A 72089-nucleotide genomic window follows, 5' to 3' on the forward strand; every position below is an offset into this window, starting at 1 on the left:
TGTAAAGCCTAAGATAAATACTATAAACATTAAAATAAACATGGTTGACCATCCCTGACCATGGTTGAGCGTGATTGATGATGGTTCACTATGGTTGACCATGATTGACCATAGTTGACCATGATATATATTATAAACCCAAAAGAATAATAAACCCAAGGGATCAATACTAAAAACCCAAGGGATTATGAACCTAGGGGAATAATATTAAACCCAAGCCATTAATATTATAAACCCAAGGTATATAAACCCTAAGATAAATATTATAAACCCTAAAATAAACATGGTTAACCACAGTTGATTTTTGTATTCAGACAACCCTTGTCACAATGTGACATTCATCTATGGTTGACCATGCTTCACCATGATTGATTTTCATATTGAGACAATAATTGTCACAATGCAATGTTGGACCATGCTTGGCCAAAACCTTACGAATATGAACTCTTAGATTAATAAATTTCAAGGATTGATATTACAAAACCAAGGAAATAATAAACCCAAGGGAATAATATTAAATCCTAGGAATATTAACCCTTAGATTAATAAACCCAAGGGATTGATATTACAAACCCAAGGGAATAATAAACCCAAGGGACTATTACTAAAACCCCAACAGATTATGAACACAAGGGAATATATTAAAACCAGGGGATTAATATTATAAACCCAAGGTATACAAACACTACGATAAATATTATAAACCCTAAAATAAACATGGTTGTTTTTCATATTGAGACATTCTTTGTCATAGTGTGACGTTGGACCATGCTCAAACATGGTTGAACCCTTAGATTAATAAATCCAAGGGATTGATATTATAAACTCAAGCGAATAATACTAAAACCCAAGGGAATAATATAAACCTAAGGTATATTAATCCTTAGATAAATATTATAAACCCTTAAATAAACACAGTTGACCATGGTTGAATTTCATATTGAGACATTGTTTGTCATAGTATGATGTTGGACTATGCTCGAACATGGTTGAAACCTTAGACTAATAAACCCAAGGGATTGATATTATAAACCCAAGGGAATAATAAGCCTAAGAGATTAATACTAAATCCTCAAGGGATTATGAACCCAAAGGAATAATATTAAATCCAAGTCATTAATATTATAAACCCAAGGTATATAAACCCTACGATAAATATTATAAACCCTAAAATAAACATGGTTGACAATGATCGAACCCTTACATAACTAAACCCAAGGAATTGATATTATAAACCCAAGGGATTAATACTAAAACTGCAAGGGATTATGAACCCAAGAGAATAATATTAAACCCAAAGGATTAATATTATAATCCCAAGGCATATAAATCTTAAGATAAATATTATAAACCCTAAAATAAACATGGACTACCATGGTTGACCATGGTTCATTTTCATATGGAGACAACCTTTGTTAAAATGTGATGTTGGACTATGGTTGACGATGATTGACCATGACTAAATTTCATATCGAGAGAATATTTGTGACAATCTGATGTTGAACCATGGTTGACCATGGTCAATTTTCATATTGAGCTTTGTCACAATGCGACATTGGACCACGATTGACCATGATTGATTATATAAAATATGTTTGAGCATGATTGATATTATAAACCCATGAGAATAATATTAAACTCAAGGGAATAATATAAACCCAAGGGAATAATACTAAAACCCCAAGGGATTAAATTATAAACCCAAGGTATATAAACCCTAAGATAAATATTATAAACCCTAAATAAACACAGTTGAGCATGGTTGATTTTCGTATTGAGACAATCTTGGTCAGAATGTGATGTTGGACCATGGTTGACGATGCTTGACTATGATTGAATTTCATATCAAGAGAATATTTGTCACAATGCGATGTTGAACCATGGTTGGGCATGGTTGATCATGATTGATATTATAAACCCAAGAGATTAATACTAAAACCTAAGGGATTATAAACCCAAGGAAATAATATTAAAGCCTAGGAATATGAACCCTTATATATTAATAAACCCAAGGGATTGATACTATAAACATAATAGAACAATAAACCCAACGGATTAATTCTAAAATCCCAAGCGATCATGAACCCAAGGGAATAATATTAAACCTAAGGTATTAATATTATAAACTCGAGGTATATAAACCCTAAGATAAATATTATAAACCCTAAAATAAACATCTGACCATGATTGATATTATAAACCCAAGGGAATAATATAAACCCGAGGCATATAAACCCTGAGATAAATATTATAAACACTTGAATAAACATGGTTGACCATGGTTGATTTTCATATTGAAACAATGTTGTCAGAATGCAACGTTAGACCATGCTTAACCATAATTGAACCCTTAAATTAATATATATGAGTTTGGTAAATATTTATTTTCACTTTGTAATATTATTATTTATGTTTTGTTTTAGTTTTAGTAAGGTGATATAATTCTAATAAAATTGTAGTTTTGTAATTTAAATTATTTTCTTGAATTGAATATTAGGTAAAAAAAAAAAAAAAAAACTAAACATTTGAGAAAATTTTGAAAATTATGATACTCAATTAAATTTAGGTCAAATTCCATTTGGGTTATTGGATTTCTAGGATATTATTTTGGAAGTTTCTAAAAACTTGTGACAATTACGTAGACACATTAAAAAATCCTAAAATGTTAGAATGTAGATTTTTTGAGTTCCAATTTACATTGGAGATAAAATTTCGAGACACTACAATGTCAATCATATTAAGAGTTGGTGTGGCCCAGAATGACTTAAATACCATTGAATAACAATTTCGTAAACCCCAAATTAGTACCCCAAATCACAAATATTTTAACAAATATTTTTTTAATTTTATATTATAAATATTTAAAATATAAAATGAATATAAATGTGGATGATTAAGAAACAAACTAAATGGTTAGAAACACATCCGCAAAATTTTCTCTAATATAATTATTTCCAAAACAATTATGAACATAAGCTATATCAAAGAAACGCATCGGCAAACTCTCTCTAATGTAATTATCTCCAAAAAATAATTACGAACATACACTATATATCAAAGAAACCTGAACTCAGTTATTAAATAAATCATTATTTTTTATTAAAACTTAAAATTATATTTTAAATTTTTATAAATTAATTATTTATTAAAATTCATTTTAATATATTTTTTTTTGGAAATTCCTTATAATTTAATTCAACGTAGGAATAGAAAAACGGGTTATGGTATTATTATTGTTTTGTAACACTAAGCTCCATAAAGAACCATATATTAAGTCTATGAACCGTTGCGAAACTTTGGAGTAAAAATTCACGACGGTATAAAGGTAAGACAATTGTAATTAATCGGGAGACAGATATTCAAATATTAAATGTGAACTTGTTCTTTCAATAGATACAATTAATTAATTGTAATGTAGCGGGTTATGTTATTATTAGTCCCTGCCTATGGTAGAGCAGGGACTATTGCGATCGCTAGAGAGTTGACCAGTTATTAATTGATTTTTTGTCTATAAATTTTCATCACATTTCAGTTTTTAACCAAAGTTTAAAATGGGCTATTTCCATTTATTAAATTTTAACCAATGTTTTAAAATTGACTTCTTATTACAAACTTCACGTGTTCCGATGTTATTTTGGGGCGGATAGGTTTTTTATCCAATGTTTCGTAAGTGAACTTCTAACAAGTTTTTTTATGCAAAGTTTTTAAAATGGTGGTTGAGCAAGTGTTTTTAACTAAAGTTGCATGGGTGACTACCTCTCTCATTTACACCTGCCCATTGTTTACACCTGCCACCATCCAAACCACTATAGTTGACACCTGCCAAACGACCACCGTTAACGTTTTGTGGGTGTAATCCGCGATACCAAGTGAGGTCCATGGAGGAGCAGAAGATTGGAAGCAGGACCATAATGGTGGCCATGAATGACACCGAGAACAGCTACAACGCTCTGCAATGGGCTGTTCACAAAAATAGAATCATTCTGCTTCATGCTCAGCGCCATTCAATTTTCCCTCTCGCAGTCACGCCGGATTCAATTTCCTATTCCACAGACGCAAGTGTCGGTCAGTGTCTTCTGGTTTATTGATTGAAAGGATTTTAATCTTTTTAGCCATAGAATGAGCGTGTTGTGTTGATTCATCTCAGAATTTGTGATGGATTTTCATCTTCAAGTGAAGTGCTTAATTCTGTTTTTGATTTATCATTAGAGAGGCCAGATTCTGATTGCAGTTTGGCATGAGCAAGCTTCATGTTGTCACCAGTTGCGTTCAGGAATTTGGAAGACAGAATCAAGATATCTATGGAGAAGATTCAGAACAAAGCAATTATGGTATTCAAAGCTAAAAATGTATGGTTTACTCTCGATCTATATATATTAGAAAGAATTTAAAAAGTTGCCTTGAATGATTCCAGGGTTAGTTCAAAACTAAACTAATTTAGTTTTAATGTTGACTTGAATAGTAGTATTGGAAGCCCTTTCCTGTAATTGTTGGATGAATTTAATCAGAACCCTCTAAACCTTGCATATACCCATGTATATGCTTGAAATATTAAATATAAAGTTGTTTTTCATTAAAAAATATTAAAACCCCTTCAGTTATGAATGCAAAATAAGTTGGAATTTTGGCTTTCTGCTCATGATTTTACCATAGATATTAACTAGATCATAGATATGGGGAAAGACCTTACCTATATTCAACCCTATGCAATTTCGAAATTTGGCATTGAAGCCATAGCGTCCGCGGTTGAGAGACTGAAAGCTAGAAGGCCAACAGGAAGGAATTGGAATGAAGAACCATGAAACCGCTTCATTTTGGTGTGGCCGCTTGCAATTCCTATGTTGTTTCCAGTCTAGATGCCAGACCATCGCTTCCACAATGTGTTTTTGGTTTGAAAAACTGAATCAGAAAGCGTTGGGTTGTTGTCGGTTCCCCTGAGAGCTTTGGGTTGTTGTTGGTTTACCCCCTCTCTCAACAGAAGCAGCTAATTAATCCTCTCCCCCAGTCCCCAGCTTGCCTGAGATAGTTGGATTGAAGCTATGTTTAAGGCAACTAGTTTGACGACCTCTCTCTGGCTTCAGAATTATGAATCTCATTCTCAAAATGTGTTTCGTCTTTCTGGTGTACCCTATAGCTCATATGGCAAGTCCTGGATGCGCATTAGGCACAGGCTGCATCCCCTGTTCTCTATATAATTCCTCGTCACAACAAACTCACCAGAAAATATTATTCACTGGATATCAAAATCGTGCTTGCCTTAGATTTCAACCTATAAATGCAGTTCCATGTGTTACCTAAATAACTTGAATATTTTGCCGGGTGTTCATATGCTGTGGCAAATTCATTAAGAAATATTCGTTGGCATTGGAAATATTAAAAAAAGTGGTTGATTAGTAGTTGAAGTCTTCGATGGAAGAAATTAGGTATAGAGTACTCTTTTGTTCCAACTTTTCATGGTTTAACAGGTGTTAGCAAATTATAAAGTATGATTAATTAACTGACACATTAGCCTCTTTGTATATATTCCGACTAATAGCAATAAAACAGAAATTAATTACATATATACCTAGTAAACAATCTCTGTCTATTTTATAGCTTTCGTTGCCATTAAGATTTCATTCATATCTCTATCTATTTATAACGTTCGTCGCCATTAATATTTCATTCCAGGACGGATATATAACTGCGCGCACAACTCTCCCTGACAGGCAGAGCATTAGCATTCATCTGCCTTCAATAAATTTCTTGTCAGCACCACCATCGTTTGACATTATCAATCTCTTCTGCATTAAAATTTTCGAATTGAAAGGCAATTCCATCGTTTTCTTCTTCAGTAAAACCAGAAGTAATTACAGTACAGAGAACAGAGGAAACAAGAGATGTAAATAAGTAGACCAGTGCTGACGTTGGTGATCATGCAGGCCAGATTAGCAACACAGATAATGGGAGAAAAAACACTGATCAATTTGGGGATGGGGATGTTGACAAATTAGCGGAAGAACGAGGAAACAAGAGATGTAAATAAAGAGACCAGTGCTGGCGTTGGTAATCACGCAGGTCAAATTAGCAACACAGATAATGTGAGAAAAAACATTGATCAATTTGGGGACGGGGATGTTGACAAATTAGCGGAAGAATTCATTGCCAAGTTCCATCAGAAATGGGAAACGGAGTGACTACGATCACTGGAGCACTACCAGGAAATGCTTAGGAGAGGAGTCTTATTATATCTGTATAATATTGGGATATATCATATGCAATATATTTCTTGGAAAAACCCATACAACATATTTATATCATTCTTCAGGGCCGATGTCAACTCTATGTGTGTTCAAAAACATTGAAATAGCGTGAAGTCATGGTCTTCTACCAGTAAATGTAAATATATAGTGTCGTTAAAATTAGGTTTATAGTATTAATGGAGGGTTTATTCTTGATTTAATCATTGTTTCAACTTTAATCATTGTTTCAACCCCTGTAAATTTCTTAAACACTATCTTTTGAACATCAACATCTTGGCTGATTGTTGATTATTTGTGTAAAGTTCGAATACAGATTGTTTGGATCTATCCAGAATTAGACTTCCCTCCAATAAAATATTTTGCTATCAAATTTCTAAAAGGTGAGATAGATAATTCTTTTACTATGTTTTGCTATTATTCTCTTTGCACAACGCTAAATTTTAGTGTCTTTAAAATCATCATTTTTTTATTACTTGTCATAAACTGCATTTTGAGATAGACAATTTTGAATTCTTGTCATAAACCATTTGCTTATCTATCCCTATTTAGATCTAAACTCTTTAACTCTTCACTCCGCATGGCATTATGAAATATTAGATTTCATGTGTTATATAGAGGAAACTGGGTGTGGCATTATATAAATCACAAAAGTTAATCTGTACAAAAGTACAAAAGTTAATCTATGCAATAGCATTCAAAAAAAATTCAAAATTTTGTGAATCGCAAAATAAAAGTACAAAAGTTAATCTATGCAATAGCATTCAAAAAAAATTCAAAATTTTGTGAATCGCAAAATAAATCTTGAAAAAATTTTAAAAATTTTAAAATTATGTAAATCACAAAAGTTACTCTATACAAAAATTAATCTATGCAATAGCATTCATTGGAATCGCAAAATAAATCTTAGAAAACATTTTAAAATTTTTAAAATTATGTAAATCACAAAAGTTACTCTATACAAAAATTAATCTATGCAATAGCATTCATTGGAAGGCCTGCCTTAAATCAGTACAGTGGTCCATGTGAATCACAAAACGTCATTCGAAAGCCTTAATCTATGCAATAGCATTCATTGGAAAGCCTGCCTTAAATCAGTACAGTGGTCCATGTGAATCACAAAAGGTCATTGGAAAGCCTTAAATCAGTACACTGGTCCATGTGAATCACAAAAGGTTAATCTTCACAAAAGTTAATCTTGACAATCGAATTCATTGGGAAGCCTTAAATCTGTACACTGATCTTACTTTTGAACACTTCAAAGTGCAGCCAAGAATAATCTATAGTGGGCTGGTTTCACCAATTTACAATTTACTATTTCAGTTTGCGGTTTCACCAATTTACTATTTCAGTTTGCTTTGCCATCTACTTTCTTGGAAATTGGGCCACCTTTTAGCGGCAAATTTACGAGGCCAGCTTTTAATTTATTATTTCAGTTTGCTTATCTTAGAATAACAAAATACAACAACCTTCTCTTTATTTTTGAATACAGAATATACCTTCTCTCTATCTTAGAATACGGTACCGAATACACCTTCTCGCTATCTTAGAATACGGAATACAATAGTTATATCTCCTACAAAATACAATAGGTATATCTCCTATCAAACTTCCTGATTCTCTTATCAAATTAGCAGGGACTACCACTGTGTGCACTCCTTGTTATTATCTTGATACCACTTGTAATATTAACGCTATAGTAACTTTGATTTTTTTTTATAGGTATGTTTCACAATAACCAAATATAATATTTAAGTGTTTGAGAAAATAGAGATCAATTACCAGTTATGTACTTGTAATCATAGATTAATAATAATCACATTAAGTATGGGGTTTTTGTAGTGAATTATATTAGATATCATTTTTGGGATTCAATTGCGTTAAGTAAGTCATTCATCTATGACCATTTCATATGAGGTAGTCATAACTCACTAATTTCTCATGATTTTTGAATAGTCCACTTAGCACTCATTGCATTGGGTGATGCTCACAACGGTGAAGAAATGAGATTGAAACTAGTGAAATGAATCACATAGCGTCAATTTCCATGAGAGGTAGTCGTAATTGACTAATTTCTCATGATTTTTTACCATTTCAATGAAAGGTAGTCGTAACTGACTAATTTCTCGTGATTTTTGAATAGTCCACTTAGCACTCATTGCATCAGGTGATGCTCGCAGGGGCGAAGAAGTGAGATTGAAACTATTGAAATGAATCACATAGCATCAATTTCCATGAGAGGTAGTTGTAACTGACTAATTTCTCGTGATTTTTGAATAGTCCACTTAGCACTTATTGCATCGAAGTGAGAGTGAAACTAGTGAAATGAATCACATAGCATCAATTTCCATGAGAGGTAGTCGTAACTGACTAATTTCTCGTGATTTTTGAATAGTCCACTTAGCACTCATTGCATCGAAGTGAGATTGAAACTAGTGAAATGAATCACATAGCATCAATTTCCATGAGAGGTACTCATAATTGACTAATTTCTCGTGATTTTTGACCATTTCCATGAGAAGTAGTCGTAACTGACTAATTTCTCATTATTTTTTAATAGTCCACTTAGCACCCATTGCATCGGGTGATGCTCACATGAGTGAAGAAGTGAGATTGAAACTAGTCAAGTGAATCACGTAGCATCAATTTCCATGAGAGGTAGTCATAACTGACTAACTTCTCGTGATTTTTGAATTGTCCACTTAGCACTCATTGCATCAGGTGATGCTCACAGGGGTGAAGAAGTGGGATTGAAACTAGTGAAATGAATCACATAGTGTCAATTTCCATGAGAGGTAGTCGTAACTGACTAATTTCTCGTGAATTTTGAATAGTCCACTTAGCACTCGTTGTATCGGGTGATGCTCACAGGGGTGAAGAAGTGGGTTTGAGACTAGTGAAATGAATCACATAGCATCAATCATCACTTCCAGGGCTTGCCCCTGGTAACCAGGACTTCCCGGTAGGTCATCCATCCCAGATCGCATCTGGCTCAAGTGCGTTTAACTGTGGAGTTTTCCCCACAATCAACCCACTTAGATTGCTACCCCATTTGCAAAACCTTAACAAGTATTGTGCCTCATGTACCATTCAAATAGAGTTATATAATTCCAAATTTAACTTAACCTAAAATTTGGGAATTTTACCATTTCATGATGATACACCAACAAATTATCGTCAGGAATAAGTACACACCCGACATTTAAAAACAAAAAGGGAATTTCCACTGAAAACCTTCCAAAACATCTTGTGACATTTTGTAATGGAGAAGATCTTCCTGCACTCACAACCATGAATTCAATGAAAAGATACATCGGTATCTTTTGCCCATGATTCAAACTCCACCATTGCAAGGATGGATAGAGGAGGGTGAAAGCATATTTGTACGATTGTTTATGAGTTGAATCTTGGCCAAGATGCCAGTTGAAAAGGATTGACAGTCCGGGGAAGGTGGATGTCGCCCACCCAGAGAAAATTTGTGGGTGGATGTCGTCCAATGGAGAAAATTTGTGAGTGTATGATATAATATAATGATATAATTCTTCCATGTCTTCCAAGTAGTCTTGATTTGATTTTAAAGGTTTGATTTTATTAAAGGAATCCAATCTGTAAGCAAAGATTAATGTCTGTATGGTTTAAGGACACATAAGAGACTAAAGATTAAAGTTTTTTATGGTAAATTTTTTTGTGGTGAAAAAGGTTTTATGATGCGTGAAATAAAGTTGTGATGATTAGTTGGTATGTATTAAAAAAAAATTGTTGGCAAAAATCAAATGATGCAGAACCACAAAGAATAGTCCAATTATTCAATAGATTATTGTGACCCGTCGTGCTCTGGGAGCATTAGTCACATGTAGTTCTTAATAAGGTCAAGGTGGTGTGACTCGTCATGCTCCAAGAGCATCAGTATAGGTTATTTTATAAGGTCAAGTTGTAGAATTGTTTGTTGAAGACATTCTATATCCAGAATGTTATCCTAGATAACTGATGAAGGTTGCAGAGGGTCGTGGATTCACAGATGGTGGCAATTCCATAGGATGGTTCAGTATCGAGACTGGCCCGTTGCGCTCTGAGAGGTTGAGAAGCATCAATTTTGCAAAGCTCATCAACGATGGTCAGAGGCAGTTATGTTTTAAATGGAGGTCAAGTGACAGCTCGAAGATGTGGTGGTGAAAGAGTGGTGTTTGCAAGATTCTAGAGTGGATGTGGGTGTTGATGATAACCATATCAAACAAATCTGAAAAAGATTTATTTATTGTTATAATGTGGGTTTTTTATATTTTCTACATGTAAGCATTAAGGGAGGGTGTTGGAAGTAATGCTTCCATGTTGTCCTGAGTTGTATTGTGCAAGTTCGTAGGTTAATAGGTGTACTAGCCATTTTTAGTGATCTAGATCTACCATTCTGGAATCTAAAAAGATCATGTATTCCTATATATGTAATGTCCATGAAATTAATAAGAAATATAGTATTTGATGTTGTGTTTAATAAATCTCATTGCTTTCTCTCTATTTTCTAATAATAATCTTTTTTTTCTTTTTTTGATTTCATCATCCTTGTTTAGAAAGAAAGAAATTGATTGTGAAAACATAATAACTCAAACACGAATGAGAAAACATTTACTCAACAGATTTATAAATAAATAAAACACATAATATACACTTTACATTGAAATTAATTGCTCTTATTTCCTCAATGTTTCAGAGGTTATATTAATGACCTTTTTCTCTCAAAATATACAACAAAAATTAAGTTTTTGAACAATTTTAGTATCCATGCATCCAAAAAAGGTGAAGGAAGCAAATTCGTCACTGTCATGTGTAGCATTTGGAGCTACTATAGAAGAAGTAGATGATGTTTGTCTTATTCTTCTTCTCCGGTCGGAGTCGTGGAACAAGCCTCAAAAAGTCGAGCTGTCACTTTCACCTTCAGAGGCCTTCATCTTCACTTTCGAGGAAGATGTGGAAACAGTAGAGGCAGTCGAACATTTGGTCTAAAGATGGATTCACTTTCATTACCAAGACCTTCGGTGATTGTCTTGGCCATTATGTAGCAGTTTTCCGTTGATCTTGATTCAATGTCCTTCAGCCTGTCCTTGTAACGACATCAAACCTGCCAGTAGTAAAACTTTGCATTAAGAAATTGTTTGAAACTCCACTTAGTAATCAGAGTTTTCGGAATTTTTTTTCACCGGGCTTTACCTTCAACACAACTTAGAGGTTTCTATGTGGAAAATCTTCTGGCAACGACACCCAGAGACATGAATAAATCATAGCCATCGGTTCAAAAGTCAACAAATCTTCTGGCAACGACAGCCAGAGACATGAATAAATCATAGCCATTGGTTCAAAATTCAACAAACCTTCTTCCACTTTTTATATATATATATATATATATAATTTATGTCAATTCTTCTTCTTCTAATGTAACCATTGTTATTATTATATTTTTCAAACACACGCATTTACTAAACGTGACACAAACTGTAATAAAATATGTGACTGTAAAATTACACTAAAATTATTGTAGGTTATAACGCAAATTAATTTCATCTTTTGCCTTTATGATTCAAATTTTATAATGCAAATGAAAATGAGAAACCTGTGAGTAATTCAAACAACCATGGAGAAATTTGACAGCGGTCTGCTTTCGATGGTGGTCGCCGATGCTTGTCAATGGCAGCTCTAAATGGGTACAGGGATTAAGTCTAAGATATGGCATTACTGCATGGCTCATATTATTACAAATATTGTAAGAAAAACAATTTCTAAACTCGGGTACTTGGAAATCCGAAGATCAAATCAGCGGATACACAATATGTTTATCGGATGGACGATCCGCAGAGAAGGTATGTTGTTTATATTTCAAGTAAAAATAAAATATTTTTTAAATAGAAAAAATAAAAATTATAATATATTTACTTAATTTTAATTAAAAATATCAATAATTTTTATTTCATTATTATTATTGGATTTGTTGTTGATATTATAACTTAATGTTATAAAAATATTTGATTTATTGTCAATTATAGATAAAATAATTAAATGTATTTATATTAATTTAAAAAAACATAAGTAATTAGAAGTAAAAAGAAATGACTAAAATATTTAAACTTTATATTTTTCAAAATTGTTTCAACACTTGATTTAAATAAAATATTTAAAAATCTATATTAATATGTTGAATATAATATATAGAAAGAAAATGTTAAAAGAAAATATTTTAATGTTGTAAATAATAAAATATTCAATAAAAGAGTAATTGAAAGATGCTCTAAAAGTGCTCGTGTTTGGTTAAGAGTTCATCTTCCTAAAACTTAACCTAACAAATTAACTAACTACCCAAGATGTAGAGATATTTGGCAGGAGTGAAAGTTTGTCCCCTTATAGACCACCAGTGGGTCATTCTAAGTGGGGCGGTTTTCCTTGAACAAGGGTAATGAGTTGGAAAATTAATAGCCCAAGACCTAGAGAAATTTGGCATTTGGCAGGAGTGAAAGCTTGCCCCCTTATGGACCATGAGTGGGTCATTCTAGGTGGGGTGGTTTTCCTTGAACAAGGGTGATGAGTTGGCCTCCATTAGCTTATGCTAGTTTGAAAATTGAGTTATGATAGGTGTGGCTCTTGCTTTGACAAATATGTTATGGTAGATTTTTCTCAGTGTTCAAAAAAAAATAAAAGATAGAAAATAGAATAATAAATATCAAGTACTTCTTAATAATAATAATTAGAGGAAGATGCATAATTCATCCAATTTCATAACATTTAAAAATATTTATAATAATAAAAAAAATCAATGTGAGTCATCAATAAAATATTTGAATATGCAAGTTTAAGTAATATTAGGGTATATTTTACAAATATATGAACAACAAAAAAATCATTTTAATGAAGACAATGTAATGAATGGATAAAATGTTTCTATACACATGTTATGAGTAGGCTTAATTGTTAAGAACATGTGTTTCCTCTTAAAAAATCATAGGTTCAAAAAAACCAAAAAAAGATAAAGTATATATACCTTGTTAAACTTAACAATCAAATTTAAACAATTAAAAATTATAAGATATATGATCTATATAACATCAAAAATACAATTTAAATTAAAAATAATCATTTTATTATATTATATATATGTTTTTTTTCAAATTTCTCATCGAAAAAAATCTCAAAAAAAAAATTGATCCCTATAGAAACATGCTACTACTTTGGCGAAATTCTCAAAATTCAAATAATCACTTGAATGGGATTAATACACATTCCAATGTGCATGGCCATATTGCGATGGGTTCATTCGGATGAGTTGATTGGTATCCACGCATTTCCCAGTGGAACATTGGAATCGGCTCATCGTCCATATGCATATGGACGTATGGGTTCCGCACAGTAATGGAAATTCCAGATAGAAGCATTAAATTGGATGGATAACGTTTTCCTGTTGGTCCGAAGACGCTCGCCGGATAGCCTGATGTGAAGAAGGGCAGTCCGAACTGTAATATATCTTCGTACAGCGATGAGACAGTGATCTTACCCGGGGTTTTCCAGACAGAAATGATACGAAAGGTGCACTTTCAGCTGCCTAAAACATCATGATGAAGACTGCGTAATCTTTTTTGATGCAGCGATAGCCCAGTCACCCCACTTCAGGTTCTCCAATGGAAATGACACGAAATTCACGAAACAATTGTACAATAAGATGAATTCATGTTGATATTTCATAGTTAAGTTTTTATATTAAACCCTAATATTATAAAAAACCTAATATTCACGTGCATACGGGCCTGTATTACACAGATTAATAACATAGGTGCCCCTCTTTTGTCCATGTACAGAGGCTGGGAAAAATGATGACAGTATTCAAAAGACGAGGCTGTCTGATACATGTCGACATATGCGTAAAAACCCTAAATCCTATTGAAGGGTGTGTAGAAAGAAGTTTCCAGAGAAGTTCCCCGGTATATGGGATAGCCTTTGAAGGATGGGCTATCCGGCCTTTTGAGGATGTCCCATTTCCAAATAAATGCAGCTGAGGAGTTGGAGGGAACATCATTAACAATATAACTCTTCATATTTAATAAATTCTTTGTTTTTATTGGTTTTTATTGACGAGAAAAGTTTGTTCTACAGTTTAGTATGAGCTTAGTATAAAAGATGTGAAAGTAGTTTATACATGTTTTTTTAAATAAAATACATCTTAAATAAAAAAAATAGACTATAATTAAAAAAATGAATTTACTGTATATTTGAAGTATTTTGATGTAAAAAAAATAAAAAGTAAAAAAAAGTGTGAGTAAGATATTCAAATCTTATACATTAATTTCGTAGAAGGGAAATATGTAATATGTCTCTCTTAAAATAAAAATAAATTACATTCTAAATAGAAAAATAATATATATTATATATTGTTTAAAAATATCATGTATATATCCTGAAAAATATATGTTTTTATAACTAAAATGTGGTCTCAATATTTTACACTTTGGTTCTCTATTTGCTCTATATAACATTCAAAAATATAATTTAAACGATGAAAAATTACACATTGTAATTGTGGTCTCAATATTTTACACTTTGGTCCTCTATATGCTCTATATAACATTAAAAAATATAATATAAATAATGAAAAATTACACATTGTATTTTGTACTCTAAAGAATATTTTGCAAGTGAAGAAATTTTATCTCTCAGCTGATGAATAATATATATTATTCGTGCTTAAGATGGATCTTACTTTAATCGGGTATAAGGGGAATGTGTAAGTATGTTTCTTTTCAACTTGGAGTTGGCACATGTCCCTCTTAAAATAAAAATAAAATACACTCTAAAAAGAAAAATAATATGATTATAATAAAAGAATTAATATGCTGTCCATTTAATATGCATTTAGAGTAATTAGAATTATGTTTAAACCATTTTATTTTGTTCCTATAAATATTTGGATTTACAGGTTATATAAAATATTTTATGGACTTACAGATTATATAAAATATTTTAATGTCAATTATATATATATAGATATATTATTTTAAAAAAATGTGTATATGAAATGGTTTCAATATTTTGCAGTTTAGTTTTAAAAAATACAATTTAAATAATAAAAATTTACATATTATATTTTGCACTCTAAAATATTTTATTTGCATATTGTATTTTGCACTCTAAAATATTTTACAATTAAAAATTTGATCCCTTATTGATTAAATCTATACTTAAGATTAATCAATACTTAAGATTGATATGTACTGATTGATAGATATCCAACCATTGCTTGACAAATTATTTTTAAATCGCTTGCACAAGCAGCTTCGTATAAATCATCGTGTTAAAAGTTGAAACATTCAGAGCTGTCTGATTGATAATCATAACAATTTGACCCAAAAAAACATATATTCATGTTAATAGTCATATCATATTGACTTGAAAAAAAAATAAAGCCTTCGAATCTCGCTAACTCAGAGTTTACACCCAACTTAAGCCCTGAAAATTTTGCGTAACTGACAGAATTGCATGTGAAAAAATCATATCAAAGCTTGAGGCAAAGTCTGGTGGTGTCAGAGCAGTCCGATTGATAAATCATAGCAAATCTAGACAATCTTGCGTGTTCATGATGATGCAGATGTTGAAAGATGGATTAAAAACACGTCTCTGTGCTGTAAATGTTATCAGCTATGATAAAGATATTTCTAGTAATGTAGCATAAATACCAGCAGAGAACCGAGCTATGAGTGTGAGTCATAGTTTGTTTGAGAGGATGCAGAGAAATTTTGGTAATTAATGAGTTGAGTTGAGTGGAAGTTGAGTAGAGAGAAAGCCAGCCTGCTAGCCAAGATGATTGTGATTTGGTTTTCACAGTGATATAGAGGGTCGCAAGCAGGCAATCACTTTGTTTTACATCGTTACCTATATATTGTCCTGTATTTTACGTTCTTTCAACATCAAATACCGTTTTTAAGAGTTAATGTGTTGTTTGTAGCGTGATATTTTGCTACACACACCTGCGGGTGCAACTCTTTAAAGCTGAGCAATTTTAGAGTTAGGGTCATTACTTTTCGAAACTAGTGTTTTCAAATCTATGAAATGGTTTATAACTAATTTATTTTATTTTTTAATATTATTTGTTTTTGTTAAAATATTATTCCTCACAACTGGTAGGTTCAGAGGTTTCATCGACCTAACAAAATAGGTTAAAGCCTCAAAACCCACAGGTATTCGCAATGTGAAAGCTGGTCTCTCTGGCTGATTACACGTGACAATTTTCTTTCTGGCAGTAATATTATAAGTATATTTGAAAAATAAAATCCAACTACAAAATGAATATTTTGAAAACCATGTATTGTTAATCAAATATTTTTATCAAGCCTAATCATTTTCAAAACCAATTCGCTGATGGAGTAAAATTATTCTTATCAACTCAATTCATCTGCGAGTAACATAGAAAGTGAATATATTTTTTCCAAATTAATGTAAAAGAGTGAAAAAGTTATTATTAATCAATCTTATACTAAAATGATATTGAATAAGAAAAGGATATTATATTTAAAGATATTAATCTAAGGATTCAAAAATATTAGTCTAACTAAAGACTCAAATATCAAGTACACTAGTATCTACAGGAAAAAATTAAGAAACTTAGAATGGGAATTTTAATTTTAATTTTAATTGTAAATTTAAATTAATTTTATTTTAAAATAAGATTGAAAGTAATTATTATTTTAAGGAAAATTATAAATAATAAAATTTTATATAAATTATTTATCTTATTTTCAAATTTACAAAAAATAGGTTTTAAAACTCATAAAATTATCCAAATTCATAATCAATTATTAATAAGGAATATTATCATTATATAGATTAACAACTTTTTGTTAATAAAAAAAAAAATTCATTATTTATATTTTTTATTATTATTTAACATTAAATATTCATTATTTATACACATTATTAAATTTTAAAATTATATATATATAAAATCTTAATTATATATTTTTAAAATTATTTATATATATGTAAAATAATTTATTTATTTTAATATAAAAAAAATATTTAATATTTTATCTCTTATATATATATATAAAACATATCTTTTAAAAAAAATTAACATTGACTTGCCACTTAAAGAGAAGAAATTAACATTTATTATTGATTACTTACAGTAACTTAATATCCTCATTCATTTCAAAACACTCTTTATGGTAAATTTAATCTTGATTGACACCCTGGAAGAGAAAGAATTAACATTTGTTATTGATTACTTATAATAAATTAATATCCTCGACTTCTTATGGTAAATTTAACCTTCATTAGCCTGCCACTCGAAGAGAAGGAATTAACATTTATTTTTGATTACTCACACTAATTTGATATCCTCATTCATTTCAAGAGACTCACTATGGTAAAGTTTTATGTTCGTCTCAATTTCATTTCAATTTGATAAAACACGTATCTCGTAGATTATATGTAAACTTTATCTCCCCATGGCATGGTCATTCACCAACTAATGTTTTGTTGAATATAAATAGGGTTAATAGATATAACAAGGGAAGCTGCATCGCAGCAAGTTCTTGCCTTGACCTAGAAAGCTTTACAATGCCTTAACCGGAAGGATTTACAAGTTACTTTTGAGGCAGTATTTTTCCTTTCTATGCTGGAAGTTGTGCCTAAATGACATTCCTGATCCTCTAATTTCGATTTTGGTTTCATATACTTGGCGCGCAGTATGACGTTGATAAATGCTATCCTCATGAATCTGCATTGAAAATGTTGAGTAATTAGTGATAATCACTTAACTAGATTGGCATCAGAATAAAGAAAAAAACCTATTTTCTACACCTAATTGTTTTCCATTTACTTTGGCACCTAGGATTGAATATGAGTAAGAAGTTCAACCTGATGAGCTAATGTCGGATTCAGATTTTCCAAGGTATGACTATATATCTTGTGTCTACAATATGTTGGGGGTGTCGACACTTAAGCAACATTTGGTAAACAAGTATCATAAACAGTTTTGGCACAAACGTGGATGGTTTTTTTGAAGTGTTCCCTAGTGTTGATGCTCTCATTGAACTTTTCTTTGATATTTTTGATGTCCTAAAGGACGAGTAACAGCATCTTTATAACAAGAATTGAGTGATTACAAGAACCAAGTAATGGTGTGGTTGGTCTTCATAAGTAAAAGTTCAGTGTCTTCTATGAGTCCGTTAAGGTCTTCAATTGACCGAGCAAAGAACACGGCCTCCGTGTGAGGAATATCCAAGACCTGTCGAAAATTCATCAAAGTATTCTAAATAGATATTTTTCAATTTCAGTTCCTTAATCTTTGTACGACAATTCCCTTGCCAAGTATGACAACGGTGGCAACATTCTTTGCAATTATTGTCTGTTGTTGGAAGAATGTAGGGAAATGACTGATATCAGCATTCTCTTCTTCTAGATCCTGCTCTACATTTATTGACTCTGGCAAGGATAGGTATTATCTATATACCTTGGAAATAGCTTGCTCGTTAATTGCAGATGAACAACTCGCAGTCATGGACATTGTAAAGATGTGGAGAACAAGCGTAGAGGGGTTCAGGTGACATTGAGAGCTGAAAGAAAGTCATGCCAATAGAGGCAACACAAGGCTAACAATTGCATTAACCCATCTAGGCTGGTTCGCCATATCCAAAACCTCTTCAGTCATCACCCAATTAGTATGGGACTAATTTTCCAACCTCGAATTCATACCAAAAGGAGAAAGCCCGCAACCTTAAATAGAAAATTAGAATCAGTGTGGCTGTACGTTCATCCAAAAAATATAAAGTGCAAATGTTCCCTAATAGTAAATATTTATATTGGCCAAACAAGTGGCAAGTATAGGATTACACATGACGAGCCATGTTACATCTAACCAACAATATATCAACGGCATGAAACTGTCAGTGATACACCTGTTTTATAAAAAAGCCTCAACACAGCCACGTATCTCTCATGCCATAAGAGATAACCTGCATGCATATCAAATGCGTTCTTCCGGATCTGGGGTGCATGCATACCAAATGTCCAGATTGGGAGGCTTCTCTGTCACGTTTGATGAAGGCCATGAGAGATAACCTACTTTCAACGATAAAATAAGTCTTCCACCCCCAAAAAATTTCAAAGTTCTGCATTTTGTTTCGATTTATACGACTGTGGCCATGTTCAAAGCATGTGGGATGGGAAGTCATGAAGCGGGAAATATTAAACATTGGGTTTCTGTTGTGTTTTTGTTGGTACTATGGATGAACTTCAACTTCAAGCCGAGTGTTGCAGACATTATAGCTCGTTGTCCTAACTGTGGCAATACTTTTGTTCCATACCCTTTGAGCACCAACGATGGTTGCAGTGTCCCTGCTTACAGAATCTACTGTAATGCGGCCAAGGAGCTGGAGTTCAAATCTGTCAATGGGGGCTTTTATAAGATCGTTAGTATCAATCCAGCCACCATGAGGCTGGTTATTCAACCTTCGCCTCTGCTTAACGATTCTTGCGAGACTCGAGACATGAATAACCAGGGACTGCAATTGAATCAGAGCCTGCCTTTCAATCTTACAAGTACGAACACGGTTATGCTATTGAACTGCGATCCTATAATACTGGCATCGCCATTGAATTGTAGTTCAAGCAGTTCGTGTCATACATATATTAATGAAGCCGAGGCAGCCATGGCGTGCAGGAAAGATGGTGTCTGTTGCACATTTATAGCGGGAGGTTTTACCGCTTCTCAGACAATATGGGTACACTTCGGTGGTTGCAGGGCTTACACGAGTGTCCTAAATTTCAACCCGGCAGTGCCTGTGAGGCAATGGAACTATGTATAAACGTGTGCTTCAACAGGCTCTCCTTAGGCTCTACTTCAAGCTCTCGAGATAGATCTAGATCTTGCTCATGAAGGTATGGGTCTTTATCTCTAAATTCAAAATCCGAATCAAAAGCATGAGGGAAAAATGTAAATATACAGGTTTAAAAAACTAAACCATGAAGAGATAAATTTGCCTAATCAACTAAAGCAGCTTGCAGATGTATATGGTCTTGATTTCACCTAATTAAACCACAACTGCCAGAATATTTTAAATTTTACTTATCTAATTTGATATTGACTTTACTGAAATTTAATTTTTTAAATTTTACTGAAACTATTTAATTTGATTATACTAATGAAATCAACCATTAATCTGTATTCCTCAAATTTACATTTCCATAAAAATATATAATTTCCTTTCCAATAAAAACTGTGCTCTCTAATTTCTAATAAATATGTATTCTTCTTATTTAAGATTCTGAGTCAATTAAATGGTTTTGTAAATCAGATATATGAACACAATAAAAACAAAGTGGACTAAAATTATTAACTCCTTATCCTACTTAATAGGTTTATGAGACAAATAGATAGTTCTTTCAATTCAGATATATAAACAACAAGCGAAAGGGAAAGAACAGTCAGGCCTCTGTTGTAGAGTTTGTTACTGCTATGAATAACCAGAGAAAAAGGATATAGAAAAAATGATGTGAAAATTTGGTATTCAATTTACTACATTACAGTAGTCTGAAAATAGACTCTAAACATAATTGTATATGATTGAACTAGCTATTCATGATGCCAACGAAGGAATCTGCTGGTGGAATCCTGAAATTTCAGTGCTGTCTCTGAAGGAAAATGATTCGGACGACATGATGCTCTTCGAACTTCTCAACGAAGCCGCTAATCATGGATGGTCTGCATCTCATCGACAGCAGGAGACGGTGATATCTGGAGCGTCTGGATCCACGGCCAGCACGCCTGTGATCTGCAACATAGAAGAAATCAGGGCACAAGGTGAAATTGCAGAAAATTCGACTACAAAGCATTGCAATTTTTAGCAGAGATAGTGCTTTTTATAAGCCATACTTCCTATTTCCATTGCAGTATTCGTGTTTCCATTGCAGTATTCGTGGCACCACCATGCAACGTGTAGTTGTAGTGTTTGTGTCAGCATCTTGAAAGGTGTAGGTGGCAGTTACAAGGTGGTGGTAGTGGAAACCAGGATGAAGGTGTACAGAAAACTTTGGTTAAATTTCTTGTTGGGTATACATACACCTCAGATCTCAATGCAATTCGATTGTAATAGTCCTTTAATGCTAGCATTAATCTCCACTTCCCAAATAATGAAAACAACGCAAGTCGAAAATAACATATGCTTTTGGCCTCTTCTCCTCGGGAAGAGGCCAAATAAGATGATGGAACAAACTACCATATAGTTAACATACGCAACTAGTTGCATAAGCCGCACGCTCAGTGTATAAACCACGTGAATTAATGCTAAATATCATCAATCCGATTACTATAGTCCCTGGCCATTGCCAGATGGCAGGGACTAATAACTTGTTGATGGTCGCATTGCCTTATCCTCCTTGTTTACGTTATTATTTGAATGACCACCTTTTGGGTTATCTCTTTACCCTCACATGGCATGGTCATTCACCAAACTAATGTTTTGTTAAATACACATAAGGTTAATTTATATAATAGCCTATATGTGGTCGCATTGTCTTTTATTATTATTATTATTAATTGAATGACCACCCTTTTGTCATGTCGTAGTAAGGTTATATGAATGTTTTGGGTTATATATATATAATGCCTAGCACATTCAATTCAAGTTGTAATAATGTTCTTGTTAAATTTCATCTTTAGTGTAGTCGGCTTGCAACATTATATGGTTTTCATGTTCATCGAACATTTTGGAAGTGGTAGTAATTATGTATTGGATTCTCTATTTAGAAGTCAACATGTCGAATTTTGTATTGTTGAGGTGTTAACAAATTCATGACTTTTATTGTTTAGGATTATGATTGACGGTAAGGAGACTCAATTGTTGGTTATGGGGTAACTACCCCTCTCTCACTGCACCACGCCATCCTCATTTTCACTTTCTCATCTCTATGATGATCTCTCCAACTCCTTTTCTCGTGGAGTCTAGAATACCTATCGTTTCTTGGCCATTATTCTTTATACATCTAGTTAAGTTCAATGGATTACCATGGACTTCTCACAAGCAGGTAAGGGTTTCTCGATTGATAATTTTTATTAAACCTTCAATTCCATAAAAATATTTATTTTGTAAAGCGTGTTCATAAGAAATGTTCTAGTGCGACTACTCATGTGTTTCATTCTCCATGACTTATTGTTATATTTCATTGATTGTTCTTTCTATCCAATCCACTCCTGGTATCACTCTAGGGTTTGATGAGGACCAACTCTTGTAAGTGTGCTCCTTGACTTCCTTGGATATTCTAGTAACATAATGGATATGTTCATTCTCCAACCCGTGCACTTTTAATGAAAAACTGGGTATTTCTCAACTTAGGATTTTTAATTCCTTATAGTTTAATTTGTTCATTATACTATGTAGGGATTTTTGAACATTACCTACCAATTCCAAGCACAATCTAATAGGTAAATGTTAGAAACCCTTTTATTTATTTTTCGTTCTTTAAATTAACCATTTTCTTATCTGAATGCTTCTCTCTTGTGGTTATTTTCTACAAGTTGTTTCTCCTTCCACTCGAGTGGTTATTCTGTTAGGTTATGGCTTCAAATTCACAATCCAACCACTTAATCCAGGTTCTCTAAATTTAACCTTTTGTTATATGGTTTTCATGCTCATTGAACATTCTAGAAGTGGTAGTTATCACTCATTGAATTCTCCACTTAGAAGTCATGTCAAATTTTGTATTTTTGAGGTGTCAACATATCCATGGCTCTTATCGTTTAGGATTACAATTGGTGGCAGGGAGACTCAGTTGTTCGTTATAGGGAAACTACCCCTTTGTCGCTGCACCATACTATCCTCATTTTCATTTTCTCATCTCTGTGATGAGCTCTCCAACTCCTTTTCTCACGGAGTCTAGAATACCTATCATTTCTCGACCATTATTCTTTCTACAACTAGTTAATTTCACTGGATTACCGTGGACTAATCACAAAAATGTAATGGTTTCTCGGTTGATAATTTTTATTAAACCTTCAATTCCATAAAATCTTCATTTCATAAAGTGTATTCATAAGAAATGTTCTAGTGTGATTGTTCCTAGGTTTTATTCTTTGTCACTTATTGTTATATTTAGTTGATTGTTCTTGTTATCCAATTAGCTCCTGACATTGCTCTAGGGTTTGATGAGGATCAACTCTCATAAGTGTGCTCCTCAACTTACTTGGAAATTCTAGTTACATAATGGGCATGCTCACTATCCAACCCGTGCACTTTTAAAGAAAAACTAGGTATTTCTCAACTTAGGGTTTTTAATTCCTCCTAGTTTAATTTGTTCGCTATAATGTTTAGGGATTTTCGAACATTACCTACCAATTCCAAGCCCATTCTAATAGGTAAAGGTTGCAAGCCCTTTTATTATTTTGCGTTCTTTAAATCAACCATTTTCTTTTCTTATGGTTATTTTCTAAAGGTTGGTTCTCCTTCAACTCGAGTGGTTATTTGGTTAGGTTATGGCTTCAAATTCACAATCCAACTTCTTAATCCAGGTTCTCTAAATTTACCCTTTTGTTATATGTTTTTCATGATCATTGAACATTCTAGAAGTGGTAGTTATCATGCATTGGATTCTCCACTTAGAATTCATATCAAATTTTGTATTATTGAGGTGTTAACAAATCTGCGACTCTTATCATATAGGATTATGATCGATGGCAGGGAGACTCAACTATTGGTTATGGGGTAACTACCCCTCTCTCGTTGCACCACTTCATCCTCATTTTCACTTTCTCATCTTTGTGATGAGCTTTGTAACTCCTTTTCTCTGGAGTCTAAAATACCTATCATTTCTCGACCCTTATTCTTTCTACAACTAGTTAAGCTCATTGGATTACCATGGGCTAATCACAAGAATGTAATGGTTTCTCGGTTGATAATTTTTATTAAACCTTCAATTCCATAAAAACTTTATTTTGTAAAGTGTATTCATAAGAAATGTTCTAATGTGATTGTTCTTGGGTTTTATTCTCTATGGCTTATTGTTATATTTCCTTATTTTTCTTTCTATCCAATCAACTCCTGGCATCTCTCTAGGGTTTGATGAGGACCAACTGTCATAAGTGTACTCCTCAACTTCCTTGCAAATTCTAGTTACATAATGGGCATGTTCATTATCTAACCCGTGCACTTTTAAAGAAAAACTAGATATTTCTCAACTTAGGGTTTTTAATTCCTTCTAGTTTAATTTGTTCGCTATACTGTGTAGGGATTTTTGAATATTACTTACTGATTCCAAGCCCAATCTAACAGGTAAAGGTTACAAGCCTTTTTATTACTTTTTTCGTTCTTTAAATCAATCATTTTCTATTCTTAAGGCTTCTCTCTTATGGTTATTTTCTACGGGTTGGTTTTTCTTCCACTCGAGTGGTTATTCGGTTAGGTTATGGCTTGAAATTCACAATCCAATTGCTTAATCCAAGTTCTCTAAATTTACCCTATTGTTCTTTGTATACGAGGTTGATATCTGTGAAGCCACACCTGGTTATTAACCCTCTTTGAGCTAGGGTTATTAAGAAACTGTTAAATTCTTTTAAAGGAAATTATGTATTTTTTAAATTGATTTCACGACTTGTCAGTCTTGCAAGTTCTCTTTTATATTTATAAAAACATCCCAGGACCTAATAGCGAGGGTCTTTGTTCATATTATGGCTACTAGTCTTGGTTGTTTAATGGATAGTGAAACATTAATTTACTTTTATGAATATATATACCATCTCGTTTACAGATATGTTTATCTCAATTGGATTTTCTAATTTTAAAAATGTTTGGGTTTTGTATTTTACTCTCTAACAGTCTCTCAATAGTGACCTACCCGATATTATAATTTAGTGAATTTATCAGTTACCCTTTTTTTTGTACCCTTCAAGTATCGCAGTAGGAAATTATCTCCTTCATTGTATTTTATAATGACTTGTTTAATGCAATCATGCCCATCCAAGCAATTCAATTTTAGTGTTTGATTTTCTTGTGGAAAATTTTTAAGTTGAATTTGCGGTATGTTACATTTTCTCTGCGCATTTCAGGGATATGAATGTATTATATAATACTTTTCTCCCTTCAATACTCGGTGGTTAATCAAAAAAAAAAATTAGTTGGGATAAGTTATGTAGAACAATAATGACCAATTTTTACATTCTGTAATTTATTTAAAACCCATATATTTACATATATAACTATTTATTTAGTTTGGAGGAATAGGGAAGGCCTAATCTAGGACCTACCTCATTTTCTCTAGTCCTGTCACTCTAAGTTTAGGACTGATTACCCTCAAAGATAGTTGGACATATTTTTCCAATAACCTGGGTGTCTAACCTAACTCAAGCCTTAAAATTTCATATAGCATATGTAGAAAACAAAGAAGCATATATATAGGAAGTGAATTCACTCAACATAACAGTTATCTATTTAGTCAATTGATCCTGCCATGAAAATTATAGGGGGAGGAAGAATGATCCACCCAACCAATGAGAACTAGTATCCACTACCAGAACTCCCGCAAGCAAGTTTCACTTCCAAAACAATTTCTTTTAACAGAGACCTTACCAGGTTCACTTAGGACTTCTCCGACCACACCAAGTCTAGCTTAGGATTTCACTGACCACACAGGTTCAGTTCAGAATTCCATTGGTCAACAAGCTAAATAATTTATGTTTGGCAACGTCTTACTTCCCCCAACAACATCTTGTATGAGGGCATAAAGCTTAACAACTTTTCTTTTCCTCTCTTAGGCCCCCTCCAACCAGTGTCCAAGTTCACAAAGTTGCCTCAGAATTTTTCCCTCTCACCCTCTGGCTCCCTTTTCCATAACTGGGATAATTTATCTCTGGGGAGAGGAATCTGGGTAAGTAACCATCTCTACCCATAATTGTCTTTTAACTATCTAGAATGTCAAAATCTCTTTTAGTGTCTTTCCCACCGTCATTTCCATGACTCACCATAAACAATATTTATTAATGAAATTTAGAAATATAAACATTTATGTTTATCACTTATTCATACCAGGCCTTCAGCATGGCCCAAAATTTTCCAAGTAACTTTAACAAAAGTAAATTAGAATATTTACAATTCATTGAGGGGTATTATGATCTAGGTGGATATTGGTGGCCACCTGCCAATTCCACTTGGACCCCCACCATTGCTTCTTTCAGTTTTTTCAGTTTCCTTAATTGTAGCACAATTTACTATTTTTAGCAGTTTTTCGAGTCCTAAACTTTCGAAGCCGCTTTGAGGCCCTAAATGACGTTTCTGGAAATCTTCAGCGATTTTCTGCCTAAAATCATCTTTTCCATCGTAGTCCTTGAAGATATCTTTCCAACGGGTTATCATGCGCATCAAACGAAGATAATGTGACCAAGTCACGACCCCGGGAAGTTGGCTGTCCAACTCACCCCAATGGAGCCCATAAACTCTTGGTGTTACATCTCATCGGGTTATGGTTTTGGTTGTTTAGGGTTTGATCTTATTGTCCAATAATAAAAAGGCCCTTGAGCCTCATTGTAAGGTAGTTCAGAGGCATGTAGTTGCCACATCTCTTCTCAGAGATAAGCTACCATCACCCTAGCTAGTTTATTTCCATTTCTGTTTGTAAGCATGTTTCAGTATTTTACATTAATGAAATGAAGTATTATTTCCATTGCATCTCTGTGTTTATGGTTATCTCTGTAATTTGTTGTGTTCCTATTTAAATCTAGATTAGTGGTATTAGAGCGGTCTGCTTTTTTCTCTGTTTTTCTTTCCATGTCCCCAACAAGGTTAGGATATAAGGAGTTAGGGTTTGAACTGGTCGAACCTTTGCAAGACCAGCCACGCAAATCTCGACGGCCTCTCATGGTAGATGAAAAGAAAGACGAGGGGGCAAGAGATCCTATTAAAATCTTGCTCGAAGAAGCCCTCGAGTGACAAAGGAACGCGATGATAGACAACTTCGCCCAGATCCTTCAGCGGCTACAAGTTAATTTTGAAATCCCCATATTTGAGGGTCAGACAGATGCAGTTGCCATCGATAAATGGTTAAATCTGCTAGAGGGTTATTTTTTTGTTCATGATTTTTCCAGTTGGGAAAATATTATTTTCGCTCTTCTTAAAGCAGCCCCCCATGTCAAGGACTGGTGGGAAACCTACTGCGAGTAGAAGGATGAAAATACAGGCTCACTATTTTCAGCCGCACCCACTTGGAATTCATTCTAGGATGCCATCAAGGAGCAGTACTACCCTGTCGGAAGCTATGAGGATCAATAAATAAAGTGGACCACGTTGCGGTAGGGAAGGGACCAAGACATGCCAAAGTTTACCAATATTTTCCATACCCTTTGCACAAAGTTGGGTATCAAGGATTCAGAGCAGCATTTGGTACTCAAATATCGTGTCTACCTACACAAGTACATCTAGGAAGAATAGAATTCCTGAACAACTCCTCGCTCGGCACGACATACCAATATGCCGTCAAGGTCAAGCAAAAGTTTAAAAAAAAGAAGCGAGACTTTGGATCTACGAATCCGAAGCAAGGGAAAAGTGCCCCCAAACTACAGAACAAAGGACAAAGCCAAGGCGGGGCGGCCCAATACAACCTGCCAAAGCTGCAAGCAAGAACAGCACCGCGAAGCGAAAAAGGACACAGGAAAGTGGTGTGAGTTCCATAAGATCCACTCACAACACAAGTGAGTGTCTGGCCAAGCAGTCACTGGTGGCCGAGCTAAAGATTTCAGAATTAGATGCATGTTCTGACTCTGAGTCAGAACCCAACAAGGGGAATGACAAAGGGAAGTAGATTATCGATGTGGAGCCCAACGCCATCATTGCCACCATGAAGATCCAGAAGGAGGAAACTGAAGATCCAGAGGCAGAGGAGAATCTCTTCCACTCCTAGATGTGGGTAAAGGGCTGCCCACTACAGTTCATTATCGACAGCGGGAGCCAAAAGAACCTCATTTTGGCAGAGGTCATGAAGCGGCTGGGCTTACTCGCCACATCACATCCACAACCATACACCATCGGGTGGCTTCACCAAGGACGAGATCTTCGTGTGAGCCAGCAGTGTCGCCTTCCATACAACATCAAGCCCTTCACGGATGAGGTATTGTGTGACATTTCTCCCCTTGAAGTTTGTGATGTATTATTATGACAACTGTACTTGTGGAAGAAACATGTTGTGTATGAATCAAGGCCCCGTGCTGTTATTGTTACTTTGGGAAATAAGTTGTACAGGATACTGGAGGTAGCACCGCCTACCGCCATCTCATTGGTTACTACAAAACAATTTAGTAAGCTCATTTCCAAAACCGGGAAATTCGTTTTCCTGATGATACGCCCTTAAGGAAAGAAGAAGACAGTGGCCACAACCTCCAAACAGGGCCCCTCCGCACGACAACTACAGATGGACAAGATCATGGAGGAGTATGAGGAGATATTCACCTCCCACACAGGGGTTCCTCTGCACTGTCACGTCAAGCACTCCATCAATCTAACCCCGGGCGCGTTGCTGCCTAATGGACCAATCTATTGGAGCTCTATTATGGAGAACGATGAAATCAAGAGGCAAATTCAAGAGCTACTATAGAAAGGTCACATCAGTTCGAGTTCATCACCCTGTGGGAGCCCAATCGTGTTGGTACAGAAGAAGGATGGGACTTGGAGACTCTGTATTGACTGTCGGGCGCTGAACAAGATCAATGTCCATAATAGGTACCCAATCCCACGGATTGATGACCTCCTAGACCAACTGAGGGGGGAAAAATATTTCAGCAAGATCGATTTGAAGTCAGGATATCACCAGCTACCAATCAAACCCTCCGATGTGTGGAAGACTGCCTTCAAAGCCAAGGAGGGTCTTTTCAAATGGTTGGTTATGCCTTTCAGATTGACGAATGCTCCTACAACCTTCATGAGGGTAATGGATGACATCTTGTGGCCATTAACCAACTCATTTGTAGTGGTATACTTGGATGACATCCTGATCTTCAGCAAGAGTTGGGAAGAGCACCTCCACCACATCCAATAGGTTCTCCAAACACTGCGGCAACACAAGTTATGTGCCAATTTGGAGAAATTCACTTTTGGCATGACCGAGGTTCAGTATCTGGGATACATTATTGATGAACAAGGGGTGCATGTGGATCCAACCAAGATCCAAGTCATTTGGGATTGACCATCTCCAGCCCCTCTGATAGAGCTCCACAACTTTCTAGGTCTTTCCAACTTCTACCGCAAGTTTGTGTTGGGATTTTCTCATATCACTTGGCCCTTGAGTCAAGTCACCAAGGGAGGTGCGAAAGCAAAATTCTTTTGATTTGAATCTCAACATAAGGCATTCACAGAGTTGAAATATCGCCTCTGCTCGGCACCAGTACTCACATTAACAGACTTGCAACAACCATTTAAGGTCGAGACAAATGCCTCTGACTATGCTATTAGGGCAGTCCTTACACAGCATGGGCATCCAATGGCATATCACACTGAGACACTTTCAGACACAGTCTGTAAGCATCCCACTTATGACAAAGAGATGTATTCCATTGTGCAGGCTTGCTGATAATGGAAGCGTTACATTTTGGGGAAGGAAATAATCATCCACACAGACCACAGACCCCTGCAGTTCATATAGACCCAAGGGAAATTGCAACATGATAGCCATCAGAAGTGGTCCACATACCTACAACAGTTTCATTTGAATATCAATTATAAGAAGGGCAGCATCAATAATGTTGCATATTGCCTCAGTCGACCACCGATCATGGCATTAACCACTGTGCTCAACTCTTGTGGGCACGAGACATCTGATTGGCCACTTCTCTACAAAAGCAACCCATAATTCGGCCGCACATACCATACACTCTTGAAGGGTGAGCATGTTCCAGATTTTCACCTCAAGGATACCCTGTTATGCCACCTGGGTCACCTTTGTGTTCCTTCAAGCGAGTGTGCCAAGATGATTTGGGAAGCACACTATAGTTGGGTTGGTAGGCATTTCGAGGTCGAGAAAATGGTGGCAGTACTGCAGAAGTATTTCTATTGGCCGAATCTTCGACAGGATGTCAGGAAGTACATCAGATCATGCACTGCCTGCGCCATTGCCAAAATGACCATCAAGAAGCAAGGCCTCTATACACCACTGCCTACCCCTAGTCAACCTTTGGAATCCATCTCCATGGATTACATGTTAGGCCTTCCTTCCACTAAGCATGGAAATGCCTGTGTTTTTGTGGTCGTCGACAGGTTCTCGAAGATGGCCATTATGGAGGCCTGCAAGAAGAATATCACAGCCGAAGCCACTGCTAAACTCTTCTTTGAACAAGTGTGGGTACACTTTGGGATCCCATAGTCTATCATCTCAGATCGGGACAATAATTTCCTCAGTACATTTTGGTCTAGTCTCTGGTCGATGCCGGACACCAAACTCACTAAGTCCACAGCCTTCCATTCTCAAACTGATGGCTAGACAAAGGTTGTCAACAAGATGATCATACACATTCTGCTCGTGTACAACTCAAAGCATCCATGCACATGGGACGAGAGCCTCACCTATGTTTAGCACAGCTACAATCGGGCTCTCAACATCTCCATTGGCCACAACCCTTTTTAGGTGGGCATGGGATTCCAGCCACTATGTCCCATTGATGTGGCCATGCCATTTGCACCTACTCACATAGATTAGGTTCATGTCCAGTCCGAAACAGATAAGGAAAACAGCTTCATTGAGCACATCCAACATATTCACTAGCAGGTCCATGACATTTTGGAGAAATCAAATTCCAAGTACAAGTAGCGACATGATCAACATCGGGTGCCACACAAGTTTTAGGTGGGCGACAAAGTTTGGTTGCATTTGCAAAAGGAATGCCTTACCGGAGCCTATCGGAAACTCAGACCACTCCGATATGGTCCTTACACCATTACCAAGGCTGTGGGAGACAATCTATTTGAGCTCAGCATTCCCCCATTCCTTGGCCTGCACCCAATGTTCAATGTGGACCACCTTCGGCCATACTTTCCACCATTACTAGACACATCTGGCATTGCAGAACAACTCACACCCACAAAGTTAAATCCAGATTACATGAAACAAGCTGCAACTGATCGGATCATGGACACACAGATCAAGCACACTCGCCAGTAGAATATCCAACTGTATCGAGTTGTCAAAGCTGGCCAACTCCTTCACCAGGGTAAGTGGCTCACTAGGGAGCAAGTTCAGCAGAAGTTTCGTCATCTCATGGAGGAACTCAACGCAATGGGGACCATTGCTTCCTAAGGGGGCAAGAATGCTCCAAGTGGATATTGGTGGCCACCTGCCAATTCCACTTGAACCCCCACCATTACTTCTTTCGATTCTTTCAGTTTCCTTAATTGTATCACAGTTTACTATTTTTAGCAGTTTTTCAGGTCTTAAACTTCTGGAGCCGTTTTGAGATCCTAAATGACGTTTTTTTGGAAATCTACTTCCAACAATTCAATATCTAAAATTATATTTTTTGTCATAGTCCTCGAAGAGATCTTTCCAACTGGTTATCATGCACGCCAAATGGAGATAATATGACCAAGTCACGACCCCGGAAAGTTGGCTGTCCAACTCACCCCAACGAGGCCCATAAACTCTTAGTGTTACATCTCCTCGGGTTAGGGTTTTGGTTGTTTAGGGTTTGCCCTTATTGTTCAATAATAAAAAGGCCCTTGAACCTCATTGTAAGGCAGCTCAGAGGCATGTAGCTGCCACATCTCTTCTCAGAGATAAGCTACCATCGCCCTAGCTGGTTTATTTCCATTTCTGTTTGTAAGCATATTTCAGTATTTTACATTAATGAAATGAAGTATTATTTCCATTGCATCTCTATGTTTATGGTTATCTCTGTAATTTGTTGTGTTCTTGTTTAAATCCGGATCATATTACATCTTTCCCCCATCGAGTGAAACATCATACTTAGTGTTTTCCTAGCCCTTAAAAAATGTTGGGATATTCCTCGTGTATAAAATACTCATCCTCCCAAGTAACCTCTTCCAGGTTGAAGTGCTTCACTGCACTTCAACTTGGGTGATTGCTCACTTCCGTACCATAATTTCTCTTTGATCGCGAATGAGTAGAGGCTTGACCAAGAATATTCCATCTAATTCAACCTACATCAACAATCATTATGGTTGTCATTAGTTTCCATCAATCATTGTTTAAGAAAAATATATATAATCATTTCAAAATGTTTTTGTTTACCTAGACATCCTGCCAATTAATAATATGCTTAGGATCATGTATGTATTTGTTTAAAAAAGAAACATGAAATACATTTTATATGTGTATATGACTAAGTGAAGTCATTAGATATGCCACAAGCCCAATCCTTGAAATTATTTCAAAAGGGCCACAAAATGAGGGAGTCGTCTTACACAAGTTCCCCATCTTAAAGTGATTTTTTTTAATGGTTTAACCTTTACGTACACATTTTTTTTTATGGTTTAACCGGTATTGCATGTAGAGTAGTCCTTGTCAAATAAATTTGAATCTAAATATATGCTAATTTATGATTTTTTTTCTTAAATAAAACCACGAATTTACTAATAAGAATCCAGTGAGAAATATATTGAGAGGATAAAATAAAATAAGAAGCCAATTAGGATATGATATTACCATATTCATGGGATTCTCATCTTGATATTGATCATAATATGTCATAATGAAGTTTTTTAAATTCTTTTGTAAATGATATCTATTGAGATTTTTTAAAAAAATTAAAATTTCTTGCAAAGTTACAATGAAAACAAAAATAGGCCACCTTTGAGGATTAATAACACAAGGTGAACTCTAATTCTTTTAATAATAAAAATAAACTGTTGATGCACTTTTGATTGTGTAATTAATTAATTTATATTGGTATCTCAAGATTTGGCTAGTTTGTAGTCTTCTTGTTGCAATCTAGAATCTTTAAGGATGATTCAATAAATGGAAAGAAAATTAGGCTTAAAAAAATATGCTTCTTACCTTCCACTTCCCAATGGTGAACATTGAAAATATATATATTTTTTAAACCAATGTCGCACATGATAAAATGGCCATTGTATTATTTTGGTTTGATCCTTCCTATGCTCCACATCTACTACCCCAAGGAGACTTAAAGATATATGCTCATGTTCAACCAGTCTAGTGAGGCCAAAGTCACCAACACAGATGTTATAGTTGGAGTTGATAGTGGTATATAAAATTTGACAGGTTTATGTCTGAACAAGGTTATACTAGATGTCACTCTGATCATTGTTTTTATCTAAAAAGGCAAAATGATGGCAGCTATATTATACGTTTATTGTATGTAGCTGGCATGCTTGTTGCAGGTTCTAACATGAAGGAAATAAATGTGCTCAAAAGAAAATTGGAAAACTCATTTGCAATGAAGGATTTGGGTGTTGCAAAACAAATCCTTGGTATGAGAATAACTAGAGACACGAAGAATAAAAGATTGACATTGTCTCAAAGTGAGTACATAGAAAAGGTGTTGAAAAGATTTAATATGCAAAATGAAAAACCAGTTAGTATACCTTTGGCTAGCCATTTCAAGCTAAGTAAGGAGGTGTGTCCCAAGACTCAGGAAGAAATGACTTATATGTCTAAAGTTCCATATGCATCAGTAGTTGGAAGCTTAATGTATGCAATGGTCTGCACAAGGCCTGATATTGCACATGCAGTGGGAGTTGTAAGCAGGTACATGAACAATCCAGGAAAAGAACATTGGATGGCGGTGAAGTGGATTCTTAGGTATTTGAGAGGTACCACAAATCAAGTATTATGCTTTGGTGGTTCAAACATTGCTCTAGAGGGATACGTTGATGCATATATGGTGGGTGATAGAGATAACAGGAGGAGCACAATAGGGTATGTGTTTACTGTAGGTGGAACAACTGTCAGGTGGGTTTCAAAACTACAAAGTGTTGTTGCACTCTCAACAATGGAAGCCGAGTATGTTGCTGCTACATAGGCTAGTAAAGAAATGATTTAGTTACAAAGGTTTCTAGATGAATAGGGTATGAAGCAGGAGTTGGGCAGGTTATACAGTGACAACTAGAGTGCCATACATCTTGCAAAGAACTCTACATTTCATTCCAAGACTAAACATATACAGCTCAAGTACCATTTCATACTGTCAGCATTGGAAGATGGACAGTTGAAGCTGGAAAAGATACACACTAACCAAAATCATGCAGATATGTTAACAAAAGTTGTAACGAGGGAGAAACTGAAATTTTCCTCAGTTTCAATTGGTCTTCAAGTATGATGAAGAAGATGAGAAACAACCAAGTCCAAAGTGGAGTCATTCTCCAGCAAATGAAGCAGTGGTGGAGTTGCTATAATTAGTCTCTAAGTTAGAGATTGTTGGGTGTGGAGCCTGATTATCTTCTTTATTCAGAGGTATCACCACATTGGACCCCAGTTCGTAATGTGGCAGTAATGCCACCCATAATATTTTTTCTGTAAGGGGGGTCCAGGGGGGCGGATGCAATCTTTGGGAGCCCCCCGTCATAGAGGATCGGGGGAAGCGCCCCCGAAGCTAAAAATAGATGTAAAATTTCCTTGTAAAATGTTGTAATTTTTTAGTCAATATGGGCCGTTCATTAGGCAGAGATCTAACGGTAGAAGTTATGTTTAATTTTGGGTTTTTTTCCCTAGAAGGAAACCCCTCACTATATATGATGGAATTGTATTGCATCTATGTAGATCTGTATTCTGAGTGAGAAAGAGAGAGGAGATTGTGTGAGAGCGAAGAGGGTATTACAGCGGATCTATTGTAGGTTATATCTCTTCAGTTTGTTGGATAATATAAAAGGAAGGATTGTCTATTTCTCCGTAGACATAGCCCAAATTGGGTGAACCCCGCATATCTGTGCCTCTCTTGTTTTATGTGTTTTTCTGTGTTTGTATTTCTGCAATACATTTTATGTGTTCCATTACTCTATAATATATAATTTTCTAACAGATATGATAGCTTCCTTTATGCAAGACTTATGTCATTATTTGAAACGAACTATAACCTTTGTCGCCATGAACATATAGATAAATTTACTTCTACTTAACATTAAAAACATAAAATGTTTTATGCAAATAATAACCATCACAAAAACTCAACAAATAATAATGAAGAAGTGGTTCGAACTTGAGACCCCATAGAAATCTTCAAGAACATCCCTAGTGTTGTTTCCCTTTGTGTGCTCTCGAAGGCAGTTTTTGTTTTTGTGCTCTAGGAGATTGTACTCCATATCACTTTCATCTCATTGCTTTCTCCTCATAAGACTTAGTATGTAGATTTATTAGGTTTTTGAGAAGATTGAGCTCTAAAAGGTCTTTAGGTTTCAGTAAATTGAAGAAATATGATTGCTATATTGACAACAATGAATTCATGGATGCCATCATTTATGAAAAAGTCAAAATCAAAGGCTCAGAATAATGATAGGGATAGATCAAAAGAATTGCTAGACTCACTGCCAATGAGTTTTTGACAAATTAGGGTAATTTTTAAGTCACTTGAAGTAGCCCAAGGAAGCTCTCGATGAAGAGAAAAAGGTGAACCATGATGTAGATGATTTTGTCAATTTGATAACAATTGTGAGTGATTAAATTTAATGTTAGGAAACTAGATAAGGTGTATGAATGGTAAACCATATGGCAGTTGCGCAAAAGCCAGCAAAAGGAACAATTTCGAATGATTTCTTAGTAATGATACATGTAGATGGAAGTTGTGTGGACACCCGGGCGAAAAGAGTGACAAGTGAACAAAACTCGGTTGAATGAACGATTGTTTAGTTGTGCTTCAATGTACATGTTATTGTATGGTGTGAAAGTTGTAATAAGACCTTCAAATTATGAACATATTAGAAGTTTAAAATATAACCTTTTTAATATATATATATATATATATATATAAAGTTAGACATTGTATAGTCTATTGGTCAACTTTTAACTAATAGTAATCAACAAACAGATCCCACTAGTAGCCAAATACTCTTTACCATCCTAAAAGTTTAAATTATGTAAAGAAAAATAATTCTTATCAAAACCTAAAAATTTTATGTTCATAAAGATAAACATTGAAACCATAGAGCAATGCAAAGCAAGGCTATTATTCCTCCGTACCGAGGAAGGACTTTAGCAATTGATTTGCTTGTTGATTACTATTAGTTCAACTTTGATTACCATCCGTTGATGTTTGAATACTACTGCCAATATTCCATGGAGGTTAAATCTCTCTCATCCACACTAATAATTAAATTTGAGTTATGAAAGACTTATTCTAAAATAAACACACTTATAACATCAAAATATAAAATAAATAAATAAATCATATGAAAAAAAAGAAATAAACAAATAAAAATATAAAGCTAAGTGACTACATTGAAAATAACATTTTTTTAACCAACTGAAAAAATAAGACAATTAAGTACATATAGAAAACACAATTCATGCACTAAAACAACAATAGATAGATATATTTTATACATTCTTGAAATCAGCAACAAGATATTATGTACATATTGAACTAGCAGAAATTAATAACTAGATATATAGTGAAGCTAACTAGATTTTTTAGATTAGAAGGTGACAAAAAAAACCATTTTTTAGTACATTGCACCGTTATTTGAAAAAAATGTACATCTTCTCCCATAAGTAGTAACTAAAATTATGGTTCTATGGTCACCGTGCTCAACGCCATCTCGGTCCCTCCACATAGTACTGCTAGAAAATGGTCAAGGTAATCCATTTTTTGTGGCTCGGCAACGGAGGAGGGACCTTGAACAATGACTTAGATGAGAAATTTGTGTGGATACCTAAGAGTCCAGCATTGCGAAAACTCCAAGTCTTATGTCGCCCTCACATTGATGCACTTTCCTTGCTAGACCAACCCTTCATATTAAGCAATGAAATAACTAGCGTTGGAAGTTTGAGTAACCCCGATAGGGATGAAAATTCTCCACTTGAAACTTCCAACCCTCTATATAACCATGGAAAGATGAAATCACTTTCATCTTGGCTAGTTGGCTCTCTTTTCATTAATTACCAAGATTTCTCACTACGCCAGAAAATAGATCACGTCTCAGACTACGCCAGTAAATTGATTACGTCTACTCATAACTATGAGAGCAGCCAACAATTTTTCCTAGAGAAGAGAGGAAATTTCAGCAATATTTTGATTAAAACTCCGTAAAAATTCTAAGAAATTTCAATTATAACTGTCAAGCTTCAAAAAAGATTGGTGTTTTATGGTTTTTTTTATAATATTGAATACATTTTTACCATGGAAAAAACAATTTAAACACTTTTATGGTTAGATTTTAAAATGGTCCGGCTAAAAATGATTTTATGGGAAAAGTGTAACCTCAATAGACAATGTCCATAAATATGTTTTTTTTGGGTATTTACATCAATATGTCTTCCCTTATTAGTCCCTGCCTGGACTATAGCGTTCGATCGAACGTTTGACCGCCTATTAATCCATCCGTTGACCGTTTTTTTTATGTTTTCTTGTGTTTTAACCAAAGTTTAATCGTAGAAATTTTGTTCACTTAAATTTTATCCAAAGTTTTAACTTGAAAGCGCATTGTACCTCTTATTGCAGGCTTCACGTGGCCCGATGCAAGAAAATTGTGGCAATACTATTTTAACCAAAGTTCTGTCATTTTATATACCATGTCATTTTATATACCATTTCCAATTTGTATTTTATCCAAAGTCTGGAAAATTATGGTGACAAACATGAAACTTAGGTGCATGCAAAGTTTATTATATAGCTGCCACCTCTCACGCAGCTGGCTACCACTGTCTGCCACCGTCTGCCACCTCTCAAGTAGCTCGCTACCACATTAAGGTACCTTCCTAATTTCTGAAGGAGGGCTAATGTTTCAGAGCCTTCACAACCTGCCATCTTCAGGCGAGCTTCCGGTGATAAGGTGACATTATTAGTTAATTTCTTAGCTACTTCTTCGCTTCCCTTTCTTTATATCGAATGACATCCGCTCACAGGTAATTGTGTTGCAGGTATGCTCTGCGAACGCTATCTCGTTTTCCCTTGGTCAAGATGCCAGTACGAGGATGGTCTTCTGTGAATGAAGCTTCAAGTTTTCCCTGATACTTTTGATTACTTTCCTTGCAGTTTTCGCTATAAGGTTTAACTTCCCCTTTGATGTTATTATGTCTCCAGACCACCCTCAGCTGGAACGACTCTCCCCACGTAAGCTACAGTTCATGTTCAGTCTTTAAATGTTTATGGAAGGTTATGAATTCGGAGTTTAATCCTCTGGTTGGCCTCACAGGTAACCCTCTGTCCAGTATTACACTTGGAGCAGTATTACTCTTGGAACGTAGCTGTGAAAGGTAGCCTAACAATGTACCCCTCTGCTATGCCTCCAGGTTGGTCTATTAAGAACCCCCGATGGCATTGACCTAGAACTTCATGCTTAGCTGTTGATCTATGGTTAGATTAATTAAGGGTTTTTACAATTTATGATGGTAGGGTTTGCTGGCTCTCAACACAGCCAAACCCTCGTCACATTACCAGCAATTCCTATCTCTATTCGCTGGATTGTTATGAGGCCCAGACTATGTATTATGTTTTTGATAACATCTTAGTAATGATAACATCTTGAATTTAAGCTATGGATGTTAAATTTGGGCACAAATGTTTGTTGGGTTTTTCAGGTGTGGAGTATATCATATCAGAGCGTTTGTTTGAGGCTCTCCGTGAAGAAGAGCAGAAGCTTTGGCATTCTCACTGTTACGAGGTATGTGTCACTATATCATTAGATGAATTTCTTGTGGCTCCATTTTGTGTATCTGAATATGCGATGGTGTGTAGCATGGCACCAAAAAATACAAACTAGCATCAATTTATTTTAATCTTTAAATCTAATGCGCCAAGAACTCCTGCATTCTGAAACTGCCTGTTAAAATGGTACTAACAAAAAATACAAACTAGCATCAATTTATTTTAATCTTTAAATCTAATGCGCCAAGAACTCCTGCATCTAGAGGAATCTGAAACTGCGTGTTAAAATGGTACTATGTTGTGGCTCAGGAATCTGAAACGGTGTGTTGAAATGGTTCTATATTCTGAAACTGTGTTAAAATGGTTCTATGTTGTGGCTCAGGAATCTGAAACTGTGTTGAAAATTGAAATGGTTCTATGGTGTGGCCCTATACGTTGGGATTTTGGGTATGGCGCCTCCAAAAATTGATACCTTTGGGTGCATAACAGATTTAGCAGACTTGAGGTCTGTCTCTGTATTACCAGATTTGGCAGATTTGCCCTCTGTTTCTGTATTAACAAATTTGGGGTGAGGTTTAGATTTAAGATGGATCATTATTTATCTATAATCATAGATATAATCTATGAAGCACCCATAGGGCCGAAAATTTTATTAAATGCAGTTAATCACCTAGAGGGATTAAAAAATAATAAATAGAGGCTTTTAATTACTCACTGGGATGTACAAATCCCTTACATCCCAAAAATAAATCCGTTTATTTAACGCCCTTTGCAACTTTGTTAAACATTAACAATACCTTCTCAAGTAATTTGAACCTTATACTTTTTATTACAAATTTAGGATTTTGATTGCTCATTTGGGATCAACATATCCCAATACAATACCCTTAATATTATTAATACCTTCTAAATATTTGAACCTTAACCTTATACATTTGGTAAACATTAAAAACACCAATTAAACAAATTTAGGATTTTGATTGGTCATTTGGGATCAACAGATCTCAAAAACAAAACCATTTTAACACCCCAAAGAGAATTGAGCCAGACTTTATTGATGAGCAGGGAGATGAAAATCGGCCGTCCGGGTTCTCGCTGAAACTTATCCAAATAAAACATTAATGGAAAACTTCCACACGTAGTTAGATGAACAGCCCCCCATTTGACCATCTTGGTTCATGCAATTGATAACGTGTCTGTGGTAAGAAACACGTGTCAAACTTTTTCATCCATTACCTGATTATTTACCGAAGTGATTTGAGCCTTGTACTTCTCTATGGTGCCATTAGCTGCATGCATCACATTGTACAAACACCTGGAATAAACAAATGATTTCCTTTATGGTCTACGCACGATCTCCCATGCATCATATGACTTTGTCCTCCACCATGGCATCCTGCTGCTTTCTCATCACTTGAAGGCTCTGCATCAATGATGGAAGACATCCGTGTAAGATAACTCAGAAATTTCGGCGGAGGATGACTTACTGGAAAAGACGTATTTGGAGCACCAATTTGCTCCTCTACCTCTTGCAATGACTTGGTAAGCCACCACGGCTTCCTAACAATCCTTGAAGGTAAAACTATCTCTGTATCTGTACTAGAACTTGGCTGATCTGAATCTTCTCTTGCTGATTGTTGCTCAGCAATCAGGACAACAGCTGTTTCTACCTCTTTAACCTTTGCTGGAGGTCCCTGTGACCCTGAAGACCATGCATCTTCATCAACCTTCAAATCTCAACTCACTAGTATCTTCCTCTTAGGTGAAACATATATCTTGTAAGTCGTAGAAAACTCATTATAGCCAGGTAGAATACCATTCAAAATAGAGGGTCCAAGCTTTGTCCTCTTCACCCCTGGAACATGAATGTAGATTGGACTCCCAAACACTTTGAAATGAGAAACATAAGGTTTTTCTCCTGTAAAAGCTTCTCCTGGAGTCTTGTCCTTCAACACTTGGTGAGGACACCTATTTAGTATGCAGATTGCCGTACAATGTGCTTCTGCCTAAAGAAACATGGGCAGATTTATGTAATGAACTATGGACTTAGCAGTTTCTACTGTGGACCTGTTCTTTCTTTCTGCAACCCCATTCTACTGTGGGTATCTTCCTACATGTGTGGTTCTCAACAAGAGCTTTAAACTCTCAGAACTTGTTAAAGATCTCAGTCTTGGTATTCATTAAATATACCCAGGTTTTCTTGGAAGAATCATCTATGAAAGTAACATCATAGAGATTGCCTGTCAATAATGATGATGGCATGGGTCCACAGAGATCTGAATGAATTAGATCAAAGATCCCTCTTGATCGGTAATCACCGCTTGGGAAAACAGCCTTGGCATGCTTGCTGACTTCACATTTCCTTGCACACTTGTATCCTCTCCACCTTGAAATCAGAAAATCCAACCAACATATCCTTCAGAAGAGGCAAGGATCCATAGTTTCGTTGACCAAATCTTCTTTGCCAAAGCTCACACAGATTGTCACTGCTAGTCAACAAGGCTTTCTGTTTCATGTGATTTGCTAGCAGTCTGTAAAGTATGCCTTTGCTGCAACTATTTACTAAGATGGTGTAACTTTTGCATTTGCCTTTTCTCCGTATGGTTGCATGTCATGTATACAGTAGCACTTGCAAAACTCACCACTTTCAACTATCTAATAAAATTTGCCCTCGAATTCATCTGCTTACAAAATACTAAATAGTGATAGAGGAGACCTGTCACACACCTTATAGCATGGTTCTGATACCATGCTAGATTTTAGGGGTTACCATAAAATAATATGCATGCTAAACAGAAAGAGACATGCCCAAATAATACAATCTGTTTCAGTACTCAATTGATTATATTTTACAATTCAAGAGCTCAGATGTATACTAGTTTGGGCAGGGCTGCTTACATAAAAAACAACTCGCTGACCTAATAAAACCATGGGTGGTAAATCTATGTGCATACAGAATCATGTGGACAATATTAAACTATTAACATGTCAAACTGACTTTAAATATTCTAACAGCCTAGACACTGTTTTCGTTCAAGTCAATTCAATGATTCAGCCTTGCTGCAAATGAGCTCTGATGCTTAAATGGTTTTATTATGTTTCAGGCTCCAGCTGCTTCCTCTGAGTTTTCCTCAAGCAACCGTTAGTTCATTTCCTATGGAGCCATTAAAGGAGCGCACTTTGAGAGAATGATGTTATCTTAATGGACGTCTTAATGCTTGGATTCTAACCCTGAAATTCAAGTCTGTTATGACCAAGCTTGTGTTGTTAAACAGGTACATACTCTGACAGGCAGATCAAATTGTGAGTCCTTGGAGATGGCCAACAGTTCATATTTTATAACTTCATTAAACTAACCTATTTTTCTCTGATATATATTATGATTTTTGTTGGTATTTTATATGTGCAGACTACAAAGTGAAATTGCTCTATAAATAAGATATTTAAGTTTCTTTTGGTTGCAATTGGAAGCACTTCTTGGGATTATGCGATGTGCATTTACAAGGCCATTTCTTGGGATTATGCGATGTGCATTTACAAGGCCATAAAATAACAGGCAACAGAAGACAAATGGGTTTAGTATGCAGCCTGTATATTAAACTCTTTAAGTATCAAAAATAAACATATGGTCACTGCTTAACTATATCCCTCTATCAGCTTTTATTCCAAGATCAGGCCTTGGCAAAACTCTTTTGTCGAGGCAAACAATAACTCAGCTACTCTCTAAATGGGCATGCATTCTATTAATGGAATAATCTAAAGCAGTATGTGCTGCTGATGCTGGGAGAATGACATCCTCCTGGGTTTCACATCAGTACATCTGTCATTTGTGAAGATCATTGCCAAAGCTGGGAGGTTCTTCTCTTCAGGTACTTGGCAGGCAAAAATCAACCACTGCTTTTCATTTACCTCTACGTGTTCAGGGCCAGTGTTTCTCAGCTAGTGCAAACCTCAAGGTAATTGATAATACTACCTTTCGAAGTGGTTATGCTACAGTGATGAACTGCGGTCTTTTATGGACAGAATAATGCCTTAACTGAAAATTATTTTCCTTTTACTGCCATCCAGTTCTTCTTGTGATTTAAATGTAATATTATATTGCAATGCCTCTCAAAATTTGTGTTTTCTTTAATTTTATTTTCCAGGAAATCTTTGAAGAATCAGACAATCAGGAATCTCTAGAAAGCTGTGGACCAACCTGTGATGGGGAATCTACAGGAGGTCCTTTACTTGTTGAAACGAACAAGACTGAGGGCATTCCATACACTTTGGATAAAAATTTAAATAGTTCAGGCTTAAAGCATGCAAATGGAAGGCTGATGGTAATAGATGGGACAGCTGCAATGTACAGATCATACTACCAGCTGATGGGTATGCGATAAATACATCCTCCATTTTCATCCTACCTTACAACTCGTGTTGTTCTTCACATGAATCAGGACAGCTTTAAGCGTTTGTATTGTATTGTCCCTGCAGACCCCGGCAGGGACTACCGCCACGGCAGTGGCTCCTTGTTATAAGTGGTCATATTAATTATTCTCTTAAAAACAAATTCCAATGGTATGATTGAAAATGCAATATGTTCACATATAAATCATGTATGAAATTTAGATTACAACTATCGAGCTTCAAAAATTTTGGTACTTTATGGGTTTTTTTTAATAGTGTTGAATACATTTCCATCATCAAAAATACAATTTAAACACTTTTATGTTACATTTTAAAATGATCCAACAAAAAATGACTTTCCTAGAAAATTATAACTTCGATAGACAATATCCATAAATATGTTTTTTTTTGGGTATTTACATCAATATGTCTTCCCTTATTATAAATGGGCATCTTAATTATTCTCATAAATACAAATTCCAATGATATGATTGAAAAGGAAATATGTTCACATATAAATCATATATTTAAACCATATTTAAATTAAAAAATTCAAAACATGATTAAAAATTTAATGTGCCACTTGAGATTAATAAAAACCAGATTCACCAGCACTAAATCGTGGGTTGGATTGATAATGACCGGATTAGGGTCTATTTAATTATTTAACGTCTTTGTGCTATGTTTTTCACATTCCTTCTTGATATGCTTAAAGAAACTTTTTACTTTATCATTGGTACGTGGTGGGTTTTAACAATATTATATATAAGTTTTAATTGTATTAGGTTTTAATAATATCAAATTTTATTATTTTAATTTTATGATAAAATTAAATATATTATTTTTATATTATAATAATATAATATTAAAATTAAATATGAGTGAATATTTTTATATTATAATAATATAATAATATTATTTTAAGTTTATAATAATATTAATTTCTCATATATTTATTTTATAAGTTAATTTTATAATAGTTTTAATTTTAGGTTAGTTTTAATTTTTATATTTTTTTTGATTATTTATGACTCGAGGAGCATCTAATCCGTCAAAGTCACTCAGGAATCGCACTCGACCTAGGCCACACTATAATATTATTTTATGTTTATATTAATATTAATTTTTCATATATTTATTTTATAAGTTAATTTTATAATAGTTTTAGTTTTATGTTAGTTTTAATTTTTATATTTTTTTTGTTTGTCAAGTTGTCTGTCATCTATGACTCAGGGGCATCTAATCCATCAAAGTCACTCAGGAATCACACTCACCTGGACCACACTAGCCTTAAGATGACTGGGTCATTTAGCATGTCTCCTTCCCCTAGCATAGGCCACAACCACACCCCATGAGGTGTGATCTTGGGTCGCTCTGCTAACCATATCTATTCTCAACTAGTGGTGCTAGTAAGCCTTGATAGCTTTAATTTTTATATTAAAATAATGTTTCATTATATTATTATTTATGTTATTAATAATATAATAATATCTAACACTAAATATTATTAATATTAATATAACATACTTACACTAAAATAAATTTATAAATGAATTATAGGTATGTTATATTGTAATAATAATAATATCCATTTTAAGGTCACAGCCAAGCCAGACACCAAATTGGTGTATGAGACCCCCTTATTTGTGGGACAAGGGACCCACCTCCGCGCAGCGATTTGACTGCTAAGTCTACGAAGGCATACATACTCTACCCCCTCTGGTTTTGAACTTGTGACCTCTTAGGAGGAAACACATGCTCTTAACCATTAGGCCCACTCAAGCTGTATATACTAAAGTAAGTAAGTTTTATAAGAATTTTAATGTATATACTAAAGTAATGGTTAATGACATTATTATTAATAATATTTTAATATTAATTAATATTATTATTAACACATACATAACATTAATAACAATTATATAACACTAGTATTAATTATTATTAAAAATTTCCTTTAAAAAATATCAATACAATTAATATTAATAACATTAATAGTATTATTAATAATAATACTATTAGTAATTATAATAATGTTGCATTAATATTGTATTATATTAACAATATTACATTAATTATAACATAAATTTATTATTAATGTAATAATAATATTCTATGTAATCATTCATTTTTATATTAATATTAATGTTATTAATAACATTAGTATCTAGACATATTAATAATAATAATAATAATTACAACAATTTAATAATATTCACATTAATATTAAAAACATCTTGATAATAATATGTTTTCAATATAATTTTTAATGGTCTCCAACTTATTTAAACTGACACCATTTTTCAAGTGTAAATCATGGAGGCCTATAGTGGGTGACTAATTTTAACCATAGTCAAATCATAGTTAACCATCAAAAACCAGCATTCCAATGGTAACCATATGCAAATCATAATTAATATGGTCCACCATAGTCAAAACATATTCAACCCATGGTCGGCTATAATCAATCATATTCAATTGTGGTTGAACGTAGTCAAACCATGGTCAATCATAGTCAAACCATGTTCAATCATAGTCAAACCATGTTCAATCATAGTCAATCATGCCCAACCATAGTTATAAAATCATTAACCATAGTCACTATTAGTCAAAACATAGTCATCGATGTTTAAACATGGTGAAGATGGACAACTATAGCCAATCCTACTCAACCAAAGTTATACAATTGGTAAACATAACTATGTTCACCCATAGTCAATGTTTAATGAAAGTGTTTAGTAATATTAATATTAATATGGTTTAAAACACATTGGTTTACTAATGTGGTGGACTATGTTTGACAGCCAACACTCAAACTTGGGTCAAACATAATCCCTTATTATTATTATTGATTAATATTAATAGTCAAACACAGTCAACCACATTAATCAAACATAACCAAATAAACTCAACCTTTATAGTCAATGTTTAAATAGTTGACCATGATCAAACTTGGTCAACCCTATGTTTACCATATTTAACAATAGTCAACCTTATTCACTCATAGTCATCCTCAGTCAATGTAACTCAACCATATTCAATTATAATCAACCATGGTTGACCAAAGTCAAACATTATCAACCATAGTAAACTAAGGTCATCCTTGGTTGATCATGTAAAGATTTAAAAATGTTTAATAATAACAATATTAATATTAATAAACTTAACTAATAATAATAACGATATTAATATTCTGACATCATAATGGTACGGAAATCTATGAAATAATACAATGTGAAAAACATTATCACAATGTTATATTGCATTACAATTTATCCAATATCACAATGCAATATTACAAAATGTGGTTGACTATGTTTGACAATCAACATTGTTCAACTTTGGTCAAACATAATCAATTATTAATATTATTAATTAATATTAATAATCAAACATGTTGTGACATCATAATAATATAAAACTCTTCCCAACATGGAAATGTGATGAGCATTATTAAATATGGTCAACCATGATCAACCATTATCCACCATAATGGTCAATCAGGATCTCTATGGTTAAATGGTCGAACATCATCAACCAAGGTCTCTATGGTTGAATGTGGTCAAGCATAATGGTCAATTAATATCTCTATGGTTAACCATGATCAACCAAGGTCAACCATGATCAACCATGGTCAATTATGATCATCCATGATCAACCATGATTGAATATGGTTAATCCTGGTTGAATATGATCAACCATGGTCAACCATGATCAGGATCTTTGTGGTTGAATATTGTCAACCATTATCAAGGTCTTTGTGGTTGAATATTGTCATCCATGGTCATCTTTGGTCAACAATAATTAACCTAGAACATTTTGTACTCTAGTGACTCCTAATAGCCAACCATGGTTAGAATGACCCAACACGGTCAATCAAGGTCTCTATGGTTAGACACGGTCAACCATAATGGCCATTCAAGATCTCTTTGGTTGAATATGGTCAATAATGGTCAACCATCTTCAACCATCTCAACCATTAATGTAACCATCTTTGTAACATTAATGTAACATTAGCATTAACATTAATGTAAGCTTGACCATGGTCAATGTTGTCAACCTTCCCAAGCTTGATCAACCTCATCAACCATTGTCAACTATGGTCAATCAATCCACCCTACACATGTTGGTTGTAAATAACATAACCACATTTACTAATCTGGTAAATATACGCCGATTGATGACATTTTCCACCTTTTATACACAAATCAACATGTGAAAATGATGTATATCGACATATATCAACCACATTAGTAAATGTGGTTGTGCTAGCTACAACTAACGTGTGTGGAATGGATTCATTAGCCATGGTTGACCATAGTTAAAAATGGTTGATGAGGTTGATCAAGGTTCACAAGGTTGACCATGGCTAATCTTACATTAATGTTAATGCTAATGTTACATTAATGTTACAAAAATGGTTACATTAACGTTGAGATGGTTTATGGACTTGACCATGGTTGAAGAGGATTGATTATTATTAACCATATTCAACCAAAGAGATCTTGATTTACCATTATGGTTGATCATATTCAACCATAGAGACCTTAGATGACTATGTTCGACCATTCTAACCATCGTTGACCATGGTTGGCCATTAGGAGTCGATAGAGCATGTAATGTTACAAGTTGATTGTGGTTGACCAAAGATGACCATGGTTGATCATGGTTGACCATATTCAACCATAGAGACCTTGATCATGGTTTATGTGTTTGATATACACCGATCGGTAGTATTTTCCACCTTTTAGACACTAATCATCATATGAAATAATGTCAATCAGTGTCTATCAACCACATTAGTAAATGTGATAGTGTTAGTTATAGCGCCTTCTAGCATAACAGAGATGCAAAGCTACAAATGCATGTGTTAATTTTCTCTCTTCTTTTTGCATCAATTGATCATCCACTAGAAGAACTTGCTAGCTAATCGATATGTTCTTGCAATAGCTTATTAACCATATATTGTTCTCTAATCATATAAGCATATACATTCATTGTAATAGAATCACGTCTATTTTTCACTCTAATGATTGCAAACATGATCATAGCTTCATATGTTACACGTTTTCATACTCGTTGTAACATAAAATTTATCCTGAAGTATTAGGACTAGCACAATCACATTAATAAATGAGGTTGATATATGTCAATAGGTGTATATCAAGCACATGCACAACCACATAGTAAATATGATTGTATACGTTGATAGGAATATATAAAACCATTAATATAAACCTAATATTAAACCCAATATCAAAAACCCTAATATTAAAAACTTTATATAATAAACTCTAATATTATAAATGGTATAGCCCTAATATTAAAAACTTTATATAATAAACTCTAATATTATAAATGGTATAGCCCTAATATTAAACACCCTATATTATAAACCCAATATAATAAACCATAATATTAAATCCAATATTAAAACCCCAAATATTAATCCCCAATGTTATAAATACAATATTAAAACCCCTAATGTTATAACTTAAAAGTTTATAAACCCTAACACAACAATACTAGTAAATGTAGTTGAATATTAACCCAATATATTATAAACACAATATTATAAACTCAATATTAAACTTTATATTACAAACCCTAATATTAAACTTGATATTATAAACTCTAATATTATAGACTCAAATGTTATAAACCCTAATATTAAATGCCCAATATTAAAAACCCTAATATTATAAACCCAAATATTAAACCTCAATATTATAGACTCCAATGTTATAGACCCTAGTGAAACCACCTTAGTAAATGCGGATGCGGTTGATATATTTCGATGAGCATATACCAAGCACATGCACAACCACATTAGTAAATGTGGTTGAATATTAAACTATATATATTAAACACCCTATATTATAAACCCTAATATAAACCCCAATATTATAAACCCTATATTATAAACCCAATATTATGAACCATAATATTAAACCTAATATTATAAACCCTATATATTAAACACCCAAATTTATAAACCCTAATATTAAATCCATTATTAAAAACCCTAATATTATAAAACCAAATATTAAAAACCCTAATACTATAAACTCAATATTAAAAACCTAATATTAAACACCCTAATATTATAACTCAAATATTAAACTTCAATATTATAAACCCAAATGTTATAATACAAATATTATAAACTCAAATATAATAAAGGTCCTTGACACAACCACATTACTAAATATGGTTGATTATTAAACCCTATATATTAAACACCCTATTCTATAAACACAATATTATAACCTCTAATATTATAAATCCCAACATTAAAACCCTATTAAAATACAATATTAAATATTATTGATATTATTTATTAATTTTAATGTTAATAAACCGTATATTAAAACCAAATATTTTAAACCTAATATTAGAACCCCAATATTAAAACTCAATACTAATACCCTATTAAAACTCAATATTTTAGAATACACGATGATGAGGTGTATTTTTAAGTCACTTTGTGATGTCAAGGTCACCGGTTCAAAACTCTGTGGGAAAAATACAGTCGTGTTAAGGGTTGGTGTGGCCCAAGCTGGGTGTGATCCACGGGTGATTTTGACAGCTTAGATGTCCCTAGGTCGCGGTTTCTCAAGCCAAAGGTTAAGTCTGTAGTCATATCTAGAGGACACAGACAACTACAAACCAAATAAAAAAACAAAATTTTACACCAAATAATGTGAAACCTAATTATTAGGACACAGATATTGTTAATATTTTTTATTAATATTAATGTTAATAAACCTAATTTATAAACCATAATAATAATAATAATATTAAGGACATATAATAATAATATAGACATGGTTGTACATTTTTTATCATGGTCAACCATGGTTGACCATTCTAACCATGTTGATGTTTGTTGACCATTGTTTCTCATTGGTTGACCATAGTTGACTGTGATTGATCATGGTTGATCATGGTCGATCTTGGTTGACCATTCTAACCATGTTGATGTTTGTTGACCATCGTTTCTCATTGGTTGACCATAGTTGACTGTGATTGATCATTGTTGATTATGGTCGATCTTGGTTGACAATTCTAACCATGTTGATGTTGGATGACCATAGTTAACCATGGTTGGCCATGGTATGTTAAAACCCAATATTAAGACTCCAATGTTAAAACATAATAAAACATAAGAAAATATAGTCAATTATATTAGTAAACCAATAGGTTTTAAACCATATTAATATAGATATTATTAAACATTTTTAAGCATTAACTATGAATGAGCATAGTTTAATCATGGATAAACATTTCAAAGACAACCAAATTTCTATATCCATAGAATCAATACATTTTTTCCACAGAAAGTGCAAGTTTGATTGTCCCTATTGAACCCCAACCTCATTATCATCCACCCGTATATCCTTGCAAATAATTTCCATCCAACTGCGCATTTGGCCTCTATTGAGGTGTCTTCAGGCGTGCGATGTATATGAGAAACAAGATGTATATAATACAAAGGATCAGTAGGACTATATGAATCAACTATAGAATAGGAGAATTAAACATCCCATGAGACCGAAGGGACAAAGGTTATATCATAACACCCAATTAAACAAATTTACACCGCCACCCTTTCCTAGAATATCCGCACAGCCCGAAACCAAAGGTAAATGACCAGTCCCTTAAACGAAGCCACCAAAATAATAGACACTGTCTCACTTCACAGCTTACCCTCTCACCCAAGTATGACCCGCATGTGAAAAAAATCACGATTGGAACAACTAAAACTCCAAAATTCCTCAAGACATGACCATAAAAACCATGGCCGTTTCCGTAACCAACCACGACACAAGATAATTCCTTCTCAAATAAAACCTACCCGTAGAGGCAAATCAGTCCCCAGAGTATTTCAAAGCATAAACTATAGTGCAAGCATACCCATCATACTTACCATTCAGACTAAAACTTTGACACAAGTAACTTACGCAGAGGATGGGGAACCCAGTCCAGGATTATAGGCCAATTTCAAATGCTCGTGTATCTAATCCAAGAACTCTTACGGTCTCCATACGCCATCAGCAAACCCTCCATGACCTTGGATTCTGCTAGGTTTCTTGCAAAAGTCCTACAGTAGATCACCACCTATTTCTTCCTCTAGAATCATGTCCTCATTTGATCAATGACTTTTGTTCTCCTGGCCATCCTTCAATCGCACCACTGTCCAGTATCATTTGCAGATAATCACCCCAATAATCTTTGAAAAATGTAACCATGATTTCGAAGTAAATTTGTTCCTTTTATGAAAATTTGAGAATGATTCCAAATTGAGGTTATCATTCTCATTTTGGTGAGTGAAAAGGAGTTTTAAAAAATATGGCTCTGATTCCAAACTAGATTGTGTTATTCATATTGTATAGTGCAAGTAAGTTTTACAAAATATGATCATAAATTCAAATTAGAGTTGTGTTATTCACATTTATTGGAACAAGTGAGATAAAAAAAATATATTGATATTGATCAGTGTAAATAGATATAGGATATTATGTGATAATGATTTTATTTTTTTGAGCGCAAGTTTATGTGAATCCTGATTTATAAAAAAAAAAATCGAATGAATTACATAGATATTTTTATGGTAGAAGGGTTTTGAACCACTTGGTTTATTATGAAGAATATGGATGATCCTGTAATAGAGATACGATTTAGATAAAATAAATAAATAATATTATATTCAGATAAAATATTAAAAAATCAATAAAAAATTAAATTAAAAAAAATTATTAAAGAATGGTTAAAGATAACCAGAAAAAAGACTAAAAATAATAATTTTATTGTCGATCAAATTTTTTTTTCCGAGGAAAAAAGCGAACTTTTTTATAAGTAATAAAAAAGTTACAAGCATATGAGTTAACATTCCAAAAACGGCTGTGATATTGAGACCTACATCAGTCCCAAAGAGAGAAACATCTTCTCTGTGTATCACCAGCCGGCATATAAACCAAAAAACATTTTTTACCTACAACCAGCGCAGGATCTTTACCTATCCCAAACAGCTTAGTCATAATAGAGAACTGTCCATATCCAAAAAACGTGGGTCTCCTTTCAGAGGAAAACAACCCACAGGAAACCACCAAGATCTCCATATGTTCTTGTCCAAAATAGAACATAACAGAAAAAAACACCAAAGATTACATAAGCTTCCGATTTCAGATAAGGAAAGACTGTCAAAAGAAAACTAAACACAGCTGATATTGAAAATTAAGAGTATGGTGGGAGATCCGACACACGGATCTGATCCTGGATCTGTTCAGTTATTCTCCACGAGTCCACAGCTTGCTGCAGACCTTCTTTAGAAAGCCTATCTGCTGCTTCATTTCGGTCCCTGTAAATATGATCAATAGAGAACACATTAAAATAGAGCTTTAAATTTTGGATTTCTTCAAAGAGCGGCCTCAGCAAATAATTCTGACATCTATGTTTTCCATTGACCCAGTTAATTACATTCAATGAATCCCCAAAGATCTGAACTGTGAAGATATTCCTATGTATAAGCCAACATAAAAGGAGTTTTAAGGCAGACAGTTCGGCGAAATTGTTTGATCCGGTCCCAAGGCCCACTGAGGCTTTTAAAGAATGAGAAGTGCTTAAATGGATGATAATCCTAGCTCCAGTTTTGTTATTCTGAGCTGCCCCATCGAAATAGGCCCATGGAATCCCATCTCTGATCTATTCTTCCCTACTATGAGATGTTGTCCGAGTTTCTTCAGGCTCCGGAATACTAGACAGTATGGCTGAGCTTTGGATAGCAATTACTTCTGTTGGAGTGGATTTATCTCTGAAGATGCTTCTATTTCTTGCCATCCATATACCCTAGCATATAATGGGGGGAAGGTTCCTCAAATTCCTCTCTAAATAATGATTCCACCAGTATTCCCATGCTATTGAAAGTATTGTCGATCAAATTAAGAAACATAAATATATAAAATTATATATGTGTGTGTGTGAGAATAAATAAATAAAAGTTGCAAAAAAATATCAAATTTGAAATAGAAGCAGGAACAAATGTATCATAATCCTAAGGAGTAGAGAGGAAATATGTAAGATATGAATCCAATCAAATATATTTTTATTTACTTAATAAAATAAAAAAAATTATAAAATTTAGCAATATATTAAAAAATTATTAAATGAAATGAATTAATTAAATCTATTTTTTTTAATTATAAAGAAAAATGCTAAGAATAACAAGAAAAGAGAAATTGTAATTAAAGAGAAGAAAAGGAACTTATTAAGGAAAGAAAGGAGGGTGAAAAACAAGCGAAGATACCTAGGAATAAAGGGATGAGATCCAAAAACTACTAATTTTTCACACATCGTCCTTATTTAGCGTATTAGATCTCTTCTTAATTTTGATGGCCTAAACTTTCGTTGATGGAAATGATCAATCTTGGCAATGACTTGGGACTTCTCTATACAAATATGGTGTTTTGTCTTCTCAACATGCTCAATCATAGTTGAGCAGTGAGTCGTACAATGTTTTATATCAACTGTGTGCTCATGAATCCTTTTGATTTATGAAGCGGCTAGTTTCTCTAATGTAGGGGATCCCACAGGAACATAAGAATATATAAACACTTTTCATGTTTTTAGGATCCACCGGGTCTTCGATGCATCTTAGGGAGCTATGAATGGTGTTCAGAGGTCTAAAGGTGGAAGAGACCTTAAGCTTCTTAAGAATCTGTGCAATCTTATCAGTCGTACCCTGCATAAAGGGAAGTTGAACACTGAAAACAAATTCTCCAGGCTCTTTCCTTATCTTCAGACCTTCACTCGCCTTTAAAAAGGATATGATACCTTGGTGTTTATTATGGTCATTCTTTTCAAACACTTTAAGAAGATAGGGTTTTTCATTCTCTAGATGACTCTCATCTGAAACCCTTAAAAGCATGAATAGCCAATGTGTTGAGAACTCCCAGCTTTTGGGTTGGATAATGATGGGAATTGGCATGAATATATTGCTTTCTGTGAATTTTCTTATGAAAGATATGGTGAGAAAAAGAACCATCATCTTTAAAAAAAAAAAATGTCAAAAAAACAAGGTACCATTGACTTTCATAAAATAGTTAACCTTAATTTTGCATTAATCTAATTAAATATTTATTAAGTATAATTTTTAATACAAAAAATAATAATTTTTAATACAAAAAAATAAAGTTTTGAATAATTATGCTTTAATAAGATCAAAATTAAAATATATAATACACTTTTAACCTTAAAAAAAGATAAAAATAACTTACGAATTAGAATTAGATTTTTTTATATTTTTATGACTATTATAAAAATTTAAAATATAACAAAATTTATTTGTTTTATATTTAAAAAGTTTACGGAAATTCATTTTCATTGATACTTTCATAAGTTAAAAATTTATAAGACTTAGTATGCTTTTATATATAAAAAAGAGAGTATAATTTGAAAATATTGAGTAATGTCCATATTGAGAGATAATATAGTAATAATGTCAAATAGAATACTCAAAAAAAAAAAGTGTTAAGAAAATAGAAGAAAAAATGTATGTGTTATTTTAATTAAGGATTTATTAAAAGTCTATAAGGATTACAAAATTTTGATATGTAAACATACTTGAAAAAAAGTATGTAACTTAAAAAATTTAATCTATTTTGATATGTAAATATTCTTAAGTGTAAAACTTGGAAACAAATTTATATTTCAAAAATTTAATCCATTCTATATATATATATTACATTTTTTAATACATCAATAGATATAATACCTTAAAAGTCACTTTTATCACTTGGATTCTATTGACTACACAATTTAAATTTGCAATTCTAATAATTTTTTGCTACATTTTAAACAAAAGTGTTAAAATGTAAAATAGTAAGATTATTTGAGATATTTAAAAATGTTTTAACCATTAAATTTATTATGCTAATTACTTTATATAATACATACATGCATGCATAGTTGACAATGAAATGTTTTAATTAATATGTATATTGAAATATTTTATTTATGGACAACCTTATTTATATTAAAATGTTATATTTTATTTAAGTTATTAATATTATTTTTAAATACATATCAATATTTATGATTTAAATTAGACGTTTTAAATGTTATTTATCACTTTTATACTAATACCAAAATGAATTATATATCTTTCTTTTTAAAAAATAAGTAAATTATTTTATTTTAAATTTTTTTTCTTTTAGACATTGAAATATATATATTAGTTAATATGGATGTTCAAATAATATATTTAAGTTTTTTAAATATTTATAAAGAAAATATAAAAATAGTTATTTGATATAAAATTATATTAATAGATATTGAAATATTTGATTTATGGTATTAAGAATAAAAGTAAAATATTTTTATCACATTTTTTATATTAAATTGTGACAATAAATTAAAAGAAAAAAGGAAATTAAGATTATTAATATTTTATAATACTTCTAATTAAAATTAACCAAAAATTTATATTTATACTTATAAATTTAATTAAAACTAACCCTATATTAATATTTATTTTTATTTTTATTATAACTAATAATATTTTTTATTTACAGTGTATTTTATTTTTATTTTGAAAACACGTGTATCAATTCCAGAGACAAATGAAATCACCCATCACTATTATTATTAGTTTTTAAAATTATATTTTATTAGGTACTTGTGAGTCTTTATTTTCCATGGTTTTCTTTAGTAGCACTTCCTATGTTTTATGTATCCCTAGAATAAGAAATCATCCTCTAGCGTGCGATGGAGATATTTATAATGTTTTTAAAGCAATCTTTTGAGGAAACTTGGAATCTTGGTTGAGAAACACTGATATCTATGTATCCCTAGAATGAGAAATTCTCCTATATCATATGATGCAGACATTTATAATGTTTTTGTGACTTTAGATTATATTGTTTTTTAATCATAGTTACCAATTACACTTATTGGAGAAAAGAGTACGGAAATTTGAGAGTTCTATTCGTATATTGAATAATTCGACAAATAGCGATGCGTGAATAAACGAAAATTCATGGTTTATAGTTTATGATACTTATTTGTACGCTGGGAAAGGTGTAGTGATTTCTAAATACAAAATACATGTAGATGGTTATGGGTTGGTAAGTAAAATGGAAATTAATAGTTAGTGAAGAAATTTTTTTAGATTTTAATTTCAATATGGTTTTTAATGGTTTAAAAGATGAGATAGTAAGTAAAGAAAAAAAAAATTGAATATAAGTAATTATTTATGATGATGATGATGATGGTTAACGTTCATTAAGATCAAATTTTGGTTTATTGGACCTAAAGAAATGAATTATTTAGTTTGATTTAAGATTTTATTCCTCTGAAAGTTTGGAGAGAAGCGTCTTGAGCTCACTATAATTTTGACATCGTAAAAGGCTAGAAAGGTTAGTATTGCAACAAAGATTATGAAACTGAGATCTATTGTGGTTGTAGGTCGGGCACTCTAAGAGGAAGTGATTTTCATCATCGATGTTCATATTCTTACAAAGATGGCAGATCCTTTCCATCCATGGTGTTTTAGGAACTGCCCAACTACCTGTTTCACTATGGAGCTCATGAGAGTTCATTCTGATCTTGGCTATATTAATTTTCTTCTTTGAGCTAGTTAAAATAGAGATATACTTTTGATCTTCTAGGGTGGGGTTGATGACCTCCTTATAATATCTTGATTTTCTTTTAGCTGCTAAATCTTTCTCACACCACATTTTTTCTTTGAACTTAGAAGTAACAATATTTTTAATGTTATTAATGTTTTGCAATGCAACGTTCTCGTCAATCTCCCAATGGTTTAACCAAGCCCTAGTGTCTTTATAACAACCTCGTTTGAGCCTTAGGTGGTTTTGGCTGGAATTTAAAGCTAGCTTAGGAAGTCTATGGTCTCCTATGTTATTGAGTTTGTGTTTGTACAACAGAAGCCTAGTCATAGCTAGGCTCTCGATAGGGGAAAGACCCACTTCTATAAGGAGAATAGGATAGGGTGTATTGCTTTTAATTTTGAGGTTATACATTATAAAACACTTCTGGATTTGCTCAATCTTTCTCCAGGATTCTCTAGAGATGCCGCAACCCCAAACCTCACATCCATATAAGATAACAGGAGTGAATAAAGTTTCAAAGAGGAACTTCTTTCTATCCCATATTATGAGTTTTGTCATTTTACAATTCTTTTCAAGACCAAAATAAGCTTTCCACCCTCCATTAATCCTTTTCTCAATGTTATAGTTCCATTTGAGCTTGTGATGAATATCGATTCCTAGATACTTGTAAGAAGACACTTCCTCCAAGTTATTATTGTCATACATAAAATTAGTGTAAGTGTCATTTTTGGATTGGATAATCATAACTTTTGTTTTGTTAGTGTTGACAGTCATACCCATGGTAGAGCAGAAATCCTTAAGAAGCCTAAGTTGCTTATCAAGATCAAAAGGGCACCTTGTGAGAAGAAAAATATCGTCAGCATAGAGAAGAAGGATGATGACTATCCCATCTAAGATCGTGCCAACACAGCCTGCTTCCTCTAAACAACCTTCTATATAAAAATATATTTATGTTAAGAATTTTTTTTATATATTTATTTTAAGAGAAATTTTATAAAAATAAATTTTGAATATTTAATTTTTAAATATGTATTAACTAGAAAAAGATTTTAAATCAAAACTGAAACTAAAGAAGGATATAATTTTGAGTTTTGAATATTTAATTTTTAAATATATGTTAATTATAAAAGGATTTTTTTACTGAGGATGTAGTTTTGAATATTTAAGTTTTAATTATATATTTAATTACTAAAGGATTTTAGATAAGATTTGAACACGGAGGATTTAGTTTTAGAGTTTTGAAAAAAACAAGTATTTTGAAAGTGTGATTGTGGTTTTGGTTAGTAAATTGTAGTTTTAAAATTGTTTATATTGATTACCAAGATTTCTCACTAGGCTAGCAAATAGATTACGTCTCACATTCATAACTATGAGAGTAGTTTAATGAGGCAATAGTTTTTCCTTGAAAATAGAGGAAATTCTAGCAATATTTTGATTAAAACTAGGTAAAAATTTTAAGAAATTTAGATTACAATTGTCAAACTTAAAAAAATTTGGTGCCTTACGAGTTTTTTTAATAGTGTTGAATACATTTTCACTGTAAAAAACAATTTAAACACTTCTATAGTTAAATTTTAAAAATGGTTAAATTCCAAAAAAAATGACTTTCTAAGAAAAATTGTAATCCACATAAAAATGTCCATAAATATGTATTTTTCATTTATTTATATCAATATATTTTCCCTTATTATAAGTAATATATTAGTTATTCCCTTAATTACAAATTCCAATAGTAGATTGAAAATGAAATATGTTCACATATAAATCATGTATTTAAACCATATTTAAAGTAAAAAAATTCAAAACATGATTAAAAGTTTAATGTGCCACTTGATATTAACCACATATAAAGATTAATAAAAACTAGATTCACCAGCGTTAAAATCTGGATTAGATTGATAATGACCGGATTAGGGTGTATTTAATTATTTAACGTCTTTGTGGTATGTTTTTCACATTCCTTCGTGATATGGTTAAAGAAACTTTTAACTCCATCACTGGTACGTGGTGGGTTTCAACAATATTATATAAATTCTAACTCTATTAGGTTTTAATAATATTAAATTTGATTATTTTAATTTTATGATAAAATTAAATTTTCTAATTTAGTTACCGAAGAATCCACAGTAAAAACCATTTTTTTGTTAACGTTTCAAATCCCAACTGGGATCCATTATCAGGACTTCAAGAATGCTTGATAGAAGAAGAGCTCAATTGAGGGATTAAATAGTAATGAGGAGATTAAGTTTTGGGTTGAGATGAATGTCGACCCTATTTCAATAATATTATTAATTTTTGATTAATTAATGATGAGTAAATTAATTAATTTTTAATTTTATATAAATTATTATTATTATTTTATTACTTATTATGTTTAATTATTATTCTAATTAAGTTTACTAACTAATTTTTATTTTTATTTTTAATATAATATAATATAATATAATAGCCTTTATTCTAAATATTTAGTGATTATTAAATTAATAATACATAAAAGAATTTGAATTTAATATATGTTAGTATAATATAATATTATTAGTTATAAAAATATGTCAAATCTATATATTAATAAATAATATATATTGGTATAAAATTAAATTTATTATTCTTATATTATAATAATATAATATTAAAATTCAATATTAGTGAATATTTTATATTATAATAATATTATTTTAATTTTATATTAATATTAATTTTTCATATATTTATTTTATAAATTAATTTTATAATAGTTTTATTTTTAGGTTAGTTTTAATTTTTATATTTTTTTGTTTGTGAAATTGCCTCTAATCCTCCAGATTTGTTAGACTTACCTTATGGTTTGAGGAGTTATGACCTAAGGGCATTTAATTCGTTGAAGTCTCTCGGGGATCGCACTCGACCTGGGCCACAGTAGCCTTAACCTGACTAGATCATTTAGCATGACTCCTTCCCCTATCAGAGGCCATAACCACAGCCCGTGAGGTTTGATCCTCGGTCACTCTACTAAGGATATCCATTCTCAACCAATGATGCTAGTGAGACTTGATAGCTTTATTTTTTATATTGAAATAATGTTTCATTATATTATTATTTGTGTTATTAATAATATAATAATATCTAACATTAAATATTATTAATATGAATATAACTTACAATAAAATAAATTTATAAATGAACTATAAGTTTGGTGTATTATAAGTAAGTTTTATAAGAATTTTAATGTATATACTAAAGTAATGGTTAATGACATTATTATTAATAATATTATGACGTTCTTCTGCAGCCAACATGAGTTGGGTCTGCGGCCAGCGTGAGTTCTCCTCTCCAGATACGTTGGTTCTGTGGCCAAGGTGAGTTGGATCTGCGGCCAGTGTGAATTCTTATGCGGCTAGTGTGAAGTTCTTCTGCAGCCAGTGTGAGAGGGTTTCTTCTTCTGCGGCATTTTGGCAGGATCTTCGGCCAATGGATTGCATATTCTAGATACGTTGGTTCGAATTCATGCAACTTTCGGCAATCGCGGGCAACGGAACCGTCGCAGGACTTGAAATAGCGGTGATCTTAAAATATTACAAATCTGAGACACAGATTTGAACATCCTGTGTGGCTCCCTTTTGTAAAATTCTTCAGAAACATCTTTATACTTAGCAGGAGAGAATTCTCCAGATGGCTCCTAGCTTTGTGAAAATAGTTGTTGGCTCAGATCCGTCCGCCTCTAGGGGGAAAGCTCCTACCCATATCGTCAGTGAAGCCCCAGCTCCCACTGTCCAGGTGGACCAGGCCTCACTCGATGAGGCTTTGAAGTTTTCTGAAAGTGCCCTAATTTGTTGATTCAATGGATTTTGGCCATGGTTGACAGCTCTCCACAATTGGATCTTGGAGGTATGGAAGCCTATCATTTCTGATGCAATTAATATATACCCCTGTGCTAGGGGTTTCTTTATAGTAGATTTTGAAAACCCTAAAAGCAGACAATGTATTCTAGATTCCGACCCTTGGTTTTAGGAAAACTCAGGCCTATTCATGAAGCCATGGAACCCATCATTCGATCCCTCAACGACAGTCATAACCTCAGCACCAGTTTGGGTGAGATTTCCAAACCTACCCTTGCATCTTTGAAATTCCTCCTCGCTAAAAGCCATTGGAAATGCGATTGGGAAATTTTACTGCAGGTGCCCAGAAACAGAGGAATATGTTAGAACCACCTATGCACGCATCTGTGTGGAAATGGACTTCAGCGCTGGAATCCCAGCTGAAATACACCTAACAAGTAAAGACTATGTGTGGAACTAGAAACTTGATTATGAAAGTGTCCTCTTCAGATGTCGATCCTGCTTTGAGATAGGTCGTCTAGCAAAAAATTGCCCGAAAGCCTCCCAGAAAAATTCTGCTAGAAAAAATCACCACAGATCTACATGGTGGGAAGGAGCACAAAAAGAACACTACACTGTCATCAAAGAAGAATACTCTCAAGAAAACTCTAAATCACAAGAAATCGGGCAAGGAAGAAACAACTCTCAAGAAAAGTAGGGGGAAAGCCCTGCCCAACAACAAAAAATTTAACTTGACAACAGTTATGAGGATTTGAATACCGCACAAAATAAATCTTCATTTAACAGCAAAACAGATCTCCTAGACCAAACTTCTTCTCCGACTATCTTCAAAAGGATGAACACAATAGATCGCGAAGCTAGGACACTAATGTCCCAAGAACCAGAAGAGATGAAGGAGATGCAAGATAAAGGAAGTTGGAAGACTGTAGAGAAAAAAAAGAAAGCTACAGCACCATTCTCGCCAAGAAAGACAAGGAGCCAGGCAATTAAAAACTAAGAAAATTATAGGTCCGATAAACCAATTTGGTCTTACTGGACGTTAACCACCACCATCATCATCATCATCAATATTAATTAATATTATTATTAACACTTACATAACATTAATAACAATTATATAACACTAGTATTAATTTTTATTAAAAAATTCCTTTAAAAAACATTAATACAATTAATACTAAAATTATAAAAAAAAATTCAAAATAAGTCACATTGAAAATTTTGGTGAACCAACAAGTGTGGTTCATCTTCACAACACGATGAACAAACAGATCTAGGAAGAAGGTTAAATAGGGAGACAAGTCAACCTAACAGCTAGAAAAAAACGGCTATATTTGACCAGGGGAGAAGAGGGAAAAGTTTAATATTATTAAATTAAATTTAGTTATATTATTAATTGTTTTTTTAAACAATATAAATAGATAATAATTTTTTTTTTAATATTAATAAATTTATAAAAAGGTTATTCTTGGAATTATTTATATTTATCTTAATTAATATATTATCTTATTATCTCAATGGCTATAATATTTATTTAAATTTATAAATCGAATATTATTATTAATTTATTACTCTTCCTCTTTTTTTATATACTAGTTAAATATTAATATTCATATTACTAATAATAGATGTCGAATTTTTATATTGCTCGATACTCATATTAAAAATAATACTAATATTACTAATATTCATAATATTATTAATACTAATATTAATAGGTATTATTACTAGTATTATTATTACTAATATTAGAAATATCAGTATTAATAATATTCATATTAGTATTTAGTATTAATATTAATATTAATAGTATTATTAATATGACCAAATCATAGGCTTATTAAACTAGTATTTACCATCAATATTAATATTAATAGTATTATTAATACTATAAAAAAAAAAAAGGTCTAGAGAGAGATGGAGCAAAACTAAGAAGAAAGGGCGGGAATCCAGCAACTACTAATTTCCCATCCGTCATCCCTATTAATATTATTGGAAGACCTCTCAATTTCAATGGCTTCCCTAAACTTACGATGATGAAAATGAGGGATCTTAGCGATAACCCTAGACTCCTCAATGCATATATGATGCTTAGTCTTCTCTGCATGCTCGGCCAAAGCTGAAGACTTGGTCCTCCCATGCTTGATATCAGTGGCGTGTTCCTTAATCCTTTGGTTAATAGAACAACCAGTTTCACCGATGTATGAGGTTCCACAGGAACACAGGATGATATAAACACCTTTCATATCCATAGGATTCACCTTGTCTTTGACAGACTTTAGGGAGCTTCTAATAGTGTCGAGGGGTCTAAAGGTTGAGGGAATATTATGCTTTTTCAGGATTCCCACAATCTTGTCGTCATCCCCTGGATGAAGGGGAGGTGGACTCCTGAACTACGATCAATGGGTTCTTTCTTAACCTTGGGACCCTTACTCACCTTGAGGAAAGCTTTGACACCCTACTACCTACTATAACCATTATGGACAAAAACCTTAAGGAGATGGGACTTTTCTTTAGAAAAGTGGTCGTTATCAGAAATTCTTAGAGCACGAGTGGTTAACGTGCTGTGAACACCTATCTTCTCAAAAGGGAAATGGTGGGAATTGGCATGAAGATACTGCTCAGTATGAGTCTTTTTCCGATACACCTCATGGGAGAAAGATCCATCATCTTTCCTAGAAATGAGGACATCAAGAAAAGGAAGGCAACCATCGACTTCATGCTCCATCGTAAACTTAATGGGATTAGACTGATTATTGAGATTCTAGAAAAAGAGATCTAATTTATCCGGGTCGTGTTGCCATATGGTGTAGGTGTCATCAACAAATCTTTTCCAAAGCTTAGGTTTAAATAAAGTTGAGGATAAAGCCTTGGATTCAAAATCTTCCATGAATAGGTTAGCAACAATAGGGGACAGGGGGGAACCCATGGCCACCCCACAGGTTTGTTCATAGAACACACCTTCAAAACAGAAAAAGTAGAGGTGAGGCAGATCTCAACCAATTTTGTTGTGTCAGGATCAGTAAGATGAAAGATGACATCCAGGGCTTCCTTAATGGGGATGCTAGTGTATAGGAAAACAACATCAAAACTGACAAGATTGTCACCAGGTTCAAAATTCATATCCTTTAACTCTCTGACAAAAGAAGAGGAGTCTTTGACAAAGGACTCTGTCCGCCCCACTAGGGGCTTCATCTTCATGGCTAAATACTTAGCTAAAAGGAAGGTTGGCCCACCAATAGTGTTGACAATGGGTTTAAGGGGCACCCGTTTATCGATTTTGGGAAGCCCATAGATCCTAGGAGTGATAACGCTACTTTCAATCAGCTTATGGCTAAAGGAGCCAATAGTGCTGCTGGATTTAATAGCAAGAGCGACCGTCTTAACCAAAGGATTAAGGAACATGCAGTTGATATCAAGCACGGGAGGACCAAGTCTTCGGCTCTAGATGAGCATGCAGAGAAGACCAAGCATCATATATGCATTGAGGAGGCTAGAGTTATCGCTAAGATCCCTCATTTTCATCACTGTAAGTTTAGGGAAGCCATTGAAATTGAGAGGTCTTCTAGTAATATTAATAGGGATGATGGATGGAAAATTAGTAGTTTCTGGATTCCCGCCCTCTCTTCTTAGTTTTTCTCCATCTCTCTCTAGACCTTTTTTTTATATAGTATTAATAATACTATTAATATTAATATTGATGGTAAATACTAGTTTAATAAGCCTATGATTTGGTCATATTAATAATACTATTAATATTAATACTAAATACTAATATGAATATTATTAATACTGATATTTCTAATATTAGTATTAATAATACCTATTAATATTAGTATTAATAATATTATGAATATTAGTATTATTAGTATTATTAATATTAATTTTAATATGAGTATCTAACAATATAAAAATTTGACATCTATTATTAGTAATATGAATATTAATATTATTAATGTTAGTATTTAATAATATTAAAATTTAACTAGTATAAAAAAAAAAAAAAAGAAGAAAGAAAGAAAGAGGAAGAATGATAAATTAATAATAATATTTGATTTATAAATTTAAATAAATATTATAGCCATTGAGATAATAAGATAATATATTAATTAAGATAAGTATAAATAATTCCAAGTATAACCTTTTTATAAATTTATTAATATTATTAAAAAAAATCTATTTATATTGTTTAAATAAACAATTAATAATATAACTAAATTTAATTTAATAATATTAAACTTTTCCCTCTTCTTCCCTAGTTAAATATAGTCATTTTTTTCTAGCTGTTAAGTTGACTTGTCTCCCTATTTAACCTTCTTCCTAGATCTGTTTCTTCATCGTGTCCTGAAGATGAACCACACTTGTTGGTTCGAAACGCGTCAACCAAAATCTTCAATGTGACTTATTCCGAAAAAAAAATTCTAATTATGATATGGATCACAGAAGCTTGAATTCGAATACAATTAATATTAATAACATTAATAATAATACTATCAGCAATTATAATAATGTTGCATTAATACTTTATTATATTAACAATATTACATTAATTATAACATAAATTTATTATTAATGTAAAAATATATTATTAATGTAATAATAATATTCAATGTAACAATTCATTTTTATATTCATATTAAAGTTATTAATAACATTATTAGTAATGCTCAAGAACCTTAATATCTATACATATCATTAATAATAATAATTATTATTATAATTATAATTACAACAATTTAATAATATTCACATTAATATTAAAAACATCTTGATTATAATATGTTTTCAATATAATTTTTAATGGTCTCCAACCTATCTAAATTGATACCATTTTTCAAGTGTAAATCATGGAAGCATATAGTGGATGGTCAATGTTAACCATAGTCAAATCATAGTTAACCAGCAAAAACCACCATTCCAATGGTAACCATATGCAAATTATAATTAATATGGCCTAGCATATTAAAAACGTATTCAATCTTTGGTCAGTTATAATCAATCATATTCAATTGTGGTTGTACATAGTCAAACCATGGTCAATCATTGTCAAACCATGTTCAATTATACTCAATCATGACCAACCATAGTTATACAATCATTAACCATAGTCATTATTAGTCAAAACATAGTCATTGATGTTTAAACATGGTGAAGATGGACAATTATAGTCAATCATGCTCAAACAGAGTCAAACAATTGGTAAACATAAATATGTTCACCCATGGTTAAAACATGTTCACCCATAGTCAATGTTTAATGAAAATGTTTAATAATATTAATATTAATATGGTTTAAAACACATTGCTTTGCTAACATAGTTGACTATGTTTGACAACCAACACTCAAACTTCGGTCAAACATAATCACCTATTATTATTATTGATTAATATTAATAGTCAGACATAGTCAACCACATTAATCAAACATTACCAAACAAAATCAACCTTTATAGTCAATGTTTAAATAGGTGACAATGATTAAACTTGGTCAACTCTATGTTTACCATATTTGGCAATAGTCAACCTTATTCACTCAGTCATCGTCCGTCAATGTAACTAAACCATATTCAATTATAATCAACCATGGTTGACCAAAGTCAAACATTATCAACCCTAGTAAACTAAGGTCATCCTTGGTTGATCACATAAAGATTTAAAAATGTTAAATAATAACAATATTAATATTAATAAAGTTAACTAATAATAATAACAATGATATTAATACTCTGACATCGAAATGGTACGGAAATCTATCAAAAATTAAAATGTGAAAAACATTATCACAATGTTACATTACATTACAATTTATCCAATATCACAATGCGATATTACAAAATGTGGTTAACCACATTTAATAATATGGTTGACTATGTTTGACAATCAATGCTCTTCAACTTTGGTCAAACATAATCACCTATTAATACTAATAATCAAACATGTTGTGACATCATAATAATATAAAACTCTTCCCAACATGGCAATGTGACGAGAATTATTAAATATGGTCAACCATGGTTATCCTTGGTTAGTCACAATCAACCATGATCAACCATTATCCATCCTAATGGTCAATCAGGATCTCTATAGTTAAAATGGTCGAACATCATCAACCAAGGTCTCTATGGTTGAATATGGTCAAGAATAATGGCCAATTAATATCTCTATGGTTAACCATGATCAACCAAGGTCAACCATGATCAATTATGGTCATCCATGATCAACCATGATTGAATATGGTCAATCCTGGTTGAATATGATCAACCATGGTCAACTATGAGCAACCATGGCTTAATATCATCGATCATGATCAACCATGGTCAACCATGATCAAGGTATTTGTTGTTGAATATTGTCAACCATGGTCATCCATGATCAACCATGGTCATCTTTGGTCAACAATAATCAACCTAGTACACTTCATACTCTATTGACTCCTAATAGCCAACCATGGTTAGAATGGTCCAATTCGGTAAATCAAGGTCTCTATGGTTAGACATGGTCAACCATAATGGCCATTCAAGATCTCTTTGGTTGATTATGGTCAATAATGGTCAACCCTCTTCAACCATATCAACCATTAATGTAACCATTTTTGTAACATTAATGTAACATTAGCATTAACATTAATGTAAGCTTGACCATGGTCAGCCTTGTCAACCTTGATCAACCTTGCCAAGCTTGATCAACCTCATCAACCATTGTTAACTATGGTCAATCAATCCACCCTACACATGTCAGTTGTAAATAACATAACCACATTTACTAATATGGTAAATATACGTCGATTGGTGAAATTTTCCACCTTTTATACACAAATCAACATGTGAAAATGATGTATATTGACATATATAAACCGCACTAGTAAATGTGGTTTTGCTAGCTACAACTGACGTTTGTGGGATGGATTCATTAGCAATGGTTGACCATAGTTAGAAATGGTTGATGAGGTTGATCAAGGTTCACAAGGTTGACCATGGTTAATCTTACATTAATGTTACAAAAATGGTTACATTAACGCTAAGATGGTTTATGGACTTGACCATGGTTGAAGAGGATTTACCATTATTGACCATATTCAACCAAAAAAATCTTGATTTACCATTATGGTTGACCATATTCAACCGTAGAGCCCTTAGTTGAGTATGTTCAACCATTCTAACCATCATTGACCATGGTTGGCCATTAGGAGTCGATAGAGCATGGAATGTTCCAACTTGATTGTGGTTGACCAAAGATGACCATTGTTGACCATATTCAACCATAGCGACCTTGATCATGGTTTATGTGTTTGATATACACTGATTGGTAGTATTTTACACCTTTTATACACTAATTATCATATGAAATAATGTCAATCAGTGTATATCAACCACATTAGTAAATGTGATAGTGTTAGTTATAGAGCCTTCTAGCATAACAGAGATGCAAAGCTGCAAATGCATGTGTGAATGTTCTCTCTTATTTTTGCATCAATTGATCATCCACTAGAAGAACTTGTTATCTAATCAGTATGTTCTTGCATTAGCTTATTAACCATATATTTTTCTCTGATAATATAAGCATATACATTCATTGTACTAGAATCACGTCTATTTTTCACTCTGATGATTGCAAACATAGTCATAGCTTCATATGTTACATGTTGTCATACTCATTGTAACATAAAATTTATCTTGAAGTATTAAGACTAACACAATCACATTAATAAATGAGGTTGATATACATTAATAGGCATATGTCAAGCACATGCACAACCACATAGTAAATATGGTCGTATATGTTGATAGGAATATATTATAAAACCATTAATATAAACCTAATATTAAACCCAATATCAAAAACCCTAATATTAAAAACTTTATATAATAAACCCTAATATAATAAACTCTAATATTATAAATGGTATAACACTAATATTAAACACCCTATATCATAAACCCAATATAATAAACCCTAATATTAAAACCTCAAATATTAAGCCCCAATGTTATAAATACAATATTATAAACCCCAATATTATAACCTCAACGGTTATAAACTCTAGCACAACAATATTAGTAAATGTAGTTGAATATTGACCCTATATATTATAAACACAATATTATAAACACAATATTATAAACTCAATATTAAACTCTATATTGCAAACCCTAATATTAAACTCATATTATAAACTCTAATATTAAAAAATCTAATATTATAAATCCAAATATTATAAACCCTAATATTAAACTCAATATTAAACTCTCAATATTATAAACCCAAATATTAAACCTCAATATTATAGACTTCAATGTTATAGACCCTAGTGAAACCACAGTAGTAAATGTGGTTGATATATGTTGATGAGCGTATACTAAGCACATGCACAACCACATTAGTAAATGTGGTTGAATAGATAGATATATATATATATATATATATATATATATATATATATATATATATATATATATATATTGAACACCCAGATATTAGAAACCCTCATATAAACCCTAATATTAAACCCTATATATTAAACACCGAATTTTATAAACCCTAATATTAAATCCATTATTAAAAACCCTAATATTATAAATCCAAATATTAAAAACCCTAATACTATAAACTCAATTTTAAAGACCCAAATATTAAACCTAATATTAAACACCCTAATATTATAAGCTCAAATAATAAACTTCAATATTATAAACCCAATATTTTATAAACCTGATATTATAAACCCAAATGTTATAAACCAAAAATTATAAACTCAAATATAATAAAGGTCCTCGACACAACCACATTAACAAATATGGTTGATTATTAAACCATGTATATTAAACACCCTATTCTATAAACACAATATTATAAACTCTAATATTATAAACCCCAACATTAAAACCCCAATATTAAAACCTAATACTAAAACCCTATTAAAATACAATATTAAATATTATTGATATTATTTATTAATTTTAATGTTAATAAATCTTATATTAAAACCAAATATTTATAATATTAAAACTCAATATTAATACCCTATTAAAACCCAATAATTTAGAATAGACAATGAAGGGTGTATTTTTAAGTCACTTTGTGATGTGAAGGTCATCGGTTCAAAACTCTGTGGGAAAAATTCGTCGTGTTAAGGGTTGATGTGGCCCAAGCATAATGTGATCCACAGGTGATTTTGACAACTTAGATGCCCTTGGGTCGCTGTTTATCAAGCCAAAGGTTAAGCATGTAGTCATCTCTAGAGGACAGAGACAACTACAAACAAACAAAAAAAAAACAAAATTTTACACCAAATAACATGAGACCTAATTATTAGAAAGCAGATATTATTAATATTAATGTTAATAAACCTAATTTATAAACCACAATAATAATAATAATATTAATGACATATAATAATAATATAGTCACCTTAATATAATATTATTACATTATTATTACTCAATTTTATTAATATTAATATTATTAAAATTAAACATCTTTAAATCTCTTACCAATGTTGATTTTCGTTGATTAACATTGACAATATTTAACTTTAAATAATCATTATTGACTCTAATTAAATATGGTTAATACAGTCAATTTTATTATTATTATTAATATTATTAATATAATAGAGTTGATCAAATTTGATCATGATTAACTATTAATATTATATTCAACAAATCAATATAAATTAATAATATTAATAGGCAATTATCAATATAAATCAATAATATTAATAGGTAATTATGTTTTACCATGATTGAACATTGTTGATCATTGTCAACCATTGTTGACTTTGGTTGACCATTCTAACTATGTTGATGTTTGTTGACCATAGTTTCTCATTGGTTGACCATGGTTCACTGTGAGTGATCATAGTTGATCATGATCGATCTTGGTTGACCATTCTAATCATGTTTATGTTGGATGACCATAGTTAACCATGATTGACGAGGATATGTTAAAACTTAAGACCCTTATATTAAAACATAGTAAAACATAATCAATTATATTAGTAAACCAATAAGTTTTAAACCATGTTAATATAAATATTATTAAACATTTTAAAGCATTGATTATAGGTGAGCATAGTTTAACCATGGATAAACTCGGGTCAAAAATTATCCGTGCAAATTGCAGTTAACGGTGTTATATGAACTTCATGTTGATAGATTTATTCAATTTGCATATTTTAGATTCTTCCAGAGCACGGCTCACCAAAAGCCCTTTCAAAGCGGTAATCCAGCCATAGTGTATTGCATGGTGGATAGCCAACTCTATCCAAATCCAAAGATCAAGTCAGCGATACGAAATATGCTTATCGGATGGCCGATCGAGTTGATATATTTCAACTGAGGGAGAAGGTTATGTTACAGCTGAGTATGATGGTGATTTCTTTTGGGATTAATATAGAGTTTACATATTTATTTTTTTATTAAGATAAAAATAAAATATTATTTAAATAGAAAAATAAATATAAAATATAAATAATTTTAATTTTATTATGATTACTAGATTTGTTGTTGATTTTGCAATTTAATATTATAAAATATTTGATTCATATTAATTATAAATAAAATATTTAGATATTTGATTTGATGTTATATAATTTCATATTAATTTTAAAAAGAGATAGAGTAATTAAAAAAAATATGTGTAAGATATTTAAACATTATATTTTTCAAGAATATTCCAACATGCAATTTAAATAAAATAATTGAAAATTTATATTAAATATATAGAAACAAAATATTAAATAAAATATTTTAATGTTGTAAATAATAAAATATTAAATTTCCAAAGGAAAATATAATTGAAAGATGCCTTAAAATTGTTGTATTTATTGGTTTAAAAGAAATAAAATTAAAAATTAAAATAATAAATATCAAGTACTTGCTAATAATAATCACTGAGATTCGCCCAAGACCCAGAGGCATCTGGCAGGAGTGAAAGCCTGCTCCCTTACGGACCACCAGCGGGTTATTTCAGGTGGCGTGGTTTTCCTTGATAACAGTGATGTGTCAACTGACATTCGCAGATAGCAGCCAGAGATGGTTGTCCTCACTCTTGGTTTGACAAACTGAGTTTGATAGGTTTTTCCACCTTTTGATGAAAATAATCACTGAGATTCTTTACATTAAAAATAAATAAATAAAATATAATATATATGTAGGCTAATATATGTATATGCAAGATATGTTGTGTATAACTTATTTAATAAAAAAATATATGTATATGCAAAAGATGTTGTATATAACTTATTTAAT

The 72089-nt window shown here is 32.7% G+C and overlaps 3 protein-coding genes and 1 long non-coding RNA gene across 4 annotated transcripts; all 4 read left to right on the forward strand.

Moving 5' to 3' along the window:
• The first annotated feature begins 3732 nt into the window (after nt 1-3732).
• Nucleotides 3733-6306, forward strand: LOC149237542 (uncharacterized). Its single transcript, XM_089366838.1, has 3 exons — nt 3733-4065; nt 4232-4349; nt 5671-6306. The coding sequence occupies exons 1-3, from the start codon at nt 3879-3881 to the stop codon at nt 5681-5683; spliced, it is 318 nt and encodes a 105-aa protein (XP_089222964.1). The 5' UTR covers nt 3733-3878; the 3' UTR covers nt 5684-6306.
• Nucleotides 6307-19429: 13123 nt separating this feature from the next.
• LOC149237543 (wall-associated receptor kinase-like 20) lies at nt 19430-20074 on the forward strand. Its single transcript, XM_089369308.1, has one exon. The coding sequence runs from the start codon at nt 19430-19432 to the stop codon at nt 20072-20074; it is 645 nt and encodes a 214-aa protein (XP_089225434.1).
• An 18446-nt stretch (nt 20075-38520) lies between these two features.
• Nucleotides 38521-39510, forward strand: LOC149237544 (oil body-associated protein 2A-like). Its single transcript, XM_089369310.1, has 3 exons — nt 38521-38557; nt 38943-39025; nt 39392-39510. Exons 1-3 carry the CDS (start codon nt 38521-38523, stop codon nt 39476-39478), a joined length of 207 nt encoding a protein of 68 aa, XP_089225436.1. The 3' UTR covers nt 39479-39510.
• A 2918-nt stretch (nt 39511-42428) lies between these two features.
• LOC149237545 (uncharacterized) lies at nt 42429-43329 on the forward strand. Its single transcript, XR_016245289.1, has 2 exons — nt 42429-42965; nt 43155-43329. It is a non-coding gene; the product is annotated as an uncharacterized LOC149237545 (long non-coding RNA).
• The last annotated feature ends 28760 nt before the right edge of the window (nt 43330-72089 follow it).

Source organism: Pinus tabuliformis, chromosome 8 (genome assembly GCF_031772625.1).
Source record: "Pinus tabuliformis cultivar Carrire ecotype Pingquan chromosome 8, CPIR1, whole genome shotgun sequence".
Lineage (NCBI taxonomy): Eukaryota > Viridiplantae > Streptophyta > Pinopsida > Pinales > Pinaceae > Pinus > Pinus tabuliformis.

Excerpts from the sequence above, each read along its gene's own strand:
- LOC149237542 (XM_089366838.1), top strand. The coding sequence starts at position 3,879 with ATGGAGGAGCAGAAGATTGGAAGCAGGACCATAATGGTGGCCATGAAT. Across the intron at positions 4,066-4,231 it reads TTCCACAGACGCAAGTGTCG|TTTGGCATGAGCAAGCTTCA; the intron begins GTCAGTGTCTTC and ends TTCTGATTGCAG.
- LOC149237543 (XM_089369308.1), top strand. The coding sequence starts at position 19,430 with ATGGGAAGTCATGAAGCGGGAAATATTAAACATTGGGTTTCTGTTGTG.
- LOC149237544 (XM_089369310.1), top strand. The coding sequence starts at position 38,521 with ATGAATTCGGAGTTTAATCCTCTGGTTGGCCTCACAG. Across the intron at positions 38,558-38,942 it reads TCCTCTGGTTGGCCTCACAG|GTGTGGAGTATATCATATCA; the intron begins GTAACCCTCTGT and ends TGGGTTTTTCAG. Across the intron at positions 39,026-39,391 it reads GGCATTCTCACTGTTACGAG|GAATCTGAAACTGTGTTGAA; the intron begins GTATGTGTCACT and ends GTTGTGGCTCAG.